The 71,857-nt window shown below is 32.5% G+C and overlaps 7 protein-coding genes, 1 non-coding gene and 1 pseudogene across 9 annotated transcripts; 5 read left to right on the forward strand and 4 right to left on the reverse strand.

The window, feature by feature from the left end:
• Positions 1–5,109: 5,109 nt before the first annotated feature.
• Positions 5,110–7,680, reverse strand: LOC107950756 (ras-related protein RABH1b). The gene is made up of 6 exons (XM_016885712.2): positions 7,318–7,680; positions 7,068–7,138; positions 6,513–6,601; positions 6,189–6,300; positions 5,975–6,065; positions 5,110–5,591 (listed from the first exon to the last, which is right to left on the reverse strand). Exons 1-6 carry the CDS (start codon positions 7,432–7,434, stop codon positions 5,445–5,447), a joined length of 627 nt encoding a protein of 208 aa, XP_016741201.1. The 5' UTR covers positions 7,435–7,680; the 3' UTR covers positions 5,110–5,444.
• Positions 7,681–10,580: 2,900 nt separating this feature from the next.
• Positions 10,581–12,537, forward strand: LOC107950764 (acyl carrier protein 1, mitochondrial). The gene is made up of 2 exons (XM_016885721.2): positions 10,581–10,975; positions 12,119–12,537. Exons 1-2 carry the CDS (start codon positions 10,781–10,783, stop codon positions 12,293–12,295), a joined length of 372 nt encoding a protein of 123 aa, XP_016741210.1. The 5' UTR covers positions 10,581–10,780; the 3' UTR covers positions 12,296–12,537.
• Positions 12,538–17,909: 5,372 nt separating this feature from the next.
• On the forward strand, positions 17,910–24,779 carry LOC107950769 (protein TRIGALACTOSYLDIACYLGLYCEROL 4, chloroplastic-like; annotated as a pseudogene).
• A 5,914-nt stretch (positions 24,780–30,693) lies between these two features.
• LOC107950778 (E3 ubiquitin-protein ligase ATL4) lies at positions 30,694–32,353 on the reverse strand. Its single transcript, XM_041075800.1, has one exon. It carries the CDS (start codon positions 32,063–32,065, stop codon positions 31,040–31,042), a length of 1,026 nt encoding a protein of 341 aa, XP_040931734.1. The 5' UTR covers positions 32,066–32,353; the 3' UTR covers positions 30,694–31,039.
• A 3,031-nt stretch (positions 32,354–35,384) lies between these two features.
• On the reverse strand, positions 35,385–37,065 carry LOC107950790 (40S ribosomal protein S11). Its single transcript, XM_016885751.2, has 6 exons — positions 36,960–37,065; positions 36,834–36,874; positions 36,651–36,751; positions 35,966–36,110; positions 35,747–35,836; positions 35,385–35,659 (listed from the first exon to the last, which is right to left on the reverse strand). The coding sequence occupies exons 1-6, from the start codon at positions 36,969–36,971 to the stop codon at positions 35,569–35,571; spliced, it is 480 nt and encodes a 159-aa protein (XP_016741240.1). The 5' UTR covers positions 36,972–37,065; the 3' UTR covers positions 35,385–35,568.
• An 858-nt stretch (positions 37,066–37,923) lies between these two features.
• LOC107950798 (ATP synthase subunit delta', mitochondrial-like) lies at positions 37,924–40,455 on the forward strand. Its single transcript, NM_001327581.2, has 2 exons — positions 37,924–38,294; positions 39,943–40,455. Exons 1-2 carry the CDS (start codon positions 38,037–38,039, stop codon positions 40,285–40,287), a joined length of 603 nt encoding a protein of 200 aa, NP_001314510.1. The 5' UTR covers positions 37,924–38,036; the 3' UTR covers positions 40,288–40,455.
• Positions 40,456–43,456: 3,001 nt separating this feature from the next.
• LOC107950810 (FCS-Like Zinc finger 3) lies at positions 43,457–44,345 on the forward strand. Its single transcript, XM_016885765.2, has 2 exons — positions 43,457–43,862; positions 43,954–44,345. Exons 1-2 carry the CDS (start codon positions 43,750–43,752, stop codon positions 44,114–44,116), a joined length of 276 nt encoding a protein of 91 aa, XP_016741254.1. The 5' UTR covers positions 43,457–43,749; the 3' UTR covers positions 44,117–44,345.
• A 4,151-nt stretch (positions 44,346–48,496) lies between these two features.
• LOC107953735 (FCS-Like Zinc finger 3) lies at positions 48,497–49,302 on the forward strand. 2 transcript variants are annotated; one of them, XM_016889130.2, is made up of 2 exons: positions 48,497–48,829; positions 48,922–49,302. In XM_016889130.2, exons 1-2 carry the CDS (start codon positions 48,717–48,719, stop codon positions 49,082–49,084), a joined length of 276 nt encoding a protein of 91 aa, XP_016744619.1. In that variant the 5' UTR covers positions 48,497–48,716; the 3' UTR covers positions 49,085–49,302. The 2 variants fall into 2 exon arrangements, with proteins under 2 accessions (XP_016744619.1, XP_016744626.1); XM_016889137.2 differs by having other exon boundaries at positions 48,603–48,823.
• A 7,743-nt stretch (positions 49,303–57,045) lies between these two features.
• LOC121205308 (small nucleolar RNA R71) lies at positions 57,046–57,151 on the reverse strand. Its single transcript, XR_005900392.1, has one exon. It is a non-coding gene; the product is annotated as a small nucleolar RNA R71 (small nucleolar RNA).
• Positions 57,152–71,857: the final 14,706 nt, after the last annotated feature.

The raw sequence follows: 71,857 nt of genomic DNA on the forward strand, positions 1-71,857 counted from the left end.
GGACACACACGTATGAAACTCTGCTACATGTGTTCAACTTTCAGAATGCTCCAATGTTCTAATTTCCACCCGTTTTTTACTCATATTGCTCCCAAATGCCCTATTAAGCATCAAAACATGAATATAAAGGATTTGGAGTATATAATTCATAATTAATATCACATAATCACCCAAAAACATACTAAGAATGAGGCTAAAATGTTACTTTTTGACACTTATCATCCTCTATTTTAATTAGACATAATTTGATCACTCTATATTTGTAATGTTATTAGTAGTTGATAATAGTGTTGACTTGAGCTATTAAAGTGATTACATGGATTTTTTGTAAGAAGGTTATCCACACTATCTTTATTTTAAGAAACTTATAAATAAAAAGTTCACATCATCACTTTAACAACATTAATTAAGAATGTTATCAATTTGAACTTACTAAAACCATTATAAAAATAAACGATCTAATTATATCAAATTAAAGGATTAAATCATAAATTCTAACATAATAGAGAGGCAAAAGCTAAAATTAAACCTTTTAATGCATGTGCATATATTTAAAATCAAATCTATGTGAATATGTGATATATATATATAAGATTATAGTACACCTGGCTTGGACTGCCATGTGTTGATATATTATCAATTAATTAGTTTTTAAAATTTAAAAAATTATTTTTATTATTTAAAAAATAGTTTTTATATTTATTTTGAATTTTTAAAATTTTTAAAAAATTAATTAAATGTCGATGTATCATTGTTAACAAAGTTAATAAATGTCAATTTTTTTTAAGGTGATTTGACAAAAATATAAGTTTAAGGGTTAAAAAGATTAAAAAAAAGATATTATGCGAAAAATAGGATGGATAAGACAATTCTCACCCGGCTTTGCTCTATAGCTTTCCTTTCTTACCATAATTCAATTAATAAAGGCTTAGCAACTGCCTTTCATTTATACATTTGAATGTGGTTATTTTATAACCAACGACCAAACATTGGTTACAAAACCAACAAAAAAGAAGGGTAAAATGGACATTTTTCCCCCGGTAACAAGAACTGGACAAGTTTAATCACGTTCAGTTATTCACAACGGAATAATCCTTATTTTAGTTGATCTTATTTACTTTTATTTGCCTCAGATTACATTTTAGGTATTTATGTTTGAAATGTTACGTTTTAGTTATTTGCGTTATCGTTTTGTTACTAAGTTGTCACTCTATCATTAAACTCCATTACTTCTCTAATGGTAATTTTACGTGACAGTCCAAATAAATTTTAAATGTCAACTTGGATGTCTAGTTGCTATGACGAAAATAGGTTTTTAATTAAATAAATTTAATTTGGACTGCCATGTAAGATTGTCGTTAGGGAGATAACGGAACTTAACGGTAAAATGATTAATTCGTTACAAAACAATAATATAAGTGACTAAAACGTAACATTTCAAATATAAATGCCTAAAATGTAATCCGAGACAAACAAAATTGACTATTTTTATAGTTTACTCTTATTATTATTGAGTAAACCAGGAGAATTAATAGGTAGAAGGTAAACATTATATATAAAGTTATACAACATTCAAGGTAATAGGTCTCAAAATCTATCAAATAATGAAAAAATAGCTATTAGCCCTTTAATTTTATTTTATTTTTAAATTATTTTAGCATTTCATTTAATTTTTTCATACATTTAATTTTTTCATCTTTTAGTTTTTAAATTTGTATTATTTATCAAATCACATCAAAATAAATAGAAAAATATTAACCACGTTGCCAATTGATTAACTTTTTAAAAATTTAAAAAATTCAAAAAATTATAAAAATCATTTTTAAAAAAAATAAATATCATTAAAAGTATTAAAATTATAAAACTAATGTGGCATATACGTGGATTATGCCATGTCAACAAAGTTAACAAACGTTAACTTTTCCATCCTTGTCGGGGTGATCTGATAAATAACACAAATTTAAGACTTAAAATATGAAAAAGAAAATTAAATGAAGGGCTAAAATGATTTTTTTTTTTTAAAAATGTTTGAGAGCCAAATAAGTCATTATTCTCAAAAAGGTTGATGTCTTTTATCAACAAGTGTTGTGTGTAATAGTAAAACCCATTGCATTCTTAAGGAGAATCCATATTCCAATATTGGACATTGTTGTAAGGGTAGCCCTGAACCCCCAACATAAATAGTAAACAAACATGAAAACTATAAAAGAAAATTGATATATTTTAAGATTTCGAGTTAAAATCTTGTAAAAGAAAAATATATTGTTGGAAGAGCTTCACATTTCATTTATCTTTAATTTAATTAATTTAAGCTCAAAATTCGATTCCAAAAGAATAATGTGCGAAAATCTTAGGCTTCCTTCACCAAACTTTACCTGTGTTATAGTACATTTAAACTACCTTTTAACTTCAATCTCACCACAATTGAATAAAAATATAATATCTTAATATTGTAATTTTGTAATATCATTCAAATATATATAAATTTTTTATGTACTGCCCTTAATATAAATATAATATAGAAAATTTTAATTATTACTTAAAATAAATATGATTTTGTTATATATTATATGGAAATAAATAAAATTTTATTATGAGTTTATAAAGATTCTTTTTTTCTCATTTCACCCTATATATTTAGCATTGATTTTACAACAATAATAATTAACTTTATCACTACTCTAATCTCATTTTTCATCCAAATGAACCCTTAGTCGGATTCTCATTACCGTATTTTGCAGTAAACAACCTTCTCTACCACGGATTAGTTTTTTTTTTTCTCCAGTCTCTCCCCTGATAGAAAAACATCAACAAAATGTTACTTTCAGTCGGAAGAAATTTGGGTAGCACATAGTCCAGTCTTATGTCGTGTTTGATTTGCAATATTTTATGACTGCGACTACAACCACTCGTTCCCGAGGTGTTTTCCCTTTCGCCGACGGCATGTCCTTTGATACTACCAATTAATTCCTCCCTAAGAATTAATCCTGGACCTCACCTCAACACCACTTCACCATTCTTTTCTTCTAGAAATTAAAAGCTAGACTCACATCATGCATGTGAATGCATTTAATGCATCTATATAAATTTCTAAGCAAAAAAAAAAAAAACAGAGAGAGTAGTGTATGAATTAGAGAAGATAGTTATAGGTCAAACTTTGCATGGTTATCAAAATCATCTTTAATTAGAAAAGTCCTTCGAGAAGATGCTTTAGATTTTCTAGTTAGTTTTGGCTTTTTCAAATGAAATATAATTTAATACTTTTTGAAAAATGACAAAGTATGAACATTTGAAGTTAAGAATATGGGGACCAGACCAGACCGGACAGACCATTCTGGCATGAGAGAGAGAGAGAGAGGATGTAGGTCTAGCTTACTTATATGCTCTGCTTATTCAACCGTTCCTTAGTGCTTTGATTACTTGTATCATATGGTTACCCTTTTTTCTCTTTTTAGGCTATTACTTGTATGGTTTACTTGATCATTATTACTAAATTAGCAAATTATCAGCATCATCCAGTGGAAAGATTATGAATGTCAATCACTGCATGTGCTTCATCCTAACCAATTCTAAGTGCTGCAATTACTGCATGTGCATCAACCCAACCCCAATCACTAAGGTTACTTTTGGGTTCAAGAAACAAATATCATTTTGTTTTTGTTTTTGGAAAATAGAAAACATTAAGGATCCTTAATTTGTTTGGTTAAAAATTTTGAAATTTATTTTTGAAAATTTAAAATTTAAAATTAATAAAAAAATTATTTTCATTAAAAATGTTCTGTACAGTTGAAAAAGTTGAAAACAAGGTTTAAATTCAAATAATGAATTAGCCCTAATTCAAATTCATTTAAACTATTATGAATTTTGGCTACAAGAAAGCTTTTTCTTATCCTCATAATAGTATGCTATTTCCTATGCTTATATTGCTTCTATTTACTTTATTTGTTGGAGCTATAGCAATTCCTTGTAATCAAGAAAGAATGCATTTGGATATATTATCGAAATTATTAACTCTATCTATAAATCTTTTACATCAAAATTCGAATGATTTTGAGGATTCATATCAATTTTTTAAAAATGCAACTTTTTCGGTGAGTATAGCTTGTTTCGGAATATTTATAGCATTCCTTTCATATAAACCTTTTTACTCATCTTTACAAAATTTAAACTTACTAAATTCATTTGTAAAAAGGGATCCTAAAAGGATTTTATTGGATAAAATAATATATTTGATATATGATTGGTCATATAATCGTGGTTACATAGATATATTTTATTCAATATCCTTAACAAAAGGTATAAGAGGATTGGCAAAATTAACTAATTTTTTTGATAGCCGAGTAATTGATGGAATTACAAACGGATTAGGCATTACAAGTGTTTTTTGTGGGAGAAAGTATAAAACGTATAAATATATTTTTTCTCTACAATTTTTAAATATCAAAACCTCTTACTAGTTTTAATCTATATAAATATAGTATTTTATTTTATTTTATTTCTCATTGTCATGTCTCTACTATAACAAAATAGTGTATTAAACATGTTTTCATATTTTCATTATTGAAAATAAATTGTCTTTTGAGAATTTTAAAAATAGAAAACAATTATAAAAAAAAGTAAAAATAGAATATGGTCAAAAACCAAAGAAGCCTAATATTTTCCAACTCTTAAATAATATTCGGTTTAACATGAATTCAAATCATATAACCTCATTCTACCCAATATTATATAAAAGAAAAAATTAAAACCTAAGTGATAAAAGTATACATATCATGCGTCCCTAATATGTTCCAAGCAGCTTGATTCCGGGCATGAGTTATTGGATTGGGGTGTTACGAGTGGTAAAGACAAGTATGATTTTTCCTCTTCGGCTTGGAACAAATACATTTACATGATTTTATAGGAACAGAATGAGAGATTTAACTATTATCACCGGGTGTCCAACCTGTTCCGATTTAACCCATACTGTTAGGGATAGGTACTTGAATACATTAATTTTAATGAATGGTTTCTTTAAAGGATGAGTTGTAACCATTGTCAAACCCGGAACTTAAAATGACATCCGATAAATTTGAAATTTTAATTTCTAACATCTGCAAGGAAAATTTCTTAATGTGAAGCTAAACATTCTTTACATGGTTTAGAGCAAATCCACTATTTATTTGACTAAACTCCTTTCAAAAACAAAACCATGATGACTATTACTACCATAAATTTTGGCAGTTTTTTGAGATCACAAGAACCTTACACATATAGGACAGCTTAGGGCTAGCCTAACTACCATAACAAATCTCTGTGAAGTTGTATATGCTTAAACATACCAAATCCAAAAAGCCCAATACAGCATAAAAAGGGGGGAGGATAGATTTTTTACAATAACTTTGCAGGATCTCGGAAGCGTAAAAGAAATGTTGAAAAGATGAGCTCAGACCAGGATGTTCATATCAGCAAGCGCATCCTCCAGACTGTTGCTGCGACTGTGACGCATTAGCGTTGGTAGACTTGAGATTGACATCAACCATGTCTTCTTGCTTTGTTGAAGAAAGGGTTTCCATTCCAGGCAAAGCAGCTGCAATCTTCCGAAACAAAGCCTGTAAAGAGATCAAAGAGGGAACTCAATAGATTGCTCAACAACAGTCATGGAGGAATATGGAGAAAATTATAAAGAAAATAGCAAGTCAAACAGGGAACTCGGTAGATTGCTCAGCAACCGTTAAATGATCATGCCGGATTCAAGATACATATTAAATAAATCATGCAACCCATCAGATGTAAGGGAGTTGATGCAGATGTGAGACATAAAGACTGATCAAACTTTCGGAGATTAGATGATTGGTCTAACTCCAATTCATTATGCAAAATCAAAGGCAGCCAATAGTATTTAACTTGGATCTAGACTAAATTTCATTCAGATCTAGCATACAGTCAACATGATATTACTATGGATATTAGTAGTAGTCTACCGATGTTTTACCTTGATATTGAAGCCAGCCTTGGCACTAGTTTCAATAAACATAACATTGAGATCACGAGCCTTGGCTTCTGCTTCCTCTATTGAGACTTGCCTGTAAAATTGGAAAACTTTGGATCACTATGTTCCTTCTTCAAACAACAACCACTACCTAATGCCAGGACACTCTACCTCATTCATCGAGAAAGTCAAATCGTGCTAATAAATCAGTTTTTACCTTTTGTCCACAAGATCTGTTTTGTTCCCAACAAGCACAATGATAACATCACTACCCCGTTCAGTCCGCACCTCTTCAATCCACTTTGAAGTATTCTGGAAGGACTGCCTGCCTACAATATCAAACCTAAAGTTGGTAAAATCCATCGGCTTCCATTAAGCAAATGAACGATCAATAAAAGCATGACAAGAAGCTCATGAGACTGAATTTCACAAGTGCCACAGTATTGCATATGCAAACATGCAAAAACGTGATAACTGAACAAGAAAATACATGATATATGAACATTACAAAGCTGGAGGGTAAAGTGAAAAGATAAAATACTTGCAACATCATAGACAGTGACTGCCACAGAGGAATCCCTAATATAACTTGGTATAAGACTCCTGAATCTTTCCTGCCCAGCAGTATCCCTGGAATAACAATGATGCAAATAAGGATCAGAGATTCCAATCTTGCCAAAATGCTTTTGAGAAAGTTATCGCATGCTTATCAGTGAATTAAAACAACAAACAAGCGAGAGAGACCGTTTTATCATTACAGCCTATATTCAACTACTGGAAATGGTGCCACTGACTATATCATCTACTACTGGCAACTCCAAGGGATATTGAAATCTATAATATCTAGCAGGAAGCTATCCAACTAACCAAAGCAACAGAAATCAAACGAGATACTCCGAAATTCAACTAGCAATAAAGTAATTCGATGCTGAATGCTAGTAGACCGAAATGAGTTCTCTGCCCAGGCATGACACCAACTACATAACAAAGCATGGCTTGCAAGAGAACTCGAAACATACATGGAAAAACAAGCAGAATCCGATAAAAACTCACAAATAAAATAGCACAAAGTAAACAATTACAGTTCATGTCTTACCAAAGTTGCAATCGAACTGTTCGATCTTCAAGGTACATTGTTTTCGATAAAAAGTCAATTCCAATGGTAGCCTGGTTAACAGATAATAGAGAATAAAATAAACTTACAATTGGAGGGAAAGGGATCTAAAACAATCAAATAGGAAGCAGATCCAAACAGCTAAGATCCCAATCAAATAAAGAGGAGAAAATAATTTCGACATAAAGAGCAGTGAGTGACTGGTGTAATAAGGAAATAAGAAAATAAATACCTGGTAGGTGTTATCGAATTTATCGTACATGAAGCGAGTGATGATACTGGTCTTCCCAACAGATTGATCCCCCAAGAAAACCAGCTTGTATTTGGCCAGAGCTGAAACTGGAGCCATGGTTAATCGGATCTAGTTCAGTGAGATGCTATGGAACGGGTCGAGATCGGATACAACGTCGAGATCTCACCGGAAACAAGTAGACGGTGCTGCCGGAGAGAACGAGATTGAAATCGAGATCCCTTGCCCCTCTCTTTTTTTTTTCTTAAAATTTTAGTTTTCTCCTTTTTAGATTGTATTTATATTCGGGGGCCAGAGAAGCGAGAAAGATTTTAAAATTGAAAATGGAACAAAAATTTCAAACTTTTTTCAAATTTGGTGTATGTGTGTCTTTTTATTGTTATAAAAAAATTTTCGAGTAAAATATACTTTTTTTTATAGAAGAAAATTAAAAATTAATTAAATTATATGATATTTAATTAATTTAATATGATAATATATTAAGTATAAATTTTAAATTAATGAAATTATTTCTAAAATTAACAATGTATAAAATATTTTAACATTTTTAATACAATAATAAATTATATTTAAATAATTTAATATAATGATAAATGATATTTAAATAATGGGTCAACTATAAAAATAATCACTTTTATTTGCTTCAGATTATATTTTAGTCACTTATGTTTGAAATGCTATATTTTAGTCACTTACGTTACCGTTTTGTTATGAAGTGATCACTCTATCGTTAAGCTTCGTTACCTCCTTAACGGCGGTCCTAAATGACAGTCCAAATTAAATTTATTTAAATTAAAACCTATTTTCTTCCCAGCAACTAACCATTCAAGTTGGCATTTAAAATCCATTTGGACTGCCACGTAAAACTATCATTAGGGGGTAACGGAGTTTAACGATAAAGTTACCACTTCGTAACATAACGATAACGTAAGTGGCTAAAATCAACATTTCAAACATAAGTAACTAAAACATAATCTGAGCTAAACAAAAGTGATTATTATTTTTAGTTTACCCTTAAATAATTTAATATAATGCTGCATGAAATACAAATTAATTTAATTTTTTATAGGGTAAACTATACCATTGATCACCAAATTATGACTAAATTTTCATTTTGGTCAATTAACTAAAAAAATTACAATTTGGTCATTGAATTATTCAAAAATTTTAATTTAAGTCAGTGGGTTGTTAAAATTAATCCTATATGGCTTTTTCTGTTCACACTGCCTGCACCAATCTCTTTCCACTTTTCATCTACAATTCAATTTGTTTAATGAAATAACTTTGGACACCACTAATCTGTAAACTAAAATTCAAACAGTATTTTTTCCAATCTTCAACATTGACCGATAGATCGACTTGGATCAAAGATATGTTCTTCTACTCATCAATGGGTATTGATCTATTATGCCGGTCGTAGAATTGTCACTTGAAACTCACTAGCGAAACTTAAAAAAAAAAACTAAACATCTTAATGATTTAAATAAAAACTTTTGAATAGTTTAATGATTTAAATGAAAACTTTCGAATAGTTCAATGACCAATTTGTAACTTTTTTAGCTAAGTGACCAAAACAAAAACTCACTCGTAGTGTAGTGACTAATGGTGTAGTTTAACATTTTTTATATACCTTTTAAATATATAATATAAATAAAAGTATTTTGATAATTTTCACTTCCAAATGCAAAAAAAGTCAACCCCAACTTTTGTGTTTCGATGGAAAAGCAATTTTCTACGTTTGTTCAATAACCAAGTGTTCTTCGTTACTTCTGTGATAAAAAAGCACTTTTGAAACCCCAAATGCAATGGAAAGGGATACTTTTGACATGTTTAAATTATGTGATAAATTTTGAATTAGTCTTAAGTAATTGAATCATCAAAATATCAAAAATTGTATCGGGTTCTTCAATCAATCTTTTTAGTAGCTTGGACATAAATATAAACTCAAATTTATTGTAAAACATATTAAAAATATGTATTTGTCGATAACAATTTAAGTTTAAAAATATATTTTTTAATTTTTTAACGATATCATCTTACATTAACAACAATGCCGATCCTATACAAACTAATAAACTTAGTTGACTAATATTTAACATCGTTATAAAAAAGATCTAACTATAAAAACAATTACAACTATTTACCATTTAATTTAATAAATAATTTAAAATTATTATAAACCAATTTTTTAAAATTGGCTAAATTCTTCTATTAATCCCTTATTTTACGAAAGTTGTGGATTTAATCTATTTATTTTGATTTGATCAATTTTAGTCAATGTACTTTTCGAGTTGGTAAATTTTAGTCCATATACTTTTTAAAATTTTAAATTTTAAATTTTAGCACTAACCCAAACAATAACATTTGAATTCATTTGGTTAAATACAATTATTAGTTCTATACTATGCGTACAGTTGTAGATTTGATCCATATTCTCCAATTGACTCATTCCAAGTCTCTATATTTTTTGAATTTTAAAATTTCAGCATTGACATAAATGATAGCGTTTAACCCATTAATTAGTTTTTTAGTAAGTAATATGTTGAAATAACAAGCTGATATTGCATTACACATATGATAATATGTTTGACGCATCAAAATTTGAAAATAACTAAGCTTAACTTAATTAATTTCATAGTTATGGTTTGATGATGACTAAAAGAGACCAAATCAAAATACATGAATTAAATCCATAACTATTGCAGAATATTGTGACTAATAGCTGAATTTAACCATTAAAATATTTATAAAAATATTGTGATATATATATTATTTTATTGAATAAAATTAAGAAATCATATATTTTTAATAATTTCATAAAAATAGAATAATTTAAAAATTTTATTGTATATCATTTTAATGTAATGCGGTTAGTAGTTATTTGTTTTATTATTCTTATAAGTGTGTTTTATCCAAACACACGCCTCATTTTCGATTTTAATCTCATTGTTATAATATGTCTCACTATTTCCCTTGTTTTTAATTTTAGTGAAGGTAAACACACTATTCATCTAAAAACAATTTTACTACATATATTTATTGAAATTTGAAAGAGTAAAATTTAATATTTATTTTTATTTTGAAGAAAATTAAAAGTGATGTTTAATATAGAATGATTAACTAAAAAGATATTAGCAGTTTTTTATTTTATAATTATTATAAAATTTTAAATATTTTTTTAATTTTAGAAAGATTTCGAATTTTAGATATCCATAAAAGTTTGAATTTGAAGTGTTTGGTTAAACGGTGTGTAGTAAAACACTCACCCGCTTGACTACCAAATAGAATCGTTGAGTTGGTTGCTGGCTTACCATATACAACTATGACGGGTACAATAAGCACGTGCAAAGCGCATGATCGCCCTCGTTGCCTTACTTTTACTAGGCTTAAATTCTAAATGGCTAAATTCACCGTTTAGTTTGCCCAACAATAGTAGGAAATAGGAATGGCATTAAGAGCCGCTGTACTTCGCCACATTCGGTTGCCTGTTCAAACCCTAACGCCGACTGCTTCAAGAGCTCCGTCGCAATGGAGTCTCCTCCGGCTATTCTCATCGCACGACGATCACCTTACTAAAGAAGAAGTAATCGACAGAGTCCTCGACGTTGTCAAAAGCTTCCCCAAAGTCGATCCTTCCAAGGTCACCTCTTTTTCTCACTTCCATTTCACGATTTATTGTTGGATTTTATATGTGGGTGCTTGGGTGCTTAGGAAGAAATGATTTTGAAGTTATTCTTTTCTGGAACGACTTGATATTTCACCCGATTTATAGTTTGCGAATCGGATTTAATTTTATTTCCCTTAATCGAATATTTGGGATCGATTACGTACCCTTTTGATTGGTTGATCTGGTGTCTTTGTCTGGGTTTCTAGAAAAAATGTGGGTAGTAAAAATAGCCTTAAAATTCTAAGTTGTGGGCATTTTATGTTTATTGGTTATCCATTTGTGAAAGTGAAAAGTTCAGGTTGATTGTCTCAATAGGAAGCAATTTCAGTAGTAGTATTAGCATGTTGAAGCTTGCATTTGCATTGCAGTTGATTCTGCATTCTAGATTCCATTGAAATTACTCTCCTAGAGTTGTGCTAAATTTGAGGTTGTTTATATTGTTATGCATGTTTAAAAGAACAATGGACTGGTCTCAAAACCTATTTTGATGGATCATTTGCTTTGTATGCTGGCATGACTTTGAGATAAATTATTCAATGGTGGTGTCAATTATTTTACTTGTTTTCTGATTTTATAGATGAATGTACTTATTTTAGGGTAGACATTAAGGACTTATATGCAAGGTGTTGGCTTTTTTTAAACTAAGTTCTCTTATCGCAAGACGCATAACCTTGAATCTTGGAAGCTCTTGAATATTTGAGGGCATAATTCATTACCAAGAATAGGAGGGAAGTGTAATTTTCGTAACTTTGAGTTCATTAGTTCTACTCCATACTAAGATGGATCTTAGATCTTTTAAATATTCTCTCATTTGTTGATTGTGTGATATCTTGACATTGTAATGCTAGAACAAATAACAATATCCAAGGGGCAAATGATGTCTATTTTTCATTTTTCTGTAGAATATCATAAGTTAGAAGGTATTGATATTCTGTATTATCTTATATGCCGCTATGTATATTCTAGCAGCATCCTTGTCTTTTATTTCCCGTCTTTATGCTAGTTTCTTCCCTATATATTTCCACATATTGCTCTTTCAAATCTCCATTAGGATTTTTTATTAGTGTCTTTTTGCTACTTATTGGGGATTGAATTGTCCTTATCGATCACATGCAGGTGACACCTGATGTTCATTTCCAGAAAGATTTAGGGTTAGATAGCTTGGACACTGTGGAGATTGTCATGGCTTTAGAGGAAGAGTTCAAGCTGGAAATTCCAGATAAGGAAGCTGACAAAATCGACTCATGCAATCTTGCTATCGAGTACATATACAACCATCCAATGGCTGGTTAATAACAGCAAGGGTGTTTTCTTGTTTGAATTTCATTTGGAAAGAAGGATGATAATCTGCTCTGTTCTTGTTCGACATTTTAGGCATTTTGTATGAATTTTACTCTTCATAATGGGATTTTAATACTGATGATCTGAAACTGTTTGGTGGGGGTACTACCTGAACTTATTTCTACACCAAGCGGCAACAGATTCCGAGTTTTAAACTTGCAATAAACATCCTGTATTGCATGGATGTTATCTTACCTTTCAAATTCTTCTTTTGTTTGGCTACTGTTGTGATATATGTTTGCGTTTATTTTTAACTTCTGCCCTTTGCTAATGCTTCTTGTTTCGTTTTAATCTTTTTGAAGACCGTAAAGGGAGTAAAACTTGCTTCTTTCAAGCACTGGATTTCTGGATTCAGTAAGTAAATCATTTTGTTGTTGCAGAAGCTACTTAAATATACAAATTAGTAGGCTTTAGCCACTGTTCATTTGTTATTGAACAACAAAGCAGAGGGAATTGGCCTTTCAGACTTCAGTTCATTGTTGCTTCCCCACGCACCATTAGAAGGAAATTGGGGTTGGGGGGGAGGGGGAAAGAAATTGATTTAACTTATAAAAATTAATTTATTTAATTTTTAAGAGAAAATAAAATGTAATTTTACTTTAATTTTATTTGGGATTATAACTTGGAGAATATGGAAACGACGGAACAACTTGCTCTTCAATGGAGAATTTGGTGTTGCTCTTCAATGGAGAATTTGATGAGATTAAGGTTGCTGGAATTTATTTTTTTTAAGAGAAAATAAAATATAATTTTAGTTTAATTTTATTTGGGGTATTAATTTATTTATTTTTAAGAGAGAACAAAATATAATTTTACTTTAATTTTAATTTGGGATTATAACTTGGAGAATATGGAAACAATGAAACATTTTGCTCTTCAATGGAGAATTTGGTGAGATTGAGGTTGCTGGAATTATTGCTTTTGCGAAATCAATCACATTGGTGAACAGTAGGAGAAATCAGCATAATGATCCGGCAATGTATTTTATTTGTTGGCAGCTGCCACCTAGCGATTAGTGCAAATTGAATACGAATAGATCAAGGCGTTTGATTACTAATCAAACCTCTGCCGAGGGTTTGTTTTGGGATCATCAAGGTAAATGGGTTACTGGTTATCGTCGGACTATACACATTTATCTTGTACTTGATACAAAATTATGGGTAATCATTGTAATGACCCGAATTTTTACAGTTATTGAAAAAGTACATTTTCGGGTCTCCGTTTCTGAAAAATAAATTTTTAAATATTTATTAAAAATATTTACGAAGTTAAGAGAGTGATTAATTAAAGTTTAATGAAGCAAATTAGCTTAAATAAAGGATAATTAGATAAAATGATTAAATTGAATGAAGTGTGAAAGTTTAATTATAGGATAAAGAAATTAAAAGGACGAAATAAGTAAATAAGCCAAAGGAGTGCCAAGTGTATGGCAAAAATAAAATAAATGTGTAATAAGTATTATACATACATTTGTAATACATGTATGTATTTACTTATTATTTAAGTAAATAATTAATGTATTTATTATTATTAAATTGATATTATATGATGAATAGATTAAATAAAGATAAGTGTATGGTAATGATTTGGTACAAATGTATTAATAAAAAAATACATACATTTGTAATATATGTATTTGATATTAAATGGATATTTATTATTTAGTGAAAGATATTTATTAAATAAATAATTATATTATAATATATTTATATGATAAATAAATGTAAAATGACAAGTGTATGGTGGGGATGAAATACAAATGTAATAATATATGTGTGCCTAAGTGTAAAAAAAATATTTGATATTAAGTAGATATTTAATAAAGTCATTATTATTATTGTTATTATATTATATATATATATATAAAGTAAAACAAAAGAAAAAGAAAGAAAAGAAGAAACAGAGAATGATACGAAACAGGGGAAAGAAAGGAAAGAAAGAAAAATAAAAGGAAAATTGGGGTTTTTGAAGCCGTAAGCTTTACTAGGTAAGTTAATTTGATCCCTTTTCTTACAATTTTGATGTTTATGGAATTCTAGAGAAGAGTACTACATGAATTATATCAAAAGTTAGGAAGTTAATGAATTTTTATGTGTTGATATAGTTGAACAAAAAGATGAATTAAGGGCTAAATTAATAGAAATTCAAGTTAGAAATGAAATAAGGATTGAATTGTAAAGTGATTAATGAATTTTTATGTGTTGATTAAGTTGAACAAAAAGATGAATTAAGGGCTAAATTGATATAAATTCAAGTTAGAAATGAAATAAGGATAGAAATGAAATAAGGATTGAATTGTAAAGTGATTCATAAGTTTTATGCTTTAAGGACTAAATTGAAAGAATTTCAAAATTATGGTTTTATGATGAAAAATAGATAATTATGTCTAAGTTTGGTTAAAAATTGAGTAGAAATAAAGTATGGATTAAAATAGAAAAGTAAGTGAATTTAGTTAGGATTAAATTGAAATTAAAGTAGAAAATCAACATTTTGCATTAAGACTGTTTGGGACAGCAACAGTAGTTTAAGTTTGAAAAATCACCAAAAATTGTATAAATTGAATTAGAGGATGAATAAAATACGGAATTAAATATTATTAAGTCTAATTTCTTATAGAAGAAACTATTTAAGCAATTGAATTGTAAATTATGAGATATAATGAGTTTTGTGAGACAAGGTCAGAATGAATTCGGGTTCCCCTGTTCTGACTTTGGAAAATCACCAAAAATTAAAGAAAAATAATTAGAGGCTTAAAGTTATATTTTAGAATCCATAATGAGTCTATTTTTAGGAGAAATCAACAGGAATATTATCCGAGTTCTGTACTGTGAGATAATTAATTTTTAGTGAAGAAGGGTCGGAACTGTCAGACAGTAGAATAGGGGTGAATTTAAAGAATAAACTGTACTTAATGGCTGAACGAAAAATTTTGAAAATTTTGTGGTAAGAAGATTTATGAGTCTAGTTTCAGGAGAAATTAGCGAATCTTAATTTAGAATTCTGTAACTCAAAATATAAATTAGTAATGTATTAATGATTATGAATTGTATTAATTTCGTAGTCAATATGGTACTGGAAATCTCAGCTAAGAAAGGACAAGACAAAGTCAACGGGAGTTAGCTCGAAAATTACGGTTTATACTTCTATAATCCGAACTTAATACTTAAATTGTTGGATTTATTATTTAATATATATATATGTAGTAGGTGTTTTGAGATGATTATATTGAATTAATTTATGAATATATGTGAATGTTTGAATTGAAATGAATATTGATGTGGAAATTGAATAATAAATATTTGTTATATTGGAAAATATATGTAGTTGGAAGTGTGATGAAATTGATAGAAAATTGTGATAATTGTGAAATTGAATATTTATTAGTGAAAAGTGAATGGAATTATATTCAATTGAAAAAAAATATAATTAATTAATTAAAATATGAATTAATTGAAAACTGAAAAGTAAATTAAATACCCTATTAACTTGTCGGGCTAGCCGGATATAGTTGGCATGCCATAGGATATGAAAGAGTACGAGTTTTTGCCGGCTTACTAATCAGGCACTTATGTGCCGACTACTGTTACTGTTACCGTTACTGTTACTGATTCGGCACTTTGTGTGTCAGATATTGTTACTATTACCGTTGCTATTACTGTTCTGGATTTGTTCTGATGAGGTACTCTGTGTACCGTACTGCTACTGTTACTGTTACTGTTTCGGCTTCGGCCGATGAGGCACTATGTGTCGTACTGGTGTGTTGGTTGGATTCGTGTATCCGTCTGAGTCCGAGTTATGTTAATAGGGGTAAATAAATGTATAAAATAACTGATTATTACTGAATAATTGACTGTTACCGGATAAGTGACTGTTACTGGATATTAGACTGTTACTGAATAACTGAATATTACTGAATAATTGATCATTACTGAATAACTGATTGCCACTGAATGAATGACTGTTACTGAATAACTTAATTGTTACCGAATATCTGATTTTACTGAATAATTGACTGTTACTGGATAACCTATCAATTGATCGATACTGAATAATTGGTTATTATTGAATAATTGATTGTTACCGAATAACTGACTGTTACGGAATAAATAATCGTTCTGAGTGTTAATGAACATTACTGATTGATTAATTGCTATTGAAAAATAATAAATGATTTGAAATTTAAAGTAGACCAAAACATCGGTTGGAAAGTGAATGTTTGAATTCTCATTGAGTTTGAATAGTTCAATATATATAAATTAATATGTTTTATAATTGTTTAAGTGTTCAGATTATAGAAATGCCACTGAGTGTATACTCAGCGTATGGTTTGTTTTCGTGCGCAGGTTAAGTTAAGGCTAGACTGTTGAATCAGCATCCCAGGCCGATCCCGAATTCAATGAGGTAAAGTATGTTGAGTATTGGTAATGACATGTACCTAGGATGTTTTATGAGAGTCATTTAGGTTGTAGAAGTATTGATGAAATGAGTAAATTACGGTTGGCAACGGTATATAATATAAATTTTGAAATTTACTAAAAATTCGTAGTGATTCTAAATTAGTCCCGAATTGAATTTACTGTTCATATTGGACTGCGAGGGCCCATTAAAGGGACGACATCTTAAAACTAGGATGAGTGTGAATATTTATTTTAATTAATGACTAGAATTGGACTGTACTGACTGGTAATGTCTCGTAACCCTGTTTCGGCGACGGTATAGGGTTAGGGGATGTTACAATCATGGACAGATTGGATATAATTTGAAAAAGAGGCGTAAAGTAGTTATTGGTGGAAAGTGATTGTTTGGTTGCAGTTAACATTCTTAATGGTCAAACAGAGGAGACAGAAGGGAGTCTAGCATGAATTGCCAGAGAGCTGTTAGCAAGAGATTGACATGTGAAGGTAATGTTTATTCCACGCATAGCAAATATGGCTGCAGATTCAATGGTAGCATTAGGAAGAAATGTTCCTCTTGGTTTGAGAATTTATGATGTTCCTTCAAAATGAACGAGATGGAGGTTCTATAAAATAGTGTTGGTGTCAATTTCTTTTATGACTAAATGTATTTAGCTTTCTTATCTAAAAAAAATTATTTATAATACTTTTCCCTTAAAATGCTTAATAAATTGAAAAAAAAAAAAAGAGTACATGGGTAGATTTTTTTAAAGTGATAATAACAATTATAATTGCAAATACTCTTTGAATATCTAGAATTAGAAATGTAAGTGAAAAACTCATTTGTCCCAACAAGAAGTATATCTTAAGAACTTAAAATTGTATACTTGTACCAAAAAATCTGCATACAATTTCATAGCTAACCCAAAGTAAATTTAGATTCCACGTTGCAAGCGTAACCAGTGGCACGACCCAAAGGAAAAAAATCTTTTAATCCTGACCCTCACCTCGCCAAAAGCAAAAGAACCGAAACTGAAAAAGTAAAAACCCTTTTCTCTCACCATCTCAAAAGTTAGAATGTTGCACACATGCTTCCAATTAACCCTAACGTAAAAGTTTAAAAACCCAGCTACTACTTACAAGGGGTCAGGGGCAAAAGTGTTTTGCCAAAAATGGCGAACTTGGACTCGGCAATGGACTCTGCGTTTTGGGATCAGACCATATCTACTCCTCAAGCTTTGGAAGGCTACGCAAAGTCAGTTCCTGGGGAGCCCTTTCCTCTTGATGGAGCTCAAGCCAGCAAAACCCTTAGAATTCAGCAGCTTTCTCTTCTAAGAAATGGTTTCCCTTTGGGCATCATTCCTTCTTTGGCTCCTCCTTCCCGCAAAGACTTGGGATCCTTCTCTCTTCATACTCTCTTGCTCAGACCCTCCGCTTCTGACTGGTATTTCCACAATCCCACTTTCTCTCTCTCTTGGACTTCTCTTCTATTTGAAAATGTAGAAACTTTATTAAATTGTTAACTGTAATACAAGGTTTAGCTTTGAAAATTGATTGAGTTGCATAAAGTTTTTCATTTCATTTCTCCAATGCTATGAGATGAATGCCTCAAAAAGTGGGTTTTCTTTTTCTTCTTCTTTCTTTCCCATATAGGTGGCTTGGATTAATTGGTAGTTTAGGCCCAAAAAATTGATTTCTGCTATTAAAACAGAGCTTCAGAATGCTGACGAGTTAGAGCTCTCTGTTTTTAGAGATGCAGCTAATCATTTCCTTGACAAGTCACTGTATTCAATTGCCTTAGCCACACAGCTTTCTTTGCCTCCTTTCTTCTTAATGTGGAGCACTGAACTGTAGGCGAAAAGAAAGGCTATTGGAACAAGTTCAAGCTTTATCACCAGGCACGTATTTCGTTCCCATTCATCTTTTATGCTCCCTTTTCATATCTTCCACACTTCTATCTTTCCATGGTTCATCTTTATAACTAGTTGTAGTTGCTACACTTCTATTGTGCTATATCTACCTCATGGATGATAAGGTGTTATTAGTTTAATTTTCTTTGTTAGAGTGGTTTTGCATAGGTGAATTCAAAGTGTAATAGAGCTAGTATGATGAGTAAGTATTTAAGCAGTTGTTAGTGCCTAGATGTGAGCTCAGCCAATCCCAAGTCTAGTTTTTCCTATTCAAAACCTCAAGTAAGAAGGCCGGCCAATTGAAATTTCAAGACTACCTCTGATTTAGAAGCATGACTTTAAGACATTGTTATGTTTTTAAGTCTTTTGTCTCATAGTTGTTTACGCAATTTTTGGTGATCGATCAGAATGAGAGATGTTCTTCAAGGAAGATGAAATGGGCTCGAATGCAGTTGAGTTCTTGAAAGATAAACGTGAGTTAAGGGTGCACTGGAGCTTATACTGGGCCAAAACTTGGCCTAACATAGTACCAAGTTTGGCTGCCTTTGTAACAGCCAAATTTTTCAGTGGTGTCGGAAACAGTGATTCGAGATCACTAAATCCGACGAGTATGTTTAGAAATTTTAACAAATAATAATTATAGGCCAAGTGCGAACTTAAAAGAATTGTTTTTAATTAGTGAATTTTGCGATTTTAAAAGAATTAATCAGGTAAATTTGGTTGAAAACGAGGTATCGAGACCTCGGATTTATAAACCGAGCCGTAAATATTTTTATAAATATTTATGGAGTGTTATTAAGTTAGTATTAAAGTTTCGTTAGAAAATTTTAACGTTTGGTTAGTCAATTAATTAAAAAGGACTAAATTGAAAATAGTGTAAAATTTATTAAATTGTGATTAAATAGTTTAAGTGATTAAAAAGGAGGGATTTAAAAGGCAATTGGACCCAAATTGTATGGGCTGGACGGTTGGGCAAGAAAATCAGCAAAAAAGACAAGGAGAAACAAGGGCAAAATGGGAAATTTTACAAATTAAACATATAAAACAAGACAAATTTGAAAAATCTAGAGATATCATCATTTTTCTTCAGAAAAAACGCCATGGGAGGTCTGAAAGCTGCTTCTTTTTCATACTTTGACATATGTGAGTTCAATTCTTACCCTTGTCTTTGAGATTTTTATGTTTTTGTGACTTTTACAATTAGGTCCAATTGTTTAATTCATTAGTTTTTAATTTTATGAACAAAATTAAAAGCTATCATTGATAAGTGTTAGCTGTTTATGATGAAATAAAATGAATTTGAAGCTTTGATTTTGTTGTTTGATGATTTTATCAAGTAATTTCAATAGAAATTGATTTTAGGACCTAATTGTGAAAAAGTTGTGAATTAAGGTTTAGTGTTAAAATTCTGATTTTTAAAGATTGTGTAATAGTTTAGAATGATGGAATAAAATGTTAATTGAGAAAAATTAGCTTAATAGATGAGCTAATTGAGCAAGGACTGAATTGTATGACCTTTGAAATTTAGAGGAAAAATGGTAATAAACATCTTGAACTAAAACAATATTGAACAGCAGAAGTAGACTAACTTCGAAAAATCACCATAAATTTTAGAAATCGAATTATAAGATGAATAAAATATTAAATTAAAGCTTATTGAGTCTAGTTTTTCATAGAATAAACGGTGTAAGCAATGGATTTGTAAATTATGAGATATAATGAATTTTGTGAGACAATGTTAGAATGAATTTGGGTTCCCCTATTTTGACTTTGGAAAATCACCAAAAATTGGAGAAAATTAATTAGAGTCTAAAATTTATATGCTTAGAATCCTTAATGAGTCTATTTTCAATATAAATCAATGGGAACATTATCCGAGTTTTGTACTGTGATATAATTAATTTTTAGTGAAGAGAGGTCAGAACTGTTGGATAGTGAAATAGGGGAAACTTAAATGAATAAACTGTACTAATTGGCTAAACCAAAAATTCTTAAAATTTTATGGTGGAATGATATGTGAGTCTAGTTTTAGGGAAAATTTACGGATCTTAATTTTGAGCTCTGTAGCTCGAATTATAAATAATTGAGTGACTATGACTTGTGTGAACAGATTGATGTGAGCATTAATAAGTAAATTGTGAAATCGTACTTACAAGAATGTTATATACATTAAGGATGTGGAATGGAGAGGAGGAGGAGGAAAAAATATATATGAATATTCAGTTAGCATGGCTAATTTGCATGTTTTAAGCTCATGGACTAAATTGAATAAAAGTAAAACTTTAGGGGGTAATTTTGTAAAAATGTCAAAAATGACTAAATTGAAGGGAATAAATTGTTTTATTATCTAAATTAATAAATTAAATGAAATTATCAATTTAAGATTGGGTGAAATTTGAAAAAATGGTAAATTACCAATATGCCCCTAAATCTTGGTATTTCTGCAATTTAGTCAGATAGGTTCGGATACCCTGAATGAGCAAGTAAATATGATAATTTAAGTATTGTATCGTATTTTATATGATATTTTGAATTGAATATAAGAAAAGGATGTTACATGAAACATGAAAATGAATACTAAATAATATAAATTAATTGAAATTATTCTGAAAATTTCGGTAATGCCTCGTATCCTATCCCGGTCTCAGGTACGGGTATGGGGTATTACAGCCTTTATAGTAGAGACTATTATTGTGCTTGACAGTTAGCATATTTAATATTTGGCATAACACTTCGATTAGATTTGAACTGTACATATAATTCTTTTCATGCGAGTTTTTTCTCAGGCTCATAGATAGGCTTGAGCCATTTTTCTTCTTGTGCAACTTTTGCTTTTCTTTTTCTTCAATATCAAAAGATTCACAAATCCCATCGATTCCAAATGAATCATTGTCAACAGTCATTGGTTATGACAACTTATGCAAAACACCTCTTACCGCATTAAGTTTCATTATATCCTTCTGATCAGAGGAGCCAAAAGCAACGGACTTACCATTGACATATACACTAGCAATGTTTTTTGTCTTTCTTTCAATGCTTTATGTTAATGTTCTTTCCTTGCTTTTGACATATCTTGAACAACATAGTCAGTTGAGGTGGTTGTTACAAATCTTTATGTGTAACTATTAGTTACAATAATTGTCTAACACTAAACCAGAGTTTTGTTAGATAAGTTGATGTCAACATAAAAAACAGTTATTACATATTGCACAATATTAAGTAAAACCTTGGGTGCTCTCATTGATCCACCATGAGCTACCGGATCATCTTATTGACTAAAACCTCAGCAAATTCCTTAACCTTTTGTTTGAGACCAATATTATTGTGTGAAATGAATGAAAAAGACGAAGTTTGATGAAGACAAGCAAGTTTCTCTATGCTTATGTCTGTTGCTTGGATCAACAAAAGTTGCTTGAGTTCAAGCCAGGAAAACGTGGTTAGACAACATTAGATCTAGAGTGGTGTTGCCGACGAATACTAGTCATCTTTTTCTTGGCTTACCCCAAGCTTGATTTCAATAAAAAAACTTGCTCGCATCATTGTCAAACACCATCCTTTCTAGTTTGTCCAACACAAAACTGTTGGACTCAAATAAAAGATTAAGGAATTTGTTGAAGTTGTTTCAATGGCTCATAGTGAACCAAGGAAAATACCCAAGGTTTTATATGATATTGGGGAAGTTGTGGTAGTTGTTGTTTATGTTCACATCAATTTTGATCTAACAAAACTCTAGGTGACCTTTAGAGGTTTATTGGAGCTGGTGTTACACATGAGGATTTGTAACGACAATCTTATTCAAAAACAAGGGACGAACGATGATATAGCATTAGAAGAAAGCCGTAAAAAATATTGCTGGTCTGTTTTTCAATGGGAAGTTCGTTCCTTGCTGCTGCATCCAATGATCAAAAACATATCATAAAGTGCAATAAGGGAAACTTTGTATAAATTGTTGAAATCCATGGTTGTGAACAACGACTCATTTGAAATTGATGGCACTAATGAGTTTTTCTAGATTGAACAAGCAAAACAAAAGTTGCACATGCTGTGCGAAGAAGAAATGACTCAAACATATTTACGAGTGTATTAGAGCAAGATTATATTTGCAGTTAAATCCTAATGCCAAATATTAATGATACTAGTTGTTAAGCATAATAATAGCCTAGTACAAAGCTAGCCATTAGAAAACTCTACAAACCAATAATAAGGCAGCCTTTAGAACAAGCATAAATACACATGTATAATGTATTTTCCGCCTCCAAGGGAGCTCCCTCCTTCAGCTTCTTTATTAGCTCAAGTTTCTTGCTTTCTTCACGACAAACTTATGCTAACTTAAGCATCGGAGAGTGTTTCGGAGCATAACCTCTAACGCCCTCCAAGCTCACATTCTTCTTGCAGGAAGCCGAAAGCATTTCAACCCATTTCATCTTCTTCAAAGAACATTTCTCAGCTTGGTCCATCACCAAAAATGTGTAAACAATAACGTTGGTTTTTTTGGTTCCATGATCGTGAGCAAGAGGTTTTTAAACTATGTTGTTAAACCATTGTTGTGTATTTACAGCTTTCTTATTATGATATCACACTGGATGGTGCATGGCCTAAGCTTTTCATGGACCATAAAGGAAAATATTGGGAGGTTCCAGAATCAATATCATTAGACATGTCTTCTCTTCCTTCTAATTCAGGGTGTCATATCGTTTTTACATGCACAAAAATAGTGGCTCCCCCCATTCTTTCAATGCATTAGATATCGAGGCACCCTCGGCTTTAATGCTATGACTATGTGCAAAGGCTGCATTCTCTTATGAGAAGAAAATGGATTTTTGGAGGCGAAAGGAGACAAAAGAGGATTTCATCGTAAAGACAGACAACGGTTCTTTTTGGCAACTATCATATGATACCCATCTTAAAGAACCTCATGCAACAATATCCGGAATCATAGGTATGGTTTACTTTGTTTCCCTCTCTCGGCTTTTCCCTGATTTCTCCCTATGTTAACCTTGTGAACTTTTTGCATTTCATGTTATAAGATTGGTTTTTATGGCGCCTTCCATTACTGCAGTTCATGTTAAGCTTAATGCTGTTGGACCAGAGCCTTGAAGGAATTGCTATTCCTTCAATTTTTGCTTGCTTGTAGGAAGGGTTAGCAATAGTGTCAGGTCAAATGTATAGAACGTCTATATACTATGCATTTTTGGCAGGTATAATTGTGGCTCTACTTTTTGAAATGTCTATTTTTAGTCTTAAAACTAACTTTTTCCTGTTAATTCAGTCAAATAGTATGACTAAGTTTATTTAAAAAAATGCCATGGTGTAATGCTACACCATGGTATTTTTTTCACAATTGGACAAATATTGTCTTATTTCAACTTGCTTTTTTGTATTTTTTGAAGTGCAAATTTGTTCAATTGTACAAAAAAGGTCAAGATTTGTGTCATGTCATCGAATGTTTATTAAAAAATAATCCATGTCAAATTATTTGACAGAATTAAAGAAACAAGTTGACCTTAGTACTAAAAATACACATCTCGAGAAGGAAAGGCTACATCCATATTTGACCTGAAATTTTCATATGTTTGTTGCTTTTGCTTTGTTTTGGAGGTCTCTTTTTCAATCTCTTGTTTGTTTCTTCCAGGAGGCTCATTTGCAGCCTAGTTCCGAAAAGACTCCGCAAGTGCTGGTGAATCACAGAAAGAGGGTAACGGTCCCACGACCAACAAAAAGGAAAGTCCTTTGAACATGGATTTATTCAGCTCGGTTTGCTACACATTTCAGCACGGCCAGTTCCGGAAGCTATACGGTGACCTAACCCGAGTGGATGCTCGTTTGGACATATGCTCGCTTCCATCGTTTTCCAAAAGAGTTGTGAAGAGCTGTTGGTTTAGTGCCGACAGTTCACTATCATCTCCGAGGCTAAATTTGATCTTCCAACAACAGGTTGTAGGGCCAATTGTATGTCGAATAGATTTGAAGTTGTTGCTGGATTCAAAATTGGGGAAAAGAGGCCTTCACATTGAGGATCTCATATACAGCCTCAGCTATTCCTTCAGGCTTCTACGATCTGGAAAAGTGGTAGCATGGTTTTCTCTAAAGAGAAAAGAAGGGATGATAGAATTGTGGCTGTTTGAATTCTAACCCCCTGCAGATTCAATGAGGAAATTAATAATGCATATTTCTTCTAATTATATAATTATTTGAACCCAATTGTGAATAAAAGTCTTGCTGATGAGTCACTAACTTTGTTGTGTTGTGTTTAGGTCTCATCTCCACATTTTTAGGAACTTTCAAAACACAACTCAATAAATATGTTCAAAGATGGAAATTTAAACAAGCTTGATATCAAATTTAGTTTTATATAGAATATAAAACAAATGGTATCATGTTTACGCGTGGATTGTTATGTGAGTTGTTACGTCAACATCGTTAAAAAAATTAATGTTTTAGTTAACATTTTTATTTTTATTTTTTGCTAAAAAAAATTTAAATTGACAGACCCCTTTCACTTGAACAAAATTCAGATTTTAAATTAGTCCTAGAGTTTTACAAGAATTTATGGGTTGAGTTGTACTGGGTTTATATTGTATGATATATTCGTAATTGTCCAAGTTGATTCCATCGAAAATATATTTGTAAATGATTAACCCAAATTCATTTAAGCATAATCATATATATATACATATATTAAAAATATATCATATTTGTTTAATATTAGTAATTACATTTTTTATTAAAATTTTAAATACAGACAACTTTACAGAATTTTTTAGCATTATAATATGGTATATTTAATTGTGACATGATATAAATTGAATTAAAAAACACAAAAAGAAAAAGAAAGACATATTATAAATTTGAAACTGAACTCAACTTGGGTTTTAGAATATTAAAAAGCTCAATACCTATATTTTAAACATACATAATTTTGTTACCCAAGTTTATTATTTAGCCCTAACATGTAGAAAGAAAGAAAGAAAGAAAGAAAATGAATTTCACTCCTCATCTTTCCATCTTCTCTCTCACGTCTCACCCTCCCAACATTAGCAAATGTTTCTTCTCTTCCATTTTAGTCCTTTTTCTACCACTTTTCATCATCTCAAACTCAAAACTCCAAAATTCCTCTATAAATCCTTAGTGAAATCACAAGAATAACTTCATGGTAACTAAGCTTTATGTGGAGCTAGCTAGAATATATAGTTGAGGAGAGAAAAAAGAAAAAAAAGAGTTAGGGATTTAGAGAAATTTTAAGGTATGGAAGATGAGATTTTTCTTAAGAAATTTCATGTGCATTTCATTTTATATGCATGCAAGTGATATGAAAATATTGTATTAATATATAAATGTTGTGTATGTTTATTTTGTTAATGAAGAGAAAGAGAAGAGAAGTGAAGAACAAATTAGGGATAAAGGCAAAGGAGTAACCAAGGAGTAAAGAAGGAAGAAAATATTTATTCAAGCATTTTGTAGTAAGTATATCAAGAATTTCTCATTCAATCAAACCCTAAGTAGAAAATTTTACAAATTGGTTTAGCATTTTATTTGAGATTTATTTACATATGAAAATGATGATTTGATTTTATGAAATTATTTGAATATGAAATTATATTTTTGTTATGAACTGGAAGGAGTACATGTAATGAATTTAATGAAAAATGACTAAATTGTAAAGAGTGTAAAAGTTAGATAGGTGAAATAGTTATTGGTACTAAGTATTTAAGTGAAATGTTGAGTGTTAATAAATAAATGTCAAATTTTAATTTGATGATAGTTAATTCAATTCAAATAAGGACTAAATTGTAAAACTAGTAAAGTTTTGTGTTAATTGTTGAGAAAGTGCAATAAAGCTGTATAGTTCAAATGCCCTTGTAGAAAAAATGTGAACTAGTAGAATATAAATGGCATACCATTAGGAAAATTTCTATGCGTGCAAGAGATAGTGGCAGTACGGTACAAGCGAAATCGGTACTACGGTATAAGTGTTAATGGCACTTCAATGCAAAGTGACATCCACACATCCGTGCGAAGATAAGGGGAACTTCAGTGCATGTTATCGATATTTCTGCATATCCTATAGTGTTCTATTAAGTCTACAATTGGGCAATAGAAATATAAGGTAAGTGAACTTAGAAATGACTTATTTGTAACTTGTGGAATTAGTGTTTTACTATAGTTATTATTATAACAAAATTTATGCATGATGATTTTAATTAATGATTGTAATATATATACATATGGTTATGTATGTGTGTGTGTATAGGAAATTAATTTTTTTAATGTTCAGTTGAATTCTTGATATGCTTACTAAGCTCTCGTGAGCTTAACGTGTAGGTGAAGATCGTCTCCAACTCATCTCATCACATCTCAAGCCTTATTAGAAGTATGTATTTAAATTTTGGGCATTATATTTGGCATGTACATAGGGTTTCATTGAGAATGTTATTTATATTATCTAAAGGATGAAATCATTGGATATTGATCTTTATTGTGAACTTTATATTTTGGTTATGTATGAAGTTGTTTTATGTTGAATTGGGTAGTGTTTTAAGTTGGTAATTTTCATATTTGATTGTGGTATTGGATGTTGGGAGGTTATATGGCATACAGAAGTAGTTTTAGGAGTTAGGGAGCAAAAACATGCAGGTTTTGAGGTTGCAAGATTGAGGCCACAGCGTCGGGTGTTTGAAGTTACGACAAGCTTGAGTCAGAGAGTCACGTCGCGATGTGAAACCTCTCGAGGTTGCGACGAGCTATGGATGTCATAACGTAGAATTCCATGAAGTTGCGACAAGAAATTGTTTGGACTTTACAATTTGGACCCTAAATGACATTTGATCACCTTAGGAGCTTTCGTAAGCTCATTTTAAGCTTGAATAAGTGTTTGAGTCATATTTTAATTGTATTTTAGGCTTAATAACTTGAAAAAAAAATTAAATTGATTAGGAGTGATTATAGTTGCTTCGACAAATGTGACATATCGATACCTTGGCTTGACGATCGATCGAGTCAAGGGTATTACACGCCAAGTAACCTAATCTTTTCTTACCTTCTTGATAATCACGACAATTGCCATTAATTACTTCCCTAACTGACAAATAACCTTATAACAATCGCTTATGAATTTTATTTATCAATAGCTTTAAGAATGAAAGAGACCTAATTCTAATCAACAAACATACTATCATGGCCTATTTAAGTTAGATCGCATGGCCACACTACATAAATAATCATGCAATTGTCACAAATATTAGAAGTCAATCGATTGACTAATTATCTAATTGACAAAGCAACCATTCTAAGCTATTAAATGTTGGCCAACTATTTAACTAACTTGAACAGTTGTAATTAACTAGTAGACATGCAAATACTAAAGAGCAAATAAAGATTAGAAGCAATTCGATCTCACAAAATTCTAGAATCAAACTTCGAATAATATTTCAAATATAAAAAAATGGTTTAGAAACCCATAAAATGAAGAAAACAAAATAAAACTAAAAACGGCTAGGTCTAAGTCTCACTAATGTTAACCTAATCATGTCTATTTATAGGACTAAAACAATATAATGGAGAAAATACAAAAGTGTCTATAATTAAATAAAACATAGTTTTTTTTAGGTTTTTCAACTATTTTCGTGTCAAACTTTGAAGCCATTTTTGGATGTCTTCCTAATGTTTTGGGGCTTCATCTGTGAAATAACTTTACGTAGATCTTTCAATTCCCTACGAATCTATATATTATAGGCTCAAAACGAAGCTATGTAGATTAAGTTATGGCAAAAATATTAAAAAATTTAAAAAATATTCACTAATTCATTTCCATAATGAATGTTTTAATTCCTTGGTAATAGTATTTTATTTCAATAATTTTACCCAATAAAGAGATTAACTTATTATGAACAAATAAATACTTAACAATAAAATATGTCATACTCTTATTTTTCATTTTACACATATAACCTTTCAGCTATCAACTAGGTTTTATCAAACACTTTTAAATAAACAGTTAATAGAATCAATTGGTCAAACCAACCATTGCAATTAGTAATCAGCTATCAGTCAATTACCAAACAGGAACTAAATTTTAATGTAAAAATAATTGTCAAAATCATGAATTAAATTAGATAACAAAAATTATGTCTCAATATGAAATAATTATCAAATTCAAGTTTCAAATAGTACATTAACCATTTTTGTGCATTATTTTCAAACTTGATTTGCTTATGCTATGTTATCGCTTGTTTAAAAACTGACAAAGTCAACTAGTGATTGTGACACTCACTTCAGAGATATTTTTTTAATTTATTAAAGATGTGAGAGTGTGAAAATTAATAAAAAATAAATAAACACCACAATTTGAGTGAAAATGAAAAAAAAAAAGAAGGGAAAACTTCATACGCGAAGAGTGGTCATTTTTATGTAGACCAGTATTTTTTTTTTCAACAAATGGTTTAATTTGTTTCAAAAATATAAAAATATAATTTTATTATTTTAATATATTATCTATTTATAATTTTTAAAGAATTAAATTAATATTTTTTTATTATTTTTAGGGAGTAAAATTATAATTTTACTATATATTAAATTTTATAAATTATCAAAGGGTTAAAAAAAAAGACCGAAGCTCTTACTAGCTTCCTAGCTTTGACCCAATAACTTAGGTAAGAGTGTTAGACCTCAAAAATTATAAAATTACTATTTAATTTTTTTACAATTCATGAAATTATAGAATTAATATAATAATAAAATTATACTTTAATCTCTAAAAAATTATAATTTATTTTTAATTTTCTTAAAACAATTTTATGATTTTTTTTCCTATGAGGCAAGTTTGGCTCAATGAAGACAAAAAAAAAAAAGAAAAGAAAGAGAGGGTAATTTAGTATTGCTTTTGACAAGCGCTTTTAAAAAGTACAGTGGAAAAGTAAATTTGAGAAATATTTTTAAAAGGTTTGGTTTAAGATTTAAATGTTTAATATTGCTACCAAAAAATTATTTTTGAAAAATAAAATGTTCATTTTAGACATAGTGTTATAAAGTAACAAATATGTATTTAAATAATGTTTAAATTAGTTAATATTATGATATTTTAGTAAGAATATAAAAAAAATTATTATTAATATTTTAATAGATGAACTATAAATTTTAAATATTTTTAAACAATTAATATTAATTATTTATAAAAATTAATTCGAATATATAAACTAAGATTTAAATATTAAAATATAATCAATAAAAATTTAAATATATAATATTATATAATTAAAATAAATTTTAATAGAAAAGTAATTACATACTCAATATTAATATTATATAAAATACTTTATAAGGGTTAAAATTGTCATTTGTTCCTAAAAGTGTTTTTGTCAAAAAAAAAAAACTTTTGTTTTTTGGACACTTCACTTTAAAAGTTATCTGTTTAGTATTAATTATCGCTTTAAAAGCACTTTTTACTCTAAAATCACTTTTAAAAAACAACATTAAACGAATCCTCAGTTTAACCAATAATCCCATAAAAAAAGTTGTAAATTGGAAAGAGGTAAAAGTTATATAGAATGCAAGCAACTAATGTGTAAATATAAAACAAACACTCTAAAATAAAAGAAAAGGAGAATATTTATAATTAAAGTAAAAGAAGAATGCTTCCTAAACTAAACTATCTATCCCAATGATTTTCTCAGAAAGGGAAAAAAAGGTTGTAGATCCGGCCCATCTACCTGTACCCATGAACCAAACCGTTTTATTAGGTTTGGTAGGAAATAGATATTAATTTAACCGAAAACCAAGACGTCCTTGTTTGGTACCTGCCACTTATTGCACTACACCTTTGTTTTTACTACTATCAAATCTAACTCTTTTTTTTTTATTAAACCAAATTACCACTTTGCATCCACACCAAATCTATTAATACCACATTTTTAAAAAATTATATATAGAGTAAATTTGGATAAGTGATTAGGTTCACTGTAGTGCATTTAATTTATTTTTTATTATATGTTATAGTATTTAACATCATCGTTATTGTTATTTTTACAATAACACAATTAAACATATAGTCTATCTAAACTCAGATAATTTTATACTTTTTTTTTTTAATACCGTTAGATTTTTCCATTGGATCATTGAACCAAATTTAACGCACTAAACTACTTAAAAATCTAAAATGTAAATGCCTTTTTTTTATCTACAGCCGATAAATTAGTAAAAAAGAAAATCACCTGGACTAAAAAATTTTGCTATCTCCACTCCATTTCTGAACTTTTATTGCTCTCTCTGTTGTGTTGCGATTTTTCGATCCGTCGGGAACGGAGTGGAATGAGCAAAATATTTGAGTCAACTTATCAAAAAAGAAAAATGAAGAAAACGGCGCGGACATGTCCATACGACCTCGTTTTTTTTACCATTCATACCCCTGAGAACCAACGAAACATTTCGCTGATCTCCTCGCCGATGCGATTGGCCTCCACGTCGTAATCTGCGGTGATAACGCCGGCGATATCGCTTCGTCGACTGCTCCCGGTGAAGAGTCTACCTGAGCTACGAAATGACATCGCACGAGACGATAGCGAAGAAGAGAGCCTATCCACGTATTCCTTAAGCCAACTCCTTCCGGTGGCAACCTCGCCGGCTAGGCTCCCTTCCGAAGCTTCCTCAGCTCCTCCGACCACCTCTTCTTTATCGGAAACGTTTCTCTGATGAGTTTGATTCCTAGTCACCTCTGATTCTTCCTCGACGATATAATCAAAAGAGCCAATGGAATACGACCTTCTTTGCTCACCTGATTCGGAGCCTGGTTGCCGGAGACTTACAGAACCGATCTCGAGCCGGAAACTATCGCTTCCGCCACTTCCGATCGGTGTGGCTGCGTTAGAAGACTGAAGCAATGACTTCATGAGATCGGGCTCGGAAGCGAAGAGAGGAGAGCGGCATAGAGGACAAGTCTGATTTGAAGTAAGCCAAGTATCAATGCACTGGGCGTGAAATGCGTGACAACAGAGAGGGAGAAGCCTGAGCTGATCCTGCTGTTCAAATTTCGACAAACAAACGGCACAATCTCCGAGAACCGTTGAATCACCGTTGGAGCGGCGGCGAGTAATGGAAGAGAAAGTAAAAAGAGGAAGAGAATCAAGCAACAAAGCCGTCGGCGATTGTTCGGGACTGACACGGTGGCTGGCAGTGGAGGCGATAATAGTGGAGGTAGAGGAACGAGAGAGGTGACGCAAGCAACGGCGGTTGACATGACGCAAGAGGAGACAAAGAGAAACAGAAACAAGCAAGGTTATAGAAAGGATCAAAATGATTATTATAATACTAGGCTTTGCACTCTCAATTGAAGAAGAAGAAGAACGGGAGCTTTCACTGCTATTATTTTCCGAAGAGGCCACAGTTCCTCCAATAACTCCGTATAACAAAGGTGGCGGCGACGCCATTGATGGGTTCTTGGTCCTTACTGTATCACAAGTGGAGGAGGATGACGTGTAAGGAACAGAACTGTATTTGGGGGGGGTAAAGGAAGGAGAGATTGGCGTTGTTGGTTCAATTTTGGATGCAAATGAAATGCAGAGAAGTGAGGAGAGGGAAAGAGAGAAAGAGAGGTAGCATTTAATTAGAATAAACTGTCCAAAAAAAAAATGATGGAAAGGAGGAAGGAGGGGAAGTAAATGGGGTGTCGCAGATTTTAAAGACGCCTACCAGAGGCAACTTAACAAATTAAAGACGCTTCAACGAACAAACAGCTGGCCCATTCAATTTGTAAGTAGTACTACACCCGGACCTGGTCCTACTCACTTTCATTTACTACACAATTTTCGTTAACTCCTCTTGTTTCGTTGTGTGTTGGAATGCAGTAAAAATGTGCGAGAAAATTATCTCAGAATTGTACGAAATTATAATTTTATATTTTTTTATTTTTTTTAAAATAGAAAAATAATAAATTACGGTTTGAATGTAGAATTATAGTTTCATATGATATATTCTGTCTATATAATATGTTTATCTAATAATACGAGGATTTATGATCTGATCATTCTTGATCAGCGGTTAATTTAATTTAATTATATATTATTTAATTAATTGACTTTGATGATGGGAATTAAGTATTGTATTGATCTTCCTTCGAAAAAAGAGAAAAAGGGTTGCATTGATCTAAAGTAGACAGAGCACAAAAGAATTAGAGGAATAATAGATAGCTTCATAGCTAGACTAGCAAGCCGTTATTCCATAACATTATTATAAACGAAATAAATAAAAAGTATATACACATAGTCTTAGGTTGCAGTGGAGCAAGGTGTTTTGATCATGAATGTGAGAAAAAAGATAAAATAAATGTTGGTGTGAATGGTTTTAAGATATGGTCTAAATTATTACCTACTAATATTAAAAAGTCTAACCAAGATATATAGAGAGAGAGAGAGAGCTGATTTTAGTTCACCTACACATACAGGACCGGAGGCCGGGGGTTTTAATCTAACAAGTAACAACCAGTTTTGGCTAATGATATGTGTACACACACACACACAAAATGGTAAACAACAGTGTGTTCATGGTTTGGCATGTTCTACAATCTACTAATTGATCTTGTTAGATAAACCAATTTAAATTTCCCTTTTTTTTTCTTTACTGCTTCATCTCGTAATGTGGAGCAAAGTCAAGTTTCAATGCTTTTTTAGTTTTTTTTTTTTTATTAAGGTGAAAGGAAATAATAAGGAAAAGCCAAAGTAAATTCCATGCAATTTTTTTAAAAAAAAACCTTGTAGTTGACGAGTCAGAAAGGTTAGGCCCAGAGTCAAGATAAGGAAAGAGTAGATAAATTCATATATAGTTGGTGTTTTTGTTCAGTTGTTTTTGTAAAAGAAGGGAAATTACGACAAGAAAGAACAGCGGGGGAATTGAACAAGAATGATGTTTTTATATATAGGTTAGGACAGCAAAACACCCTGTATTTTAATTCGTCAGAATATTAACCTATCCCATTTAAAGCTTTGATGGTTAATATTTGACCACCAATGTTGAAAGTTTTAAAAACGGAAAAGCTTCAACTCATTTTAACCTTCTCATTCTTTCCCTACTTTGCTTCCTTTGCACTCATGGAATGTCTCCCTGGAATCCTTATTGTTTGGTCCCTTTTCTGTTGATTTACACCTCTTTTCTTTTAATTTTAATACGAATAAAATTTCAGGTTTTAAGAGTTTATTCAAATCAATTTTAAATTTAATCGAAATTCAATATGAATCCACTAGAGACAGGATGTAAGATTGTACATTGTTAAGGTCCTGAATACTTTCCAATATATTTGGGTTATAGTATGAAATGTCAAATTTATTTGTGGGTTGATTCAGACATTGGACCAAACAAAACAATCAAGTAGAGGGGACAATTATCTCTGAATATGATATTATAATTTGGAGACTCAAGAAAGAAATGTCAAGAAAAAGGATGTGAATTTCAATCACTCACGCTTTGATTCGATGTAATTGTATATACTTTGTAAAAGTTGGTAATATTTTAGGCAATCCGAGAAAACCAGGAAATTTCTGGTTGTGGAATCACACCTCTAAAGTAAGGAGTCCATTTCTTACATTTATTAATTCTTGTCATTTTTTATAATACATAAATACCTGATAATTACAGTATTGTTTGGTTCTCCTTGTCGTTTTATATGACTTTTCCAACCTCATTAAGTTTACTATCTCAATGAAATAACTATAATTCCTTCCTTCTTATTAAGTAAACTTTATCGGGAGAAATTTTTAATAATTGTAGGTATTATTCTCGTAGGGCTAATGGAGGGAGAACATCTCAATTGATGGAAATGATTTATAATGCTCCCCACTCAATTTGATAATTAATGCTATCCATTATACTAACACCTCTCTTGTCTCTATATCTTCATGGATTAAGGGCTCTCGGAGACAAAACTCCCAACAATTGTCTAAAGATTGAATCCAGAATCAATGTCAACGATAAACTTAAACACAAATCCTTCATCGCTCAACTTAGTTCACGTTACCTAAATAAGTCAGTCAATTGTTTTTGAATTAATGGGTAATGACTAAAAACGTTTACTTTTACATGTGTTAGCGTTTGAAGGGGTGTAGTTAGATACTAGATAATCTAATCCACTCATGAGTCCAAGTCAAGCAATCTAGATAAGATAGAAAAATAAGCATAACAGTGAAAAATAAGCCATCCTTTTAGGCTTCTGACTTGTGAGCAGCATCGACATAATGGATTAGTTTAAAAGGTGGGGCAAATCCCAGCAAGCTAGCTTAATATAGAATCCCATAATATAATATATGCTCATTTCACCATCTTCCACAGGAGGTATTCCGCCTGAGAAATTAGGCTAGTCATTTTAAATGAAAAAAACGAGGGTTGGAGAAAGCGTAAAGAGGTAGGTTTAGTAGGGGGGTTGAGGCCCATTGCTTTAATTCCTACATTCTCCCACTTTTCACCATTTGGATTGGATTTCTGCTATTAAAGGACGATGAGCTTTTATATACTTATTACTTATGGTTTAATCATCCTCTATTCATCCTGCAGTTAACATTTTTTGTAAATATGAGACCTTGGTATAATCATAAGCACTATGCAACCGAGATTTCAGTTTGATTTTGCTGATTATTTCATTCAGTTCAATTAATTAAAATATATTTATAATTTATATTATATGATTATGGTCTTTAATTAAAAATTCTTGGCAAAGATTCTCTTTTTCCAACAAAAGGAGAAGACAGGCATCATATGGAATACCAACAATCCAAAACCCAGCAACATAAATAGATCCTCTAAATTGTAACAATGGGAGATTTCAAAAACAACAAAACTATGGTTTCCATCAAAATAAAACAATTAAACCAAAAACCAACCAAAGTTCATACAGTGAAACACACACCTCAACACTACAATTTTTGCCATTTCAAAAGCTAACCTCTCACATGGCTGTAAAAGCTTTCTTCCCACCACCGGAAGACCCCGCCGGAATGACCTTTAGCACATTGAACCTCACCGTCTTCGACAAAGGCCTGCAACAAAGTTGTTTCATAAGTTGAGATCGGGGAACAATTGTGGCAGTAAATATGTAAAGGATAAAATGCAATCAAACAACAAACCTGCATTGCCCGATTATAACATGATCTCCTTCTTTAACACGAAAGCAGGGGGATATATGAGCTGGGATATTGCTGTGCCTTTTCTCGTATCTGAAACAATTGTGATACCATATTGAATGACATCAATGAGGGCTTTTCATATATGTGGATAACATTCTTTTGTAAAAACTAAAATATCTAGCAAATCAATGGAAATATTAAAAAAAAAAGGCATCTTGCCTTTGGTATTTCTTGATGTAGTGAAGGTAGTTCCTTCGGACGATAATAGTCCTTACCATTTTTGCACTATGGCAAGTACCGGCAAGGATACGGCCTCTAATAGAAACAGTGCCAGTAAATGGGCATTTCTTATCAATATATGTTCCTGGACAACATTGAAATCCAATGTAAGTGTCAACAAATGCAATTGTAGAAAGGGTGAGGGGAAGCAGACATGAAATAGTACGATGAAAATGAATCTACAAATGGCTAGACATCCATAAAAATTATGGATGCCCCATGGTTCTATGACATGAACTGTTTTGAGTAAAGGTAAGATCACAGAAACATGTTAGCCAAAAACATGGCCTCCACAGTGTAATCACATCGGTCAGACAAAACCCCAAAAGAAAGCATCTAACATGAAGTGCAATAAACTTACTATATCAATGCCCTAAAACAGTTCCAAGCAGAAAACAGAGTAAAATGGTGATGAATGTTGTCCCGAAATCTCCGAAAAGAACAACATAGTTAGATTATCTAGTTTAACAATAAAAAATATAGCAGAGAACAAGTACTTCCCATTACACATATTCAGTGGTGAACACAAGGAAGCATGGCTAAGAAGAATATATTCTAATTGCCAAATCAAATAACAATATGCAGGCAAAATAGTAATGATAAGGAAGAGCAAAGCAAAGCAAACCTTCAATGGCCTCTCTGGGTGTCTTAAAGCCTAACCCAATGCTTTTCCAGAAGCGATTCCCGCCCTTTCCAGGTCTCTTTCCTTTCCCATTTTTTTTAGAGCTGATAGAGGTATTAGAAGGTCTGAGTAAGATGAATTAGCAACAAAGTAAAACATATATAACAATGGAAGAAGCTAGTTCACCTTAAAAACACCTTGGGTTGTTTGAGAAATGCTTTCTCCGTCTAATATACAATAAAAAGAAAGATCAAAGCAGTTTCAAAACATAAAAATGAGACAGATAAAAGGCAGCGAAAGAGGAATGTGGACCTGTTCCGCCATGGCTGAGGATTGAAAGGACTACCCGATACTCTGCAAAGACACAGCACAAAAACCCTAATGGCAGGAGGCTGCAACGCAACCGTCCACTTTATATATGCATATGGGCTTTCATTTGCAAATTTCAGTTCTCTGCTTATGGGCTATTATTGGGTCGAGTTACAAATAGTCATCGTGTGGGTTGCCAATTTTCAGCCCACTTGGGGAACTATAAGGAATCCATCAATCTTGTCTTCACCTTTATTTCTTAATGAGCCAATACAACTTTTTAGTCTTGCAATTCAATCCAACTTGGATTTTTTTCAAGAATTGATGATGTGGCAGTACGAGATTGTGCCATGTCATCTCTTAAATTTTTTTTAAAAAAAATGTTATTAAATTTTTTAAGTAATAATATAGTACGGTATTAAAATGTCACATCGTCAAATTATTTATATTTTCCAAGTTCAAGAGGATATTGATATCAAAGTGGCCCTAAATGTCAAGTTCAAGGATTAAATTTCCAAAAAAAATTATCAAATTATTCACACTAATCATATTTAAATTAGGATAAAGAATTTAAATTAATCTCAAACTTTAAAATTTTCTAAAAAAATTTTAAAGTATCAGTATTATATCAATAAATTTTTTTCATTTACTTACCGATAAATTTACATATTAAATCTGTGAAATATATTAAAAACATGTCCTAAACACGTATGTAATTGTCGATTTACATGTTTGGTTATAACATATTTAAAAAAGAAACAGATCACACTTTTATTGATTTTTTTTAATATGTCAAAAAAAAAAACAGTACGTGGGATAAATATATATAAATTTGAGTGAATAGTGACGGTCCATGGAATAAAATATATAAAGCCCAAATATTTGGGCTGAGGGTTCCTATAAGCCCAGAATCAATAAGTCCAAAAGGGGGATATTTGAGCGGAGTGGAATTGAGATTCTGCTCTCCATTTTTCAGATCACATCACAATACTGTGTTAGAGAAAAGAGTGAATAAAGAGAGTGAAAGACCCTCACACTCCCAGTCTCCGACCTTGCGAGAGCCGAGCGACCCCTCCCAGAATGCTGCGTCGAGCATTGGGGCTCTTGCCCCGACCCATAGCAGCTGCAAGGGCTCGATCCTTTTCCACCGATCTGCCCGCCGCTCACACTGCCGATGCCACCTTCATGGAGGCCTGGAACAAAGTCATGCCCAACACGGATCCTCCTAAGACCCCTCTATCTTTCATGCACCCTCGCCCGCCTACCCCTTCCTCCATTCCTCCCAAACTCACTGTCAATTTCGTTCTTCCTTATGCTTCTGAGTTGTCCACCAAGGAGGTAACATTTCGGTTCCTTTATTTCCCTAATCGTTCTGATTTCTAGTTAGGGCATTTTCAATTTGTCTTTAATGCTGAAGGTTAGTAAGGTTGGACATAGAAAATGCTGCTAGGCTAAGGCTATTTTTTTTTTGTTTTTGGGGTCAACAGAATGCCAGTGGTGATAAACCCAATTTTGAATATTTTACCTTATAAAGCTCCTATAGGTATATATTAGTGATGATGAAACCATGCAATGCATCTCTATTCCTTACATTGGTTACATATTTCTGAACCTAAAGTTGTTGCAGTATTGCTCTCAATTTAGAGTTTATTATTCTCCAACTTTTTAACTTCACGGTCTTCTTCACATTCCCTTGGCTGATGATGTATGCTAGACTTTCCAGAAAGTCATTTCTGGATGCCTCATACCTTGCACCAGTGCACCATTTGTCCCAAAAAAAAAAACTTTTAAATGGGTTTTTAGTATATGTCAAGTCTTGGTTGTCCAAGCCACTTTAACTACCCCTTTTAGATGTAGGAGTTAAAGTCGTATAACATGCTTGTTCAGTTGTAACTTCATTAAAAATGGTTATTAGAAAATGTGGTAATGTTGATAATGGCCGTTACAAAGAGAGTGAGGGGTTGTGTTTTGATTGACATCTGCTTTGTACTTATGAACTGCATTTCGTAACTTTGTCCTTAAGTATAAACAGCGTATTTTGTTTGGACTTTTTAAAGCTGGATTTACTTTAGCCAGATAATTGTAAGTAATTCTGAGGCAACAACAACAAAAAGATCCAGTATTTGGTGCAATGTTATTAGAATGATGCCTATTTGTTAACATATTAGTTCCTTAATATTCCTAAATATGTTACGGATTTCTGATTTTAGTTTTTTTGTTTTGTCAAGACATTCTGCCATTGAATGGAACCCCTTATAAGTTGTACAAAGATAGTTATTTTCAGCCTTATGATTACAGATTGATTTTGAGAAAGTGGAGGTGTGCAACTCAAAAAGATTGCACCCTAACAGCCAAACCAATAGTGAATCTGTCACTTATTTATGTTCCATCAAGAATGGTGACCATGCTGATATTTGATCAAGTTTTTAAATCCTTGCTGTGATTGAAAGATACTGTATTTTAAACATTCTTCTTCCATTTCCATCTATATTTCCTCTTAGAAAATTCCAACACCAAGACCATTAAGGGAATTTCCTCAATTTTCAACTAAATCTGACCTTATATGGCACTTCCATTCAATTTGGATGACTCAACCTAAGTTCACTGTTGTTTTTCTTGCTCTTTTGCTAAGTTTGAGCAATGGTAAACATAATGAAGTAAAGCTACAATATTGAACTGTCCCTGCCCTAGAAGCCATTCTGATTGATAATAAATGAAACAATGAAAAAGAGGAATGCATGTGTGTTTTTTATGTTTTTCTTGTTTGTTTTCAGTGTGGGTTTGGCTGAGGGGCATGGTAGGTTCTTCCATGAATATTAGGCCTGTGTAATTTGGAACAGTAATGCAACTTTTCATGGTGTTGATGTACTGCGTAAGAGAAAAAAGAATGAGGTGGATGAAGGCAAAATGATAATAATGTCTGAAATCATTGACTATATGTTGCTCTTTAGATGAATCTCTTAAATCTTGAACTCCCTGTGTCCAGGTTGACATGGTTATAGTACCAGCCACAACCGGGCAGATGGGTGTTCTTCCAGGACATGTAGCAACAATTGCAGAATTGAAGCCTGGTGTGCTGTCAGTGCATGAAGGAAGTGAAACTACAAAGTATTTTGTCAGCAGCGGTTTTGTTTTTATCCATGCCAACTCATTTGCAGATATAATTGCTGTCGAGGCAGTGCCACTCGATCAGATCGATGCAAATCTTGTCCAGAAAGGGCTTGCAGATTTCACCCAAAAGCTGAGCTCAGCCACAACTGAATTGGAGAAAGCTGAAGCACAGATTGGGATTGATGTTCATAGCGCACTTAACTCAGCTCTCACAGGCTAACCGTTGTTTGCCATTATGTTCATTGGTTAGTCCATTTGTCCCCTTCTCTTTTAGGTTTATCTCATGGAAGCTGATGTTATTCTGAATACGGTGGTTCTATTTGTTCTGAATATTTAAAGAGATACTGCTTGATTAATAAAGAGGAAACCGGAGATTTTGATTTGATACATAATCAAATACACTAGTATTAGTGGTAGTAGCATAAAAGCAGCAACGGCCAGGGATTAAAGCTAAGGGAATTAATATAACAGAGAAAATCACTTCATAAGATCTCAGCACTAATATTTAGCATCTATAAAAATGTAGGTGGTGTGTTCTTTTTGGTCTGACACACTTTGGTATCCGTTTGCCACATTGGGTTTTGATTAAATCTAGAATCAAGTCAGACGGAGGGTAAGCTCTTTCTGTACTGTTTTTTTTTTTAATTAAAAAAACTTAAATTTGGAATCTTGCTTAAAGGCATTAAATTTTTTACCACTCGATTCAAAAGGAGTCGAAGGTGATGATGTATTATGGGCTATTTGTTGTCCGGTGATCATCCAAGTTATGACTTTAAAATTAAAGCTTGGAACTTGAAGGAGTACTTGCCATGTCAACTTTTATATATTTCATAAATAAAGAAAAGAATCATCGTCACTCCGAAAAACGAGAAAAAGGTGTTTTTTACTTCCAAATCCAATAAATGATTAAACAAATTCCTGAGCTTGCATAGCATCTAGTCAGATTGCTTTTTATATTGTGTTGTTGCACTTGGGGGGTTTTTCCTTTTAAGAAAGAATACTTAGTGAGAAATTTTTTGCTAATTGTTTAGCTTTGGAATTAATCACGTTACAGTCAACTTTTATTATTAAATACAGTGCTATAACTTCTCTAATTTAAAGCTATACTTACTATTAGTTTTTTTTTTCAAAGAAAAAGTTTTACATCCCTTAAATACCATATTCCAGTCTCTATACTTTAATTTGTTTATTTTTTAGTCTGTAAACTTTGTTGTTGACCACGGTAATTATTAAATTCGTTTAACTAAATTAGGTTATTTTCAAATTTTTAAGCGACTAAATTTACCCATCTAAATTAATCTATATATTTTATGCATGGTAGATAAATTAATAGTAAAAATAATAAAATTGAACCCAATAAATATTTTATAAAGATGTTAATTTTGGCATGGGTACAAAAAGTTAAATTTGATTACCACAAATTTAAAAAGTGGATGCATGATGTAATGAAAAAAATAATGTGATTTTATTGGCGAAGTGATATTTTATTATGATTTAAACAAAACCTTATTACAATGATAGTGATGAATGCAAGGCAACAGGATGAATTTATCTGTTCATTTGCATAATGTCCACTAAATAATTAAATTAAATTGAATTCAATTTTCTGTATACACTGAAATTCAAACTCTACCTTTTGGAAATAAATTTTTACTTTTTTTTTTCATTAAATATCGCATTAAAAAAAAAGGAAAAAAAGCATTTTTTCTTTCTGAAAAAAAGAAAAAGAAAAACATTATCCTTAAATCCCACCTGTTAGTTTTGATTTGAAAGCTTGAGTTTATTCAATCTCTTATCCTACTTTTAAATTATTGGCTTAGTTCCTTTGCGTTTTTGGACTGCTTTTCTTACAATAGTTGGAAGCTCAGGTTAGACGTTACTTTTGGACATACTCTTATTTCTACGAAAAAACAATCCCTCCCCTTTTATACGAATTAAACAGCTCAAGGTAAAATTGAATGGAGAAGAAGAAGATAGAATCATATGTCATCTTGGACAACTGATTTGTCCTTATAGATTTAGATAGAGCGGTGATTGAATGTGCTATAAATCACTTTTGATAGTTTTTATCAATAATGATAATTAATAAGTAAAGTCTACTTTAAATATAAAATCAAAAAATGATTTAAATTCAAAACTATAAATAATTGAAAACAAAGTGACGTAAATTTAAAACTAATACAAAATAAAATAACTTAAATCTAAAACAAAATTGATATGAAATCATCCAAAAAGAAAAAGTTGAAATTACCTAAATTCGAAGGGATCTGATACTTAAACTAGTCAATTTAAAGAGCATTTACTACAGTGGAGCTCCAAAGTAGGGGGAACAAGCATGTGCAAGCGGTCCACATCCCGCCCCCACTCAATAATTGATTCCCACTATGGCGACGACTCCACCGTGAGCACCACCACCACCAACTCATAAGCCCTTGATCTCAATCCTGACCGCTACAATAAATCAGTATCATTTTTCCTACATCCGCCACGTATGATGCGGCAAATAATTCTATGGTGCTGCGCTGGCGATCGAATCGGGACGCAACGTACACGGGCAATGGAATGGTAGAACGTTGGGGGACGCTGCCCGGGTTTCACGGGCAGCATGCATGGACCTTTAGGTGTAATAAAGCCAGCAAGATGATGAGTCAGGTGGGCCCCCTTCTTCGATGTTTTTGTCGGGTTGTGTTCCATCGGTGGGGCCTACGTCTACTCAGCTCCTAGTTCGGTTTTTGTTTTCCTCTACTTGTGGACCCTACCAATTTCTCAATCCCAGTTGGAAAAAAAAACCAGCCAAAAAACAACTGGTCCTCCTTCCTCTGGAGAATTCAGGAACCGCCCACAACTTTTTTTTTCCCTTCTATTGGCGTAAGTTGATAACTTATTAATGTACACAAAAAAATTATTATTTTATAATTATTGGAGAATTTGATCATTTTATTTTGATTTATAATCAGTTTTTTTAATAATTCGATTTTCATAAATATTGATAATGAAATTAGAAGCCAAAAAAACATGGCATAAACACAACATGGACCATATCGTAAAATGACAAATGTAGTTACGGACATCATTTGCCACAAAGTTTCATTTGATTGTGGCACGTGTTTTTGCTCTCCACCCAAAGATCCAACACTACGTACGGCAGAGTTTGAGTTCATTGAACCAAAACCACAATGGTGACTTGAAAAAAGATTAAAATAATATTCATCGGTAACCCTAAACCAGTAATTAGTTAAAAACAGACACCTGGCATATTAAAAAAAATAAAATTTGATTCTTATTCGTAATCATCAGAGAGAGAAAAAGCAACTCACTTTATTTAATTAATTAAAAATATAAAATAAATAACTTTGGCAGAAAGTAAGAAAGATAGCGTATCAATAATCAAGCATTTTTATAATACCGCTTTTCATTTCCAATACCGCCCTTGGATTTGTGCGTATCATAATGCACTTACTTTTACAACATCACCAATCAAATTTACACACCTGTCCATTTTGGGGCTACATAGTCTTACAGTAGTCCCTGTACTACCTGATTGCACCGAGTCAAAATCTAAGCTACAAGCTGACGCTTTCTTTATATATAGCTGCCAACCCTCAACTGCTTTTCCTCCCTCAACTCACAACACTCTCTTCCAACCTTTTTCAGTTCCGGCCACTCTAAACAAGCGACTAATATGTCGGGTTATTATTATTACTCAGGGTGCCCAGATCACTACGAGGCTCATTATCTGGATGCCTGCTCCGTTTGCGGCAAATCGCTTCATAATTCCGATATTTTCATGTACAGGTTGGTTGAATTTTGTATTTTGTATTTTGAACCGGATTTGATTATGAAAGAATCTTGTTTTCTGATGGTTATTATTATTTTTAAATTGCAGAGGGAATACACCGTTTTGCAGCAAAGAGTGTAGACAAGAACAGATGGAGATCGATGAAGCCAGAGAAAAGAAATTGAAATCTGGCCGATCTCTTAGAAAATCGGATTCAAAGAGCTCTACACCCAACAAAACTGTTCGGACGGGCATTGTTACGGTGTCGTAATTACATCTTCTTTTTTTCTTTAAATGATAATTGTATCATCATCAATTTTGAAAAAAAAAAACGAAAAAACAAGATCGGGACAAGAATGGGAAAAAAAAAAGAAACCTTCAATGGAATTTTGTATTTTCGTTTTATTATTGGGTATGATGTTTGAGAGGAGTGGATGTTTATAAGGGGAGGGTATCGGATGTGCAGTTTTCATTAATGGAAAATGTGCAAAGATTTATAATTTCTGGTATTCTTGAAATTTTTGAAGCATTCAAGTTCCAAAGATCCCTCTTTTAGTCTTTCCCGACCAATCTGTCTGCGGGAGATCATACCATTCGTTCTAACATGTTGACCCTTTCATTAAGCAAATGGATATATAATATTTTAAGGGGAATAAGGGCAAGAAGGAAAAAAAAAAAACCGATTTATCAGTATGTGCTTAATTCAATGAATGTGGACATGGTTGAACAGTATATTGAGTGTTGGGCAATAGCTTTAAGGGGGAAAATCATATTTTACCGATTTCCTGTAAATTTCGGACCAGAGTTGGAGCTGGAAAGAACTTTTTGTTTTATTCTGTACTGAATGGACCCTCCCTGATTGAATCGTTTAGTTTCCATGATAGTTCGAAGGCATCTCTTCTTTAGCAAATTACAAAAGGAATAAATTAGCTTCATTTTTCCATAGCAATAGACGAACTTAAATATCGTCAAGAACTCAAGAAAAACACAACTTGTCGAGCAGAGAGATGGAAATATTTTCTAGGCTCCCAAACAGAGGAGGAGGGCATACATTATACAGCTGCAAGCCATTCTTCATCTTTGTTCCATTCTTCTAGTTCATTATGAGTTCAAATGATTAGTTTTATTTATTTATTTAATATCAATAATTGGCTTTCTGAGTCCAAAAAATTGTGGCGATTCATCTTTGTTTAATCATCATAAGCCCAAAACATAGCCCATTTATACTCCATGGATATATGCTTTTGTCCTAAAAGAAAACCTGGAAATAGGAAGTTAATTAATGGGACATAATAGAAATTATGGGTCAAGTGTTTAGTATAGTCCCTGCACTACTCCATATGCACATGCTAGAAAAGGTTTATATATTGTTGGAATCTAAAGTGGTTAATTGCTTGAATTGATTAAGTTGAATCTAAAGTCAGTTATTTATATAGTTTAATTTTTTTACATAGTTTAATTTTTTTACGTTTGTGGAGTCTAACTCAATAAGTAATCCCACTATCTTTTAACCCACAAAAAAAGAGCGTAAATTATGCTCTATCACTCCCTAGTATAGAGACCTCACCTTTGTACTTAAAAATTGAAACACTCACCTCTAAACTTTCCTCTTGAGAATTTAGATTGTAAGCACAATCTGTTTGCACTTCAATTCCATTCAAAAGTACATTCCTAAATGAACATATAGTACATAAACCTAAACAAGTTTTTCAAATATATGGGTGTTCAAGACTTGATAATATACTAGAGATCAACAACAATTCAATCCCTATTAAATAGGGAAAATACAATATATTGATAAAGTGCAATGTAAAGTAGAATTTTTCGAGATATGTCTTCAATGTAATCTTAATCTAATCTCCATATTTTAAAGGATTCGATTGGTTAATCCTATTCAATCAAATCTTCAAAAATTTGTTGCTCCACAATATGAATCTTCAAATATAAGCCAACACACATTCACAAAATCATTGAAGTCATTGCCCAAGTGACGTGGTTGAAAAGATTTCCAATTCCACATAAGACAAGTTATGTTGCCCATCGAAGTGCTAGATTGAAGTGGTCACTTCCACTGGTCTTTTGACATACACTTCAAAAACACTTTCCTTAACAATAAAACCTCTATCAAAGTTGGTCAAGACTTCCATATTTTGAGCACAATTGATAATTTTTTCTTCACAAGGTAAGCTTTAATCTATCTTGATATGCTCAAATATCATCAAATCAATTATCTTTAATATAAGGCTACACAAGATTATAAAGTCAACTTATATCTTCTTGGATTGTATATCCCAGTGTACAAGGTAAGTAAATAACATAAGAATCCTTGAAAAGTAATCTTGCTTTATTCAATCTCTTCTCTAGTGATAAACATGAGATTGGCTGCATAAAATCCTCAAAAAGAGATAAACAAATCATCAAAATATTTTGATCAAACATGCCAACAAATAAGACAACTTATATGTCTCACACAATGATGATGAAAATGATCATTTCCATCTTCCATTAGCCACTTCGAAAACTTGCCTCAACATATATATTGATAGTCTTTTAAAATTTAACATCTAATTATTATATTTTAATTTTGAGAGATTTTATTTAAAAATCTACCTTTCATCCAATTTTGCCGGCATGGCAATTATAGAAAAAAGGAATAATAACTTTATAGCCATCAACATTTATAGTTTTTTTATGAATTTGGTGCTTATTCTTTAAAAAGTTATGTACATAAAAAAAATTTCATTTTTTTTTATAAAAATAAAAGGTTTAAATTCTTATGGGTTGATTTTCATCATCAAGCTGATTGTTGAAAACCCAAAGTCCATCTATGGTAGCAATACCATACAATGGAGATGAAATTGTGAATGAAAGAAAATGAGAAGCAAGCGAGTGAACATGGAACAGTGACACTTAAAAGTCATGTATTTTTAGGCATTTCACATCTTCCATGGTTGGAGAATGAGGGTATAATGGCTTGGAATGCGAATATGAGGTCGATCGAAGTAGGTTCTCGAGGTTGGCTGAAAATGATAGGGCCTTGTAGGCGGATTGTGGAAGAGCTGCTTCGGTGATTGCCATAGGTGTGCTTTTGAAGTAAACTTGTGTTATGGGATCAATTTTTTTGGTTATGCCTTTTATATATACATCTAACGAATTTTAATTGGGCATTGGGCGAATGTAAGGCGGGCCAGCAGTGACTTTCACCCTAATAAAAAGAAAAATTGTCTTTTAAGTCTTATTAAATTTTTTAAAGAATTTATAAATTATTAATGATAAAAATATATTTTAATCTTTACAAAATTTATAATTCAAAATTGACCCTTTTGAATTAATGTTCTGGCTACGCTCCTACTTTGAAGACAAATTTTTTTTAAATAATTTTGGTGAAATTTAAGTATAAATTTATTATTTCTTAAAATTATATTTTTATTTAACATATGAAAATATTAATTTTTTTATTTTTGAGTTAATATATATTTGCCTCCTAAACTTGTTCACTTGGTACCTAGTTGATACTTGAATTATTATTTTTGGATTATCACCGTTAAATTTTGTTGATGTGGATGAAATATGATAACCTCATATCATGACACATGACAAGCCCTAATAAAAAAAATTAAAAATATTTTACCTTTAAAATGAATCTGGACATATGATTATCCAAATTCATTTAACTTGAATAACCATTTGCTCAAATTCATTTTGAACTGAATTTTTAGTAAACTATATATATATATTTTATAAACTTGCAACTTTCTTATATTATTACTTTGAAATTAAAGGTACATAAAATATATATTTTTAAAAATATACCTATATAAATTTGTAACTTTAGGTGAAAATGAACAATTATTGTTCAAATTTTAATTTGTACAAGTTTAAAAATGTGATTTTGTGAAGGTTGGTTAACTAAAGAGATGACCCGAGAGAAATAATTTGTTTAGAGTAACCTTGAGGTTTTCAAGAGCTGGTCCATTCATCATTGTTAAAAAAGTATTTATAGGAGAGATTCTCTTGTCTACAAATGTGATGTGGAAGGATAAATACTCAATCCTACTAAATTTATAAAGAATATTCATGGGCGTGAAGGATGTGCACCATGAGATCCTATTCTGTTATATATTTAATAAAGACGAGTTTATTATACCTAAAAATGAGTGCATTAGAAGCGATATAACTTATTATCAATAAGTGAGAGGTTGGCTAAGAGTAATTATCTAACAGATAACGAAAGGATATTCAAATTTCCATTAACTCATTTTCGTCCGAATCAATATTTTATAATAGAAATAATCCATCTAGAAAACCCGCATTAACCAAGCCGTCCAGTAATTTTTGAGTGTAACATTCGTAATAAATACATGGTGGTAAATATAGAAGAGAATCTTTTGGTGATTAAAATACTTAAAAAAAATAATATTCATGGGTGACGTAAACCCCATTTAAGTAATTGGTAACGAGACACTTACACATCCAACCATTCACCCTTATTTTTAATTTGATTTGATTCTTATGCAGAGTCAACAGACCCTGACACTTTAATTAATATATTTATAAATAGTATCCCTAATTAAGCTTTTTTTAAAAAAAAAAAAAACCAACCCGCTTTGATCCGTTTTACAACCTTTCCAATCAACGTCTAACACCTCTCCCATTTGTTTGGGCTACATAGTCCTTACTGTACTCCCTGTACTGCCTGATTGCACCAACTCAGAATCCAAGCTATCACCTCCGTTTGCTTTATATATACCTGCCAAGCTTTGACGCCCATCAACTCACTCTTTTATTCTCTTCCACCCTTTTTCAGCTACCAGCGCCGCCCTCAGCTCAGGCCCTACTTTACGAAATTCAACAAGTAGCAAGCAGTTAATATGTCGGGATATTATTATTACTCAGGGTGCCCAGATCAGTACGGGGCTCACTATCTGGATGCCTGCTCCGTTTGCGGCGAATCGCTTCATAATTCCGATATTTTCATGTACAGGTTTGTTTGCTCTTTAGTATTGATTTTAAAATTCGGATCGTGTTTGAGTATGAAATAATCTTGTTTCCTGATGGCTATTTTTTCAATTGCAGAGGGAATACACCGTTTTGCAGTACAGAGTGTAGACAAGAACAGATGGAGATGGATGAAGCCAGAGAAAAGAAATTGAAATTTGGTAGATCACATAGGAAATCGGATTCCAAGACCTCTACACCCAACAAAACTGTTCGGACGGGAACTATTACGGTGTCGTAGTACATATTTGCTTATCTTTTTCTGAGTAGGGTGATAATGGTATCATAAATTTTGCAAAAAGAAAACGAGAAATAAGATAAGGAAAAAGAAAACCTTGAATGGAATTTTGTAATATCGTTTTTTATTGGGGTTGAGGGTTGATAAGGGAGGAAGGGGGAGGTATCAGATTGTTCAGTTTTCATCAATGAAAAATATTCAGAGATCTATAATTTCCGGTATTCCTCTGAATTGAAGCTAGCTTTTAATGATCTGATACTCGAAAATCATATTAAAGTGTAACTAAATTTGAATGAAATCGTAACACGGCAAAGTTTTGTGCCCATCACGATATTAGAATTTAAATTGGGATTAGCAAAATGGGTCTGTTTTATTAAGCAAATGAGAAAAAAAACTGATATATCAGTAATTGGTAAATGCAGTGAATGTGTAAATCGTTGAACGGTATATTGTCTTGAGCAAAAGCTTTTTGGTCGGATTGAATGGACCCTGCCTCCTACTTACTTTTCACTTGTTTTGTCCCATTCAATCATCCCTTTTCACCTTATATTAATGGCTTTTTACCATGCTTTCATTACCATTTCCAATGCTTATTTGACAAATATTAACATTATTTAACAAATTACAATATAATAATTTAGCTTTACCATTTTTCCATGGAAATGAAATATATCTAAGGCTATTTTAATATTGCTTTTAATGGTGTTATTAAAAAGTGTTTTTAAAAAATTTAGTTTAAATTTGAATGTTTATTATTGTTATCAAAAAATAATTTTGAGGAATAAAATGTTTATTTTAGACATGATATTACTAAGTAATAAATATGTATTTAAATAATTTTTAAATTAATACTATTATTATATTTTAGTAGGAATATAAAAAATAATTTATTATAACTTGTTGTTGATATTTTAATATATGAAATATAAATTTTAAATATTTTTAAGCAATAAATACTAATTATTTATAAAATTTAATTAAAATATATAAACTATATTTTAAATAATTAAGTATAACCATTAAATATTTGTAATTAGATACTAATACATTTGTATTATTTTAAAAAATACTTTTTTATTTTTAATTAATGATTATAACACATTTGCAATTTAGCACCAAGAAAGAAAAAGAAAAGTATCATACTGTTGGAGAGGTGAAAAAATAATTAAGCATCAAAAGTGTTTTCAGTAGAGAAAAAGCTAAAAATTTTAGCTTCTCCTCTTCAAAAGCTAAAATTTCAGTAAAAAATAACTTGTTTAACACAATTTTTCTTTTAAAAGTATTTTTTAAGCCAAAAGTATTTTTTTAAGCAATACTAACAAATTCCTTAGTTTCTTTCTTATTTCTTATACTTATTACTTTACTTTGCACAAATCATTTTATAATTTTACCATTTCCCTAAACCTTTTAAAACATCAATTCCTAATGCAAACATCTTCAAGTACATAAAAGAACACAACCTCTCAAGCAGAGATAACTTATATTTTAAGAATCAAATCGGTAGTTTATTATATCATCAATCTTCGATTCATCCAATTTGATCGATCTATCTAGTTCAAAGCAAATAATTTACTAAAAATAAAAATAAAAATAAAAATTTAATTAAATAATAATAAAAATCCAGATCAATCGATTTGTACTACTTCGTAAGTTAATTGATATCCAGATCAATCGATTTGTACTACTTCGTAAGTTAATTGATATTTTATCACTCTTTAAACCGATACTTTAACTGTTTCTTGATCCAACCAATTAGACCAATCAGTCCAATTCAAACAATACTGGAGAGGAGTCGAAACCAGGGTGTCCACCGTTGGTAACTATGACTAATCAATCCCCTTATTATGGGTGCTCTCCAAAGAAGTAAGCGGTTGGCCATTAAATACGCTCCATTCTCATGGGCAATGATCAAACCTCCAACTTCATGGTTAAGGGATAATGTGAACAACCATCACACCACACCTAATGGTTAAAGAAAATTGATATAACCTAGAATCAATTGCATAATTGAAAGCTTAGCATATGATATTTTTAAGTGCATTATCAATACCCATATTGAAAATGCGGTAGTTAAGAATTTTTTTAGTAACATGGCTTTGATGCAGAAAGTTTCAAAGATGAAACTTGTTTGTATTTATTTTGTAAAGATTTTTTTTTTGTTTTATAGGCATTGTGTTATACTTCCTTTGACACTAGTAAGTTATTCATACTAACTAGTGGGTTTGAATTTAATAAAAATAAATTCCGACTCAAAAATATAAAATTTGTATATAACAGTGAGTAGAATTGAATTTACAGGAATTAATAATAATCTTATGTGTTTAATAAAAACAAGTAAAAAAATGACGAGTATCAAAATTCGAAACTAGAATTAAAAGTAATTTGACAATAATTTGGGATTAACAAAATCGGTCTAGTTTATTAAGCAAATGAGAAAAACAAGAAAAGGAAACAAAGACAAAAAGAAAACACTAATTTATCAGTATTTGGTAAATGTAGTGAATGTGGACATGGTTTAACAATATATTGTCTTAAATGAAGGTTTTTTTTGAATTAAATGAAACTTGCCTCGTAAATACTTTCCACTTGTTTTGTCGATAGAATTATCCATTTTTTTTTGGAATATGCTATTTGTTACATTTTGAAAAAGTAGGTCAATTGTCATTTTTCCCTCGTGAATAGAACCTTCCCGAAGTCATCACAATTTGTCTTTATTCGCCAATTTTTCTCTATTTTGTCTTCGGATCTCATTTAAGCCTTTGGTTTCCTATTGAGATTCCTTGGTTGCTTCTGTTTCTTTAAAGATGTTAGTGATTCTATTTTGTTTGAGTAAGAAGAACTGTCTCAATGCAGCCACATCTCGCCTTTGTTCGCCATTTTCTCCACAGGTCTTGTTGGTAGTTGGTTTTCTACCACTTCCAATCCTCTCAATTTTCGATTTCTAGTGTTTGGTTCGCCTTCCTTTGGCTGGGTTTGGTGGATTTCGTTTGTTTTAGGGTTTCTATTGAAGGACTAAATGAGTTATTGGGTTTGCTTTCTTTTCTTCTATTCTTAGTTCTTCTCATAGATTTGATCACAATAATTTGGGTTTATTGTGTTGTTTTCAGTTTTTGGTATTTGGTTCTCCTTCCTTTGGCTGGGTTTGGTGGATTTTATCTGTTTCAGGGTTTTTATCAAAGGAATAAGTTAAGTTATTTGGTCTGCTTTCTCTTCTTCTGTTCTCAATTCTTCTCATAGACTTGATCACAACAAAAGTCTTGTGCACACTGATACATATTGATTACCGTGATCTAGCATTTTTTGCAAACTAAAAGGTACATGCGACACAAGTTTAGCTCAGACGATTAACCTAATGTCTTTTTAAAGGTTTAGCCTGGACGAGTAATCTGACATGTATATTTTCAGTTTGGCCAAGCAATTTGATGTGTCATTAAAATTTTAGCTCGAACGAGTAACTTGTCACGATTATTGTTATATTCCTCGCCTAGTCCGGCTGCCAGACCCGAGTTACAAAATGCTTTAGTAAAATAGAGACATTCGCATGCACAACCAACCAATAAATTTATTTTTAATGTCAAAAAAATTTTATTTAGATCACTTACATATAGTAGAGGCTATAACATAAGTGAGACTAATTAATTTTTATAACAAATATCATTAGTTTTAGGTGATTTATTGTAACAGCCCGGTTTTAGCTAAATCGAAACAATGGTTTTGAGACTATAAATCCGAGGTTGTAAAATTATTTTTATATTATTTTTGGTGTTTACAATATTTGATTTTATATATGTGAAAATTTCATGAGCTAATTTTAGCATTTGAATATTAATTTGAGAAAATGACTTAATCACGTAAAATGCAAAAGTATCACGCTATAAGATAAAAGTGCTTAATTGACATGGCTTATTAATTGCAAGGTCCTTATGATGATATTATACCATTGGTTGTGTTAATGGACATTAATGGACTTGTATTATAAAATTCTATGTTATCTCATTAAGGTTAAACTTGTAATTTGATTAATAAAGGTTAATAAACAAAACAAAAATTCATAATTTGTGTCCATCTTTCTTTTGGTGACCGAATATCAAAGAAAATAAGAGAGGTTGAAAGCTTGCTAGGGTTCGTCACTTGCAAGGCTCAATTGGTATGTGATTTTTGTTCCGTTTTTGATGATTCCTACGTTTTTGTGATCGTTGCTTCGTGTTTTAGCTAGCTCGTGCTTTAATTTTCAAATTTGTTGATGATTTTGTGAAGTGCCATTGATGAGATCTTGAGTTCTTGAATGTTCGATGAAGGAAAATGAGTATTTGTTGATAGGTTATCATGTTTTGTGAAGTGATTTTTAGTGAAATTGTATAAAAGGGGTTAATTTGTGAAAATGTGAAAATGTGGGGTTAAATGTGTGAATAAATGATAAAATATGGGCTGCTAGGGACCTATAGAGAATTCTACTAAGCACTGGTTTTATTGAATATTGTGAATTTGGTGTATTTATGAAATAAGGACTAAATTGAATAAATGTAGAACTTTAGGGGTTAAAGTGAAAAATGTCCAAATATGTGTTTGTGGAATGAATTGAAAGATTATGTGATTAAATGAGTTGAATTTTTTTATAATATAGATCAAGATAAGAGGAACCCAGACTTAAATCAAGGCAAGAACAAAGTACTCGACTAGTCGACTAGTTTCGTCGTTTTTACGTTTGAGGAAAGTTCATACGTGATAAACATTGTTACAATTATGTTTCGAATGAGTATGACGACAAATTGACTATGTTTAGCACTTAGTGTGCGTTTCGAGATAGCTTCGACTATATATATAACACTTAGTGTGCGAATTGGAATAGCTTCGGCTATATGTGGCACTGAGTGTGCGATACTGGGATAACTTCGGTTTAATGTGATGGCACTAAGTGTGTGATATCGTTATAGCTTTTGCTAATCATTTTTACACTAAGTGTGCGAGTTCCTTGAGTATTGAAAGATTTCAGGATGGATTAACGTATTGAATAAAGAGGTGAAAATGTAATAAATAAATATGGGAGAGTACATGTATGTACGATACCTATGTGGTAGTTGATACTATGTGTATGAAGCTTGATGGATTTTTATATATATGATAAATAGTCATGGGTTAGAATTGAGTGATGATATGAGACTTATTAAGTGTTTATTAATTGATGATTTGAATATTATGAACTGTCTATTTTATTTAGTACGAACTTACTAAGCTATGAAGCTTACTGTGTGTTATTTGTCTATGTTTTATAGAGTATCAAAGCTAACTCAGACTCGGGGATCATCGGGAAACATCATCACACTATCGATTGACTCGTTGGTACTTTTGAAGCTTTGTATATATGGTATATGACATGTATAGGCTAGTGTCATTTTGGTATGTTTTGAGTCATGATTAGCCATGAGATTTGGCTTGTAAATGGTGATGTGTATGGCCACTTAAGTTGGCTTAAATTATGTGTTTGATAAGTAATATATGTGATGTATATAAGTTACCTTGTGTTTTGGCATGTTTGCCATGATTGTTGATATGACTAAGTGGTTGCTCATTTGGTTAGTTATTATTTGATGAATTAATACTTGAGGAATGATATATTTTGGTATGAGTTGTGGATGAAGAATTGGTATGTTTGAGAAGCATGATTTGGTTGATAGAAAGGTGAGATAATACATTTAGGAGTTATGTGAGTTTGATGATTATGGCATATTGATTTGGCATGTTTTGGTTGCCTATATAGGTATTGAAATGATACCATTTTGATGGCTAGGTGAACAGGATAAAAGGGTGGCAAATTGGTTTTGCAAATGGCCTATTTTTGTCCATACGGGCAGAGACACGGGTGTGTGTCTCAGCCGTGTGCGACACACGGTCATGTTATACGGCCGTGATAAACCATAATATATACATATTTTTACCCCATGCTTGGAATATTTTTGGACAATTTATCATAAGATTCGTTGAATTCGATGCTCTTAATCCTTTAAATGCATGTTTTATACTTAGGTGAGCACAAGGAGGCGGAAAGAGTAAGAAACAGGCCAAAAACGGACAAAATGGGCCTAATTTAGCGTGGCACACGGCCTAGGCACTTCCACACGGGTGATCCACACACCTGTGTGTGACACTTGGGTATACCACACGCCCGTGTGTCATGGCCGTGTCGACACTAAACCAAGTCAGAATTGCACACGGCCTGAGCACCTTCACACGGGCGTGGCACACAGCCGTGTCCTTATCGAGCCTAAGTCTAATTCTACTCAGAAAAGGCCAATTTTGGGCTAATTTGTTCATTCCAAAGTCTATTTAAAGACCCTAGAAGAGGATTAAAGGGGAGAGGTAGAGCAGAACGCAGAAAAGGCTCAAGGTCAGCCATCAAAATCATCCCAGAAGCAAGATCTCCTTCAAGACTGAAGATCTCTATTCAATTTCTACCGAAGTTTTTAGGTTTCTTTATGTTTTGTTGTTTTCCCAATTTTGAGATGTTTTCCTCTATTGTTATGGACTAAATTCCCTAAATACCTAAGGGAGATGAAACTTAAGACGAATTTTATTACTATTTGAATTATATGATAAATACTTGTTCTTATTCTTAATTGTGAATTTAACCCTTGCTTTAATATTCCAGGATATTAATTCAGGTTTTTGATGTGCTTATTCAGAGGAGAAAAATTCCATGTTTAAGAGTAGATCGCCCATAATTAAGCGGAGTTGCATGCAATCCTAGAGATAGGACGACATAAATCTGCCGGATTAGAGTCAAATCTAATAAAGGGATCTATAGATCGAGTTAATGCGACGATAGGGGTTTTAATTAGAAAGAGATTTCGATTAATCAACCTCGATCTAGTTGTTTTTAGTCTTGAGAGAGATGCTAACATAAATCAGGGATTTCTGCGGATTAAGTCAAGTGAATAAATCGTCAAATTCAGAAGTGATAAGTGAAGTCTAGGTGGATTCTTCCTTAGGTATTGTCTTCTCCATCGATTTTCCTAAAGTATTTTCCAACTTTTATCTCTGTCATAGTCTTAGTTAATTAGATAGTTAATTTTAGTTTTTAAAACATCCCTTCGGTTCTCAGGCTAGATAATAAAAAGAAAGTAATTACTAGTACTTTTAGTCCTCGTGGATACGATATTTCCGGTTTCACCATAACTATACTATTGTTCGATAGGTGCGCTTGCCTTAGTCGAATATTTAGTTAGTTTCACGACCATTAAGTTTTTGGCACCATTGCTGGGGATTAAGATATTACGAACACTTAATTTTTATTACTTCAGCCATTTTTTATTTTTATTGCAATTTAATTTTGTTTTTATTTACTAAATTTTCTTTTCTCTACTTCTGATAGGTTTTTATTTTTTATGACTAGAAGAAACCCGTCAGGACCTTTACCTTTTGATAGCAAAATCGAAAGCACAACTTATAAAAATCGAAGAGAAATAAGGCGAAGCCTACAATACATAGAGGAAGAGCAAGAAAACGATATCCATACTACAAATGAGGAGATGGTTAATAATCAGAATAATCCGCTACCTCCTGTGGTTTCTGTAAATCCCGTAGATCAGAATCCTGCTCCTCATACTATGTATGATTATGCTAAACCTACTTTAATAGGAACTGAATCGAGTATAGTTAGATCTGCTGTTCCTGCAAATAATTTTGAACGGAAATCTAACACGATTCAAATACTACAACAGTTTGTTCAGTTTGATAGTTTGCAGGATGAGGAACCAAACATTCATTTAGCTAATTTTCTGGAATTCTACGACATCTTTAAGATTAATGGCATTTCTGACGATGTCATTCGCCTTCAGTTATTTCCCTTTTCATTAAGAAATAAGGCTAAACAATGATTGAACTCGTTACCTCGAGGGTCAATCACCACTTGGGAACAAATGACCGAAAAATTTTTGCTTAAATATTTTCCACCGGCAAAAACGACTAAATTAAGGAATGATATCTCTTCTTCTGTGTAGATGGATTTAGAATCACTTTATGATGCATGGGAGAGATACAAAGATTTATTGAGAAGGTGCCTCACCATGGGTTACCTCTTTGGTTACAACTTCAAACTTTTCACAACGGTTTGAATCCCTTGACCAGACAAATGATTGATGCAGCTACTGGTGGCACTATTAATAATAAGACACCTGAAGAGGCTTATGAGTTCATAGAAGAGATGTCACTGAATAATTATCAGTGGCAAGTTCTGAGGAAAAGCCGACAAAAGCATCCGGTGTTTTTAACGTCGACTCGGTTACTATGCTTTCAAATTAGGTAGAACTTTTTAATAGAAAAATTGATGGTTTACTTGGTTCTACGCAGGTACATCTAGTAATGCAGTGTGATGCAAGTGGAGGTGGATTAAATAATTTAGAATATCCACCCTATGGCCCTAACATGGAGAGCGAGCAATTGAACTATATGGGCAATAATCCTCGACCTCAAAATAATCCTTATAGTAACACTTACAATATAGGTTGGAGGAACCACCCAAATTTCTCATGAGGAGGCCAAGGAAATCAAAGACCACCACCCCTTTCAGGCTTCCAATAACAACCTTACCAGCAAGAGAAAAAGCCTAACCTTGAGGAGATGATGATAAAATTTATTTCAGTAGCAGATACTCATTTTCAGAACACTGAAAATGCACTTAAAAATCACCAAGCATCAATTCAAGGGCTCAAGAACCAAATATGACAACTGACTAAGATAATTTCAGAAAGACAACTAGAGAGTCTACCTAGTAACACCGAACCCAATCCAAAAGAGCATGTGAAAGTAGTTACATTAAGAAGTGGGAAAATGTTAGCTGAATCTGAAAAGAAGCTGCTACCAGAAGCTGACAGAAAAGAAGATGAAGAAGAAAAACCCAAAAATAATAAAAAATCGGTGTTGAGGGAATATAAACCACCAATCCCATACCCAGGAAAGTTGAAAAAAGATCGCATGGATGCAAAATTCGGTAAATTTCTTGAACTTTTTAAACAATTTACATATTAACTTACCTTTTGTTGAAGCTATCTCGCAGATGCCTACATATGCAAAGTTCTTGAAGAAGCTTTTAACAAATAAAAGGAAGTTTGAAGAATTATCTACAGTGAAACTCAACGAGGAGTGCTCGGTCATACTCCAAAATAAACTGCCAACCAAACTGAAAAATCTAAGAAGTTTTACTATTCCCTACTTAATTGGTAGTTTAAATGTTGAGAAGGTACTAGCTGATTTAGGCGCTAGCATTAATCTGATGCCCTACAAAATGTTCAAGCAATTTGCGGGGAACCTAAACCTACTAGGATGAGTATTCAACTAGCCGAGATCTGTAAAATATCCTAGGGGTATTATAGAGGACGTACTTGTAAAAGTAAATAAATTTATATTCCCTATAAATTTTGCTGTGCTTGACATGGATGAGGATGTTGAGGTGCCTTTAATTTTAGGTCGTCCATTTTTAGCCACTGCTAGAGCTGTTATTGATGTGGGTGATTGTAAACTTGTACTTCGGGTAGGTGACGAAGAGATTATTTTTAAAATTTATAATGCCATGAGATTTTCTAGGGAACAGGATGGCTCATGTTATTTTGTTGACTCTATTGATCATACTACTCAAAATTATTCAGAGGAAATCATACATAAGGACACGTTGGAACTATGTCTTGCCTAAGGAGAGGGGGTAAATGACGATGATTCTATGATAAGTAAGATAAAATCTGAACTAAATTCCAATGAGCCTTCACTGAGACAGAAGAACTACGAGGGTATTGAGGTCAACAATGAATTAAAATTAAAACCCTCTGTTGAAGAACCGCCTAAATTGGAATTAAAACAACTACCAGATCACTTAGAATATGCATTTCTTGGAAATAATTACACATTACTAGTGATTATTGCTTCAGATTTACAGCCAACCGAAAAAGATGAGTTACTCAAATATTAAAGGAGCACAAAAGAGCCATAGCTTGGAAGATTTCTGACATAAGAGGGATCAACCCTTTTTTTTGCACACATAAAATTTTAATGGAAGATGAATACAAACCCTGTGTGCAAGCTCAAAGATGATTGAATCCTAACATGAAAGAAGTCGTAAAAGCTGAGGTAATTAAACTTCTAGATGCTGGAATTATTTATCCTATCTCTGACAGTTCTTGGGTGATTACTGTGCAAGTTGTTCCTAAGAAAGGAGTCATAACTGTTGTGGCCAATGAGAAAAACGAATTAATTCCAATGCGAATAGTCACGGGATAGAGAGTTTGCATTGACTATAGGAAATTGAATGATGCTACAAGAAAAGATCACTTTCCCTTACCATTCATTGATCAAATGTTGGAAAGATTATCTAGACATATGTATTATTGTTTCCTATATGGACTCTCTGGGTATTTCCAAATCCTAATAGCTCCTGAGGACCAAGAGAAAATGACATTTACATGTCCACACGGTACGTTTTCTTATCGATGAATGCCTTTTGGATTATGTAATGCTCTTGCTACTTTTCAACGATGCATGTTGGCCATTTTTGATGAACTCATGGAAGACATTATGGAGGTATTTATGGATGACTTCTCGGTATTCGGTAACTCTTTCCATCTTTGCCTTAAAAATTTAAAACGAGTTTTAATAAGATGTAAGGAAACGAACCTTGTACTGAATTGGGAAAAATGTCACTTCATGGTTCGTGAAGGGATTGTGTTAGGCCATAAAATTTCTAGTAAGGGAATAGAGGTTGACAAAGCGAAACTTGAAACTATTGAGAAATTACCTCCCCCTAGTTCAGTTAAGGCTATTTGAAGCTTTTTAGACATGCTGAGTTTTATAGAAGATTTATTAAAGGCTTTTCTAAAATAGCTAAGCCTTTAACTACTTTACTCGAAAAATAAATTAATTTCAGTCAGGAATGTTTAGAAGCCTTTAATACTCTTAAAAATAAATTAATTAATGCTCCAATTGTGGTTGCACCTGATTGGAATTTACCCTTTGAGCTAATGTGTGATGCAAGTGATTTTGCAGTAGGTGCGGTTCTTGAACAGCGGAAAGACAAGCACTTTCAACTAATCTATTATGCTAGCAAAACTTTGACAGCCACACAAGAAAATTATATGACGACTGAGAAAGAATTGTTGGCTGTGGTTTTTGCATTCGATAAATTTAGACCATATTTAATATTATCTAAAGTTTCGTTTACACTGATCATTCAGCTCTTCGATACCTCCTTACTAAAACAGATGCAAAACCTCGACTAATAAGATGGATTTTATTGTTGCAGGAATTTGATCTAAAAATTCAAGATAAGAAGGGAGCAGAAAATCTTGCAGCAGATCATTTATCTAGATTAGAAAACCCACATCTCAAAAGACTTGACGAACAGGAGATAAATGACTCATTCCCTGAAGAACAACTCTTTGCTATGTTTGACTCTAAGGAACCTTGGTTTGCAGACATTGTGAATTATTTAGCTGCTAACGTTATACCAAAAGGGTTGACACATCAGCAAAAGAAGCGATTCTTCACTGATGTGAAAAACTATTTTTGGGAATAACATTTTCTTTTTCATATATGTGAAGATCAGGTAATTCGAAGATGCGTTACAAAGGCAGAAGCAATTAAAATTTTGGAACATTGCCACTCAGGACCGATTGGAGGACATTACAGTGGAACTAGGACCACACATAAAACACACGAATCAGGTTTTTACTGGCCCACACTATTCAAAGACGCAAACAGGTATGTTGCTACTTGCGATAAATGACAACGAATAGGTAATTTATCTAAACGTGACGAAATGCCCCAAACGTACATGCTTTCATGTGAGATATTTGATGATGGCGTATTGATTTCATTGGTCCATTCCCTAGCTCGTTTGGAAATAAATACATATTAGTAGTTGTTGATTATATATCTAAATGGGTGGAAGCCGAAGCCTTACCTACTTATGATGCTAGAGTAGTGGTGAAGTTCCTAAAGAAACTTTTGTCTCGATTTGGAGCACCTAGAGCAATTATCAGTGATAGGGGCACTCATTTTTGTAGTGTTCAATTTGATAAAACCCTTAAGAAATATGGAGTTTACCACAAAACAACTACCCCTTACCATCCTCAAACTAGTGGACAAGTTGAAGTCGCTAACCGAGAGCTTAAACGCATCCTAGAAAAGATTGGAGAGTCAAATAGGAAGGATTGGGGAAAGAAAATAGATAATGCTTTATGGGCCTATAGAACAGCTTTTAAGACCCCATAGGAACATCTCCTTACAGACTTGTTTATGGGAAAAGTTGTCATTTACCGTTTGAACTAGAACATAAAACATTCTGGGCTATAAAATTTCTGAACTTTGATCCCAAACTCGCAGGTGAAAAGAGATTGATGCAGTTGAACGAATGAATGGTGAGCTAATGCCTATGAGAACTCACGATTATACAAGGAAGCAGTGAAGCGCCTCTATGATGCTCGTTTAAAGCAACACAAGAAATTTGAAGTTGGAGATCTTGTCCTGTTATACAACTTAAGGCTCAAATTGTTTTCTGGGAAGCTTAAATCACAATGGTCAGGTCCTTTCGTAGTCCAAACTATCTTTGCATATGGAACAATAGAGGTAAGTCACCCAACCCAAGGCACTTTCTAGGTAAATGGACATCGTCTTAAACTTTATAACAATGAGGATTTTAAAGACAATGGAGAGGAGCTAAGGCTCCGTGAACCCGCTTAACATTCCCACAAGGTAAAGTCGAGCTTAGACTCTAAACAAGCGCTTCTCAGGATGTAACACCCCCTTACCCGAGACCGTTGCTAGAGTCGAGCACGAGGCGTTAACAGACTTAAATTATCACTTAAACAATTTCAAACAATTTATTTCACCTTTTGTAATAAACTGCCTATCTGCGTCATAGTCGCTAAAAAAATCATATCTTGAGTTACGAAACTCAAAATTAAAATCTGTAAATTTTTCCTAAAACTAGGCTCATATATATATTTACTAATATTTTTATAGAATTTTTGGTCAAGCCAATTAGTAAAGTTTATTAGTTAAAGTTTCCCCTGTTTTAGTGTTTGATTGCTCTGACCTCTTTTCACTATGAATCACTTTTCTCTCTGTATAGAATTCAAATGACTATGACGTTTGGTTCTATTACAATTAGACTCAATAAGGAATCTATACATATAAAGTATGACTCCTAATTATTTTTTTTACAATTTTTAGTGAATTTATAAAGTCAGAATAGGGGATTCAGAAATCGCTCTGACCCTATTCCACCAAAACTCAAATTTCTCATAAAATACAACTCATTTACCTTTTTTATTTCTTCCATATGAGAATAGACTCAATAAGATTCAATTTAATATTTTATTCATCATCTAATTCTATCTTTACTATTTTTAGTGATTTTTCAAACTCACATCATTGCTGCTGTATGATATTGTTTTATAGCAAATTTCACCTTTTTATGAATTTCCATGGATTAGACAGCACATTAAGCATACATAACACCAAATATGACCTTGATTAGCCATTCCAATGGCTAATCATTACCAAAAAATTCTTTACCACCCAATAGGCATATCATAAGATCATATACACAAAATGATTATAATGCTATACATGCCATACTCAAAATATACAAGCCACTATACCAAAATGGTCCACGGATAGTGTGAGCGAGCCTCCGACCGTTCCCAATTTCTGAGTTGGCTTGTCAAAACTACAAAAAATAGAAAGGAGGGAGTAAGCATAAATGCTTAGTAAGTTCACATGTAAATATCAAGTAATATAATCATGCAATCCAACACAAAACATCATTTGTATAAATATCACCAAGACATTCATGTTACATTTGCATTTATTATCTTACCACGATTTCATCATACCAAGTTCTCAACCCGAGGGTTTAAGCGCATACCTGTCCAAATTTTCTCATTCACTATTGATCGCGTAATTCGTAACAAGTAATAAATATTTATAATGAAGATTAAACCTAGACTAACTATTATCACGACGAAAAGGCAAGCGCACCTATCGAACAATAGTATAGTAATGGCAAGACCGGGATATCGTACCGAAGGGAACCAAAAGTACTAGTAATAACTATCTTTTTATTATTTAACCTGGAAATAAAGAGGGGTTGTTTATTAAAATAATTAACTAAACTAATTAACTAATTAAACTAAAGAAAAGAGAAAATTTGGAAAAAGACTTGAAGAAAAGTAATTGATAAAGACGACACCCAATGAGGAATCCACCTAGATTTCACTTGTTATCTGAATCTGAACCAGACGATTAATTCACTTGACTTGATCCGTGAGACTCCCTAACCTATATTATTATCTCTTTCGAGACTAATAACATCTAACTCTCAGTTGAATTAATTGAAACCTCTTTCGTAATTAAAACCCCTAGAAAGCAGTAAATCGATCTATGAACTCCTATAATAAGTTTTACCCTAATCCTGCAAAATCTCGTAACCCTATTTCTAGGCGTTCGATCAACTCCGCTTAATTATGCCAAATCTACTCTTAGACAGGGACTTTTGCTCCTCTACATAAGCACATCAAATCATGAATCAATACCCGGAATATTAACTCAAGCATTAAGAACACATAATGAAGAACAAATCAAGTATTTATCATACAGTTCAGATAATAATAACAAGATCCATCATAGGTTTCAACCCCCTTTGGTATCTAAGGGGTTTAGTTCATAATAAAATAAGAGTACATCTCAAAAGTATGAAAATAACAAAACATAAAGAAAACTCTAAAACGCCTGAAGGAATTCTGAGAGAGATCTTCAGTCTTGGATTAGCTCCGACTTTTGGAATGGATCGTCTGGCTTCCTTCAAGTAATTCCCGACGTGTGGTTTTGTACTCCAGAAAAGTTCTGAAGGGAGGCCTCCTTTCTAAGTCATACTTAGGGTGTTTATATAGGCTTTGGATTGACTTTCTTCCTCTCTAAGTATCCTTTTCCGTATAAAATATAGCTTCTTGAAAAAGGGACACGCCCGTGTGCCACGGCCGTGTGACGTGATTGCTAGGCCGTGTTCGATCCGTTAAATTGCACACGGCTTTGTGGGTCAATGGCCAGGCCGTGTGAATCGTGAAAGCCTTGGTCGACACCCTTGAAAGACACGGGCATGTGAGCTACCCGTGTGGCAAGGCTTAGGCCGTGTCATCTTCTCGATTTGGTCTGTTTTGTCCCTTTTTTGCTCGTTTTTGGCTCCTTTTGACTCTTGGTGCTCTCCTGAGTACAAAACATGAAATAACTGGATTAAGAGCACCAAAATCCACAAATCTAGTAACAAACATCCATAAATATGCTAAATATTTGGGGTAAAAATATGTATAATTTGGCGTTTATCAAATACCCCACACTTAAGCATTTGCTTGTCCTCAAGCAAAACTCTCATTTACTGCTAGAATTCATTCCTTTCAATCATATAATCATTACTGATAATGTTACAAATTATTCCACAGAAAATCATACAGTGAGAATTCAACTATAGAGGCATTAAAAGCCTCAAACAATCTAAATTGAATATTTTGATAATAAAATCATAGGTAATCTCCTTCCTCTAAGTAATTAACTTTAGTCCTAAATATACAAGAGATGGCATCCTCACTAAAGATTTACTCAAATCACTCAAAATGTTTAAGGTTCAAGATTAAGCACTCGATTGTCTAACATGAGAAGTTATTACCATAGGCTTACATGAAAATCAAATCTCCACCACTTGTAAATGATATGATACACAAATCAAAAGGTCTTTGCATTGTTGTAACGGGGTTTGGGTTACGAGTATGGATACAAGCTGAGAAGAAAAAGGTTAGAATCGAGATAATTTCAATATATTACCCCACTATCAAAAACTTAATTACTGAATCACAAACAAATATCTAGAACTATATTACATGAGCTCTCTTTTTTTTATTACAACTTTAGCTTGCTGAGGACTACAATAAGAATACTGAGTTTTTTTTAAGAACAAATCAAGTTAATACAATATAGAAATCATACTTCATGATTCAGTAACAAAAAAATGGTGAGCATAGTGAGGTAACAATATTAAATTTAATCTTGATAAAAAAAAGTAAATTAAGTAAGAGGATTTCAACAATAATGGGTTAATGGGTTAATGATGAGGGTTACTCAATAAAAAGGGTTAGTAGGCTCAAGGGGGGTTCACTAAGGGTTTAATTATGTGGGACGGCTTTTTATGGAGTACGTGGGTTAAATCCTAAGTGCCTTTATCATCTCAGTATATCAAATCATACATGTGATCTCGACATGTATAATCGAAGCAAGTTCTAGAATAACAGTTTAATGTTGACATACTCAAACTACTAAAGAAGTGAGCAAGAAAGAAAGCTATATGCTCAAAAGGCTCAAAAATCTCATCAAAAATTTGGGTTTGTGATGTCATTCCTGTATACTTAAGATTTCAAGATAATACCTCAATTTAGGAAAATAATCTAAAAATTTTATTTCTTAAAATATCAATTTATCATGCTCGATTCTCTAATGTCCTATAATCAAGTAATCATACATAATTCCCATGATCTAATTCATGACATATCAACAATAATTATAGATCAATCAAAATTCATTCGATCAATATTATGAGAAAATCACTTAAGCACAAGACCAAATTCAGGGATTTGCAAAAAGTTAGGCAGCATGTTCATGTTCACCCCCATACTTAAGATGTACATTGCCCTCAATGTATAAAGATAGAATATTCAAAATAAAGAAAATCATAAGAGGGAAAGAGGTGAATGTGACAACTCGAATTAGGGCCTAATCAGAATAGTGGTTTCGTGACCACAAATCTGAAATAGAAATAATCGTTTTATAATTATTTTTGGGTTTATGATATGATTTCATGATTTCATGAAAATTTCGTGATGAAATTCTGTGCTTTTCTCGCTTAAGTTCAGATTAGGGACTAAATCAAATAAATTGTAAAACTCGTGTTTTAGAAGTTTTTAGTATGAAATTGCTTTGGAATATTAACTAGGAGGTTTTAAATAGCAATTTGACCCATTCTTAAGTTATGGACAAAAGTTGGACATGGAGGGAATTTTTTTGAAAGTTTAGTAGTAAGGGCATTTTGGTCATTTGTATATTAAATGAAATAAAATGGGAAAAATAACACAAAATTGGTTATCATCTTCATTAGTTGCTGCCAAAAATTGCTCTCCTCCATAGCTAGGGTTTCTTCAACTTTCAAGCTTCATAGTAAGTGAATTCAAGCCCCGTTTTTAATGTTCTTCACATTTTTGAAATCCTCGTAGCTCGGTTTACTTATTTCTATCATTAGTTCGAGTTAGGGTTTATGTTTAAAAATTTACCCATGAGTGATAGGCTTGTATTTTGTTGTTTGATGGTAGAATATGAATGTTTGAAGTTAGGGGAACGATCTTTTCTAAGCGATATTTAACGAAAACGAGCAAAACGACATAATCGATAAAAATACCTATTGTTCATAACTATGTGTTAGAGTGAGAATTTAATGTTGCCATAGAAGAGAAAAATGATCAGTAGGTCATTAAACATAAGAATAAGGGCTGAAATTAAATTTCCGAGCCTTGGAAAAAAATCGTAATTTTGTAAAAGTTAGGGGGAAAAATGTAATTTTTGTATAATGTGATTTTTGGATTAAAATAAATAGTTTGAGTGTTAAATGAGCTAAATATATTGTTATAGATCAAGAAAGGCGAGGAATCGACCTCGAATGGGGAAAGGAGAAAGTTTTGGACTAAATTGCAAAATTCCCATATTTTGCACCGAGGTAAGTTTGTATGTAAATAATACATTAATTTCAATTACATTTTTATATTTCATCTTATTATATATATTAGCTGATGTTGAAGTATAAATCGACTATTGAAAGAATGGAAATAAGTAATAGAGAGAGAGATCCCGGTTGAACATTTGAAAAAATTGAATAAAATAGAGGGAGCGTAGCTAGGTCACATGTATGGTGCCGAGTGCACATCTTGTGTACAAGAAGGCTACGAGATACTATATAGTAGCTAGGTCACATGTGTGATACGGGATGTATCCCATGTAGACAAGAGAGCTACGTGAGAGATAAATGTAGCTAGGTCGCATGCGTGATTCCAAGTGAAGGACACCATGTAGACAAGAGAGCTACGAGACAAATCGGCTAGGTCGCATGAGTGGTACTAAGTATTCAACATGTGTACAAGAGAGCCGAATTAAATGAAATATGATGGTGGGGCTGTGTGCTGAAACCATCAAGTATCGAGGATTAATCCGAATTGTTCAACGGGATGGTTTTGTGGTGACATTGTACTCATGGACCTACACTTGTGATGTATGAAATGTGGTGAAAATGATTTGTGATATATATATATGTAAGTTAAAATGAGGTTAGTATAAAGAATGTGTGAAAGAATGAAATTAGCATTAAAACTGTTTTGGGCAATAGCAGTGATGTGATTTTGAAAATTCACCAAAAATAGAAGGAATTTAATTAGAGGTTGAATGAGATGTGAAATTAAAGCTTAATGAGTCTATTTTCATATAAAAGAAATAGAGAAAGCAAAGGAATTCTATATTTTAAGATATTTACAATTGTGTGAGACTTGCTCAGGATGACTATGTAATCCCCTGTTTCAACTTTGAAAAATCATTAAAAATTGTACAAAACAAATTAAGAAATATAGTTTATATTCCTAAATTCTTTATTGAGTCTAGTTTTAAATGAAACAGGTTTCATGGTTATTTGAATTGTTTACTGAGACAAATTCAATTCGTAATGAACAGAGGTCAGATCAGTTGAGCTGTGTAACAGGGGAAACTTTAACTAATAAAATGTACTAATTGGCTGAACCAAAAATTCTAGAAAAACTTAGTAAGAAGTTTTATGAGTCTAGATTCAGGTAAATTTTATGGATTTGAATTTCGAGTTTCGTAACTCGAGTTATGATTTATTTAGTGATCATGACGCAGGAAGGACAGCTTGATCAAATTGGAGTAAAAAACAATTAAAAATATGATATAATTGAGTTATGTTGTAAACATATTAGATTTCTTATTTGTTATTTATATACTTACTTACTAAGCTATAAGCTTACTTTCTTTTCTCTCCTTTGTCTTATAGTGTCATCCAGCTAGCACAGGAGTCAGAGATCGTAGAAGATCTGCTCGCACTATCAATACTCTTGGTATCTGAACTCAACATTTTGAAATATGGCATGTATAGCAGACTTAGTTATTTTGTTACGTGTCATAATTGTCTATGTTCAAATTACTACTTATAGTATCAAACTAATCATTTTGTACGAAGCCTTTGAAGTTGGTTTGTATTGTTAATGGTATATGTTATAATGATCAAATTGCACGCCATATTTTTGTTGGGTTTTGTTTAATAGTTTATACTATAATTTGTTAATACCTCGTACCCTATTCTGGCGACGGATACGGGTAAGGGCGTTACATTTAGTGGTATCAGAGCTATGGTTTAGTCGGTTCTCGGACTAATAAAGTGTGTGTAAAAGTCTAGTTATACATGCCATAAAAATATTGTGATAGTGTGGTGACTCCTGATTATTCTAAACTGTGTTTTGTTTTAATATAGTAATGGATCCTGAAGGAACTACGGCTGATGATGCTGCTAGTAATACGCCGGCTCCCGCATAAGGGACCGCGCCTGTGGAAAGTAGACCTGAGACATTGAGACAGGGAGATGAGGCTCGGGATGCCTTTCTCCAAATGATGAACAATTGGTATACTGAATTTATTCGAGCAAATCCAAATGCTCAACCTCCTCCACCCCCTCCTATACCTCAGGCGATTCCTGTAACTGCTCAAGGCATAGATTTGGTAAGAATGAACAAGCCTCCGATTGACAAGATTCGAAAACAAGGGGCCAAAGAGTTTAGAGCAAAGGTCGATGATGATCCTGAGAAGGCGGAATTCTGGCTTGAAAATTCTACCCGTGTATTTGATGAGCTCTCATGTACACCCGAGGAGTGCTTAAAGTGTGCTGTATCAATTTTGAGAGATTCGGCCTACCACTGGTGGAAGACTTTGGTAGCAGTAGTGCCAAAAGAAAGAGTTACTTGGGATTTCTTCCAGGAAGAATTTAGAAAGAAATACATAAGTCAGCGATTTATTCATAAAAAACGGAAGGAGTTCCTTGAATTGAAGCAGGGCAAGATGTCTGTGGCAGAGTATGAACGCGAATTTGTGAGACTCAGCAAGTATGCCCAGGAATGTGTGTCCACCGAGGCCATTATGTGTAGAAGGTTTGAAGATGGGCTAAATGAGGACATTAAAGTGCTTGTAGGAATTTTGGAGTTGAAAGAATTTGTAGTATTGGTTGATCGAGCTCTTAAAGCCGAAGAATTGAACAAAGAAAGAAGAAAAGCTGCTATTGAGGCTCGAGATGCCAGAAAAAGGCCGATAAGCAAGCCATTTCAATCTCAATCAAAGAGGTCCAACGAGACAAACCCTCGAATGACAGTTTCAACTGGGGATTCACATAGAGATCGAGGTAGAGCATATTCGGGGTCTAAAGCTCAAGCTACTTCGGTGGCAAGTGTGGGTAATGTGCGACCTAGAAAGCCACGGTGTCAGCAATGTGGCAGGCAACATTATGGTAAGTGTTGGGGAACCGAGCGAGCTTGTTTCAGGTGTGGTTCTCACGAGCATTTTATTAGAGATTGTCTGGAGAAAGTTAAAGAAGAAAGATTTCAGAGTGCTAGACAGAATACCACCGCTAGTAGAGGTAGACCACCGAGAAATATTGGAGGTGGGACTAGCAGTAAAACTGCGATGAAAGATTCAACGGCAAGATTAGAAGCTAGAGCACCTGCTAGAGCTTATGCTATACGTGCCCGAGAAGATGCATCATCTCCTGATGTCATTACTGTTACATTTTCTCTTTATGATACTATTGTTATTGCTTTGATTGATCCCGGGTCCACTCATTCCTATATTTGCATGAATTTAGTATCTAATAAAAAATTTCCTGTTGAGTTTACTGAGTTTACGATTAAAGTGTCGAACCCCTTAGGCCAATATGTGTTAGTTGACAAGGTTTGCAAGAATTGCCCATTAATGATTCAAGGTCACTGTTTTCCGGCTAATTTGATGCTGTTACCATTTGATGAGTTTGACGTTATCTTGGGAATGGACTGGTTGACATTGTATGATGCCAAGGTAGATTGTAAACAAAAAACACTAGAGTTGAAATGTGAAAATGGAGAAATTTTGTGGGTTGAAACAGATGAATCAAATAAATTGCCTATGGTGATTTCGCACATGTCTGCACAGAAATACATGAGGAAAGGGTGTGAAGCTTATCTGGCTTATGTAATGAATACTGAGTTGCCTCAACTGAAGTTTGAATCAGTACTGATAGTCTGTGAGTTTCCAGATGTATTTCCAGAGGAATTGCCTGGGTTGCCTCCGAACAGAGAGATAGAGTTTGCCATTGATTTGTTGCCGAGTACTGCACCGATCTCGATTGCTTCATATAGAATGGCTCTGACTGAATTAAAAGAATTGAAGGCTCAGTTGCAGGAGTTAACAGAAAAGGGATTTGTGAGACCGAGTTTCTCTCCATGGGGTGCTCCTGTATTATTTGTTAAGAAGAAGGATGGTTCAATGAGACTTTGCATTGATTACCGTCAGCTTAATAAGGTGACTATAAAGAACAAGTACCCATTGCCGAGGATTGATGATTTATTCGATCAGTTAAAGGGGGCCACAGTGTTTTCAAAGATCGATTTGAGGTCTGGTTACTACCAGTTGAGAGTTAAGGAGTCGGATGTGCCAAAAACCGCCTTTAGGACAAGGTATGGACATTATGAGTTTTTTGTGATGCCTTTCGGCTTAACAAATGCTCCAGCTATATTTATGGACTTAATGAATCGGATCTTTCGGCCATATTTGGATAAGTTTGTAGTAGTGTTTATAGATGACATTCTAATTTGTTCTCGGAATGAGTCTGAACATGCCGAACACTTGAGAACCATATTACAGATGTTGAGAGAAAAGAAACTGTTTGCTAAGTTCAGTAAAAGTGAGTTCTGGCTTCGTGAAGTCGGATTTTTGGGACATATAGTCTCAGGTGATGGTATTCAGGTGGATCCAAGCAAGATTTCTGCGATCGTTGATTGGAAACCGCCCAAGAATGTATCCGAGGTTAGAAGCTTTTTAGGCTTAGCCGGGTATTATAGACGTTTTTTTGAGGGATTTTTGATGATTGCCTCTCCTATGACTAAGTTGTTGCAAAAGAATGTTAAGTTTGAATGGACTGATAAATGTCAGTAGAGTTTTGAAAAGTTGAAAGCACGATTGACTGAAGCACCAATTTTAGTGCAGCCCGAGCTAGGGAAGGAGTTTGTAATTTATAGTGATGCATTATTGACAGGCCTTGGATGTGTGTTGATGCAAGAGGGTAAAGTGGTAGCTTATGCTTCGAGACAGTTAAAACCACATGAGAAGAACAATCCTACACATGATTTGGAATTGGCCGCTATTGTCTTTGCCTTGAAGATTTGGCGACATTATTTGTATGGTGAAAAATGCCGAATTTTTACTGATCACAAAAGTTTGAAGTATTTGATGAATCAAAAGGATTTGAATCTGCGACAGAGGAGATGGCTTGAATTATTAAAGGATTATGATCTAGTGATTGATTATCATCCGGGAAAAGCAAATGTGGTTGCTGACGCCTTGAGCAGGAAATTTCTTTTTACTTTGAGAGCCATGAATACGGGGTTAGCATTGTCT

The sequence above is a fragment of the Gossypium hirsutum genome, chromosome A08 (assembly GCF_007990345.1).
Source record: "Gossypium hirsutum isolate 1008001.06 chromosome A08, Gossypium_hirsutum_v2.1, whole genome shotgun sequence".
In the NCBI taxonomy this organism is placed as follows: Eukaryota; Viridiplantae; Streptophyta; class Magnoliopsida; order Malvales; family Malvaceae; genus Gossypium; species Gossypium hirsutum.

Excerpts from the sequence above, each read along its gene's own strand:
- LOC107950790 (XM_016885751.2), bottom strand. Across the intron at positions 36,111-36,650 it reads ACCCAGAGAGGCCATTGAAG|GAACATATATTGATAAGAAA; the intron begins GTTTGCTTTGCT and ends AATGTTGTCCAG. Across the intron at positions 35,837-35,965 it reads TACATCAAGAAATACCAAAG|ATACGAGAAAAGGCACAGCA; the intron begins GCAAGATGCCTT and ends CAATTGTTTCAG.
- LOC107950778 (XM_041075800.1), bottom strand. The coding sequence starts at position 32,065 with ATGGCGTCGCCGCCACCTTTGTTATACGGAGTTATTGGAGGAACTGTG.
- LOC107950764 (XM_016885721.2), top strand. The coding sequence starts at position 10,781 with ATGGCATTAAGAGCCGCTGTACTTCGCCACATTCGGTTGCCTGTTCAA. Across the intron at positions 10,976-12,118 it reads CCAAAGTCGATCCTTCCAAG|GTGACACCTGATGTTCATTT; the intron begins GTCACCTCTTTT and ends GATCACATGCAG.
- LOC107950756 (XM_016885712.2), bottom strand. The coding sequence starts at position 7,434 with ATGGCTCCAGTTTCAGCTCTGGCCAAATACAAGCTGGTTTTCTTGGGG. Across the intron at positions 6,301-6,512 it reads CACTGTCTATGATGTTGCAA|GCAGGCAGTCCTTCCAGAAT; the intron begins GTATTTTATCTT and ends TTGATATTGTAG. Across the intron at positions 5,592-5,974 it reads AGGCTGGCTTCAATATCAAG|GCTTTGTTTCGGAAGATTGC; the intron begins GTAAAACATCGG and ends ATCTCTTTACAG.
- LOC107950810 (XM_016885765.2), top strand. The coding sequence starts at position 43,750 with ATGTCGGGTTATTATTATTACTCAGGGTGCCCAGATCACTACGAGGCT. Across the intron at positions 43,863-43,953 it reads TCCGATATTTTCATGTACAG|AGGGAATACACCGTTTTGCA; the intron begins GTTGGTTGAATT and ends TTTAAATTGCAG.
- LOC107950798 (NM_001327581.2), top strand. The coding sequence starts at position 38,037 with ATGCTGCGTCGAGCATTGGGGCTCTTGCCCCGACCCATAGCAGCTGCA. Across the intron at positions 38,295-39,942 it reads CTGAGTTGTCCACCAAGGAG|GTTGACATGGTTATAGTACC; the intron begins GTAACATTTCGG and ends CCCTGTGTCCAG.
- LOC107953735 (XM_016889130.2), top strand. The coding sequence starts at position 48,717 with ATGTCGGGATATTATTATTACTCAGGGTGCCCAGATCAGTACGGGGCT. Across the intron at positions 48,830-48,921 it reads TCCGATATTTTCATGTACAG|AGGGAATACACCGTTTTGCA; the intron begins GTTTGTTTGCTC and ends TTTCAATTGCAG.